General features: G+C 36.8%; 5 protein-coding genes and 1 long non-coding RNA gene across 7 annotated transcripts; 3 read left to right on the forward strand and 3 right to left on the reverse strand.

The window, feature by feature from the left end:
• Positions 1-23,067: 23,067 nt before the first annotated feature.
• Positions 23,068-25,085, reverse strand: LOC138935589 (uncharacterized). 2 transcript variants are annotated; one of them, XR_011447257.1, is made up of 4 exons: positions 24,227-25,085; positions 23,796-24,105; positions 23,590-23,718; positions 23,068-23,459 (listed from the first exon to the last, which is right to left on the reverse strand). It is a non-coding gene; the product is annotated as an uncharacterized lncRNA (long non-coding RNA). The 2 variants fall into 2 exon arrangements; XR_011447256.1 differs by lacking the exon at positions 24,227-25,085 and having other exon boundaries at positions 23,796-24,158.
• Positions 25,086-27,260: 2,175 nt separating this feature from the next.
• LOC138935813 (uncharacterized) lies at positions 27,261-30,545 on the forward strand. The gene is made up of 3 exons (XM_070300643.1): positions 27,261-29,225; positions 29,360-29,598; positions 29,714-30,545. Exon 1 carries the CDS (start codon positions 27,261-27,263, stop codon positions 28,530-28,532), a length of 1,272 nt encoding a protein of 423 aa, XP_070156744.1. The 3' UTR covers positions 28,533-29,225; positions 29,360-29,598; positions 29,714-30,545.
• Positions 27,991-30,147, reverse strand: LOC138935665 (uncharacterized). The gene is made up of 5 exons (XM_070300411.1): positions 29,684-30,147; positions 29,534-29,572; positions 29,304-29,448; positions 28,719-28,972; positions 27,991-28,410 (listed from the first exon to the last, which is right to left on the reverse strand). The coding sequence occupies exons 1-4, from the start codon at positions 30,070-30,072 to the stop codon at positions 28,745-28,747; spliced, it is 801 nt and encodes a 266-aa protein (XP_070156512.1). The 5' UTR covers positions 30,073-30,147; the 3' UTR covers positions 27,991-28,410; positions 28,719-28,744.
• LOC138935664 (uncharacterized) lies at positions 30,111-34,449 on the reverse strand. The gene is given in 4 exon segments (XM_070300410.1): positions 30,111-30,525; positions 32,198-32,327; positions 32,330-32,508; positions 32,510-34,449. Coding segments are annotated over 4 exon segments (2,532 nt in total). The 5' UTR covers positions 34,318-34,449.
• Positions 34,450-41,524: 7,075 nt separating this feature from the next.
• On the forward strand, positions 41,525-44,165 carry LOC138935814 (uncharacterized). The gene is made up of 2 exons (XM_070300644.1): positions 41,525-42,607; positions 43,563-44,165. The coding sequence occupies exons 1-2, from the start codon at positions 41,525-41,527 to the stop codon at positions 44,163-44,165; spliced, it is 1,686 nt and encodes a 561-aa protein (XP_070156745.1).
• Positions 44,166-44,363: 198 nt separating this feature from the next.
• On the forward strand, positions 44,364-44,837 carry LOC138935815 (uncharacterized). The gene has a single exon (XM_070300646.1). It carries the CDS (start codon positions 44,364-44,366, stop codon positions 44,835-44,837), a length of 474 nt encoding a protein of 157 aa, XP_070156747.1.
• The last annotated feature ends 24,434 nt before the right edge of the window (positions 44,838-69,271 follow it).

Raw genomic sequence — 69,271 nt, forward strand, 5'->3', positions numbered from 1 at the left:
AACCCTTTTTATGATACTTGCGAATTATAATCACCGCGCCGAAATACCTGTCGCTTAATATTCCATTGTATTCCGCGCGCCGTCAAAATAAGCACGGCCTTGCCGTACACGCGCCGACCGACCGCGCCCTGTTTCTTGCGCGTATCGCGTGCCGTTAAAATAAACACGCGCCGAACGACCGCGCCCGGTTTCTTGCGCGTTTCGCGTGCCGTCAAAATAAACACGGCTTTGCGGTACGAATATCGTAAGCGGTTCGATATATCGAACATCGCGCACCGAATAACGAACGCGCATTACATCTAGCGCGTTGCATCATCCGCCGCGCGCTAACATCACACAACCTATTGTAAATCGACCATTGCCGAAAGAGGCAAATAAAGACGATACCTTTTAATTCAATCTTTTCGTGTGTCTCACCTTTTCACGAGCCCTGATCCCGACCGAGCTCATCCGCGCGCTCGCGAAAAGTAACCCCGTTACAAATATAAAGTATGTTGCTAACGAAATTTTTATTCCTGTTGATCTATTACACATATACCAGGGGAGACTGGTAGGCCAGTTTTTCAGTATTTTATTTTTAATAAAATACATGAAAGAAATATCATTGTAATTATTATCTTCGGTAAGACATATATTTGACTATCAAATTAAATTCTTAAAGTTAGCTTAATTTGATGATAATTAATATACGTCTGATAATATAATATGAAAAGCAGCAATGATAGACGAGAGAACATACTATCTTAAACTTTCAATAAATTCCAACATTTAATTTTTCTTATTATTAGAAGTGGCCAGTTGTTGGTTTAGATTTTTGCAATATATTTGCATATTGTTCAATATAGAATTCAACTTATCTTTGGTTTATTAAAGTCAATTGTAAGGTGGTTGAAGAGATTTTTTAACAAAATCTACACAAATACAAACATGCGTGCAATCAAATAAGTTTTGTGACAAAAAGATGTTTTTTGTGATGGTGCGCCATCGGTTGAGACTTGATTTCTCTCATATGAATTTGGTGATTTTCCACGAAAATTTCTGGATCAGTTGGAAGATCTTCTTCTATAAAAAATTCCCCTAGAATCTTCAAAGTAGTTCCATAAAGCATTTCTGCTGGAGTCCCTTGCAAATCTTCCTTGAAACAGGTACGTAGTCCTAACAAAACCGTTGACAAAACCTCTATCCAATCTTTGTTAGCGTGACACATAATAGCACTCTTTAATGTACGATGCCATCTCTCTAGAATTCCATTAGAGGCTGGGTGATAAACAGAAATCCTGACTGCTCGCAATCAATAAAGTTAGTGAGAGTTTTAAACAGTGCTGCTTCAAACTGTGGACTTTGATCTGTGGTAATAATATGTGGAGAACCAAATCTCGCCACCCAATGAGAGTAAAAGGCAGTTGTGATAGTTTCCGCAAAAATCTCAACCAAAAGAATTGCTTCTGGCCGTTGTGAAAATCTGTCGATCATGGTGAGACAAAACCTAAAGTTTTGGCAAATTGGAAGAGGACCGATCAAGTCCAAATGGACATGTTGAAAGCGCTGATCTGGAATAGGAATATTTTGATGAAAATTCTTCGTATGTTTGTAAATCTTAGCTCGTTGACAAGGTAAACAAGTTCTAGACCATTCCTTAATGTTTTTTTTATCGTTGGCCAAACAAATTTTTATCGAATCAACTTGCAGGTAGAACGACTACTGGTATGCGAAAGTCCATGAACAACATCAAAAATTTTTCTTTGTAAAAGTTGAGGTACATATGAATGAATATTGTCAGTGGAACAATCGCAAAATATTGGAAAAGAAGAACTAGTAAGAATCAGTTTCTGTAGTTTGAGAGAAGAGTCTGTAAGGAGAGATTTTAATTCCTCATCTTCATGTTGATATATAGTCAGATCTTCCAGAGAAACAATAACTGGCATAGAAATGGATTCAATTCTTGAGAGCGAATCTGCAACAATATTATCTTTTCCAGGAATATATTCAATGTTAGTTGAAAATTGAGCAATAAAATCCAATTGACGAATCTGTCTAGGCGACGCTTTGTCCAATTTCTGCTTAAAAGCATAAACTAAAGGTTTATGATCAGTTCGTATCAAAATTTGACATCCTTCAAGAAAATATCTAAAATGTTTGATAACCAAGAAGATACTCAGAAGTTCACGATCGTAAGTACTATAATTGCGTTGAGTGTTATCTAACATCTTAGAGAAAAACGCTATTGGTTTATTATAGTCGTCAATAATTTGTTCCAGAGAAACACCTACCTAAATCAGAAGCGTCGCAAGTCAAAATAAGAGGGACTGTTGGAGCAGGATGAGTCAAGGTTGTGATACATAACAGCTCTTCCTTGCAGAAAGCTTCCTCCGTTTCAGGTGACCAATTAACTAAACTCTTATCCTTCTTCTTACTGTCCTTCAAATAGTCAGTCAAAATTATTTGATGTGAAGCAGCGTTTTTTAAACAACGACGATAGAAGTTTATAATTCCTAAACATTTTCTTAATTCATGAATGGTTTTAGGTTTTTTATAATCAATAATTGATTTAATCTTTTCTGTAGTAGGTTTAATTCCTTGCTTGGAAACAAGATAACCAAGCAAAGGAATATTGTGTTAAACAAATTATGATTTCTTTGCTAGACGTCGTTTTTGTCGCATAAAGTTTCACATATTTAGTGAAAGCATCTATCACTACTAAAATATATCGTCTCTGTAATTGTTGCTTATCCATTGATCCTAGATGATCTATATGTATAACAGAAAATGGAACCTTTCCTTTTGGAACTAAATGGAGAAAACCTTCGCGTTTCCCAGTAATAGGAGAATAGGAACTACATTTTAAACAATTCTTAACATGAATATCGATTTTTTCTTTTAACTTCGAAAACCAATAGTTTTGAATGATCGCGTGATACGTCTTTTCAATACTAAAATGTCCTATTTCATCATGATATTTAAATATCCCATTTTTCTCCATTTGTTCAGGCACATAAAATAGTAATCTTTCACCACATTTACGATAAATAAGACCGTTACGCATTTCAAAAAACTTGTCTTCTGATTGCTCTAACTCTAACATATCTCGAATTTTTGCAATCTTTGAATCTTGACTTTGGCAAATAGTGAGATTCCACTCAAACGGATTGTCTTCCCGTTTGCCGAAAGGAATTTGGGAATTCGGGCTCCGCCCGAGAACTTCACTAACTTTATTTAAATAATTCAGACACTTTCCACACTAAATAAATAGATAAATATCAGATTTATTTGTGGTTTGGTTTATTTACAATGTTCCCGCACTTTCGCTCGCGTCGCGTATCACGATAACGAATATCTTAACGTGCGCGTGTCTAGAGTCGAGTTTCGGTCTCGAGACTCGCCTCTCGCTTCTTCGTGTATATTTCTGCCGACTGCGTGGCTATTCAATATTTTAATAATTATTGATACTCGTTTTGACACTCGCGGTTGTTAGAGATATTGCTCGCGTAAAGGAATAAAGATTGCCCGTTTGGTAGTTATTGTGACTACCCGCGTAATATTAATTAATGATCAAGACTGCCCGCGTAATATTAATGGTAAAGACTGCCCGCCGTTCGTTAGCGGTGGGCCTTTTTATTAACTCCCTTTGGCTACCCGGGAGGGGGTCGTTTAGCGACAAGGCTGTGTGTCGTGTCGCTTGATTTTGGCAATATCCGGATGCAAGCTAAGAAGTTCTAAGTAGGACTTCTACGTTGCATTTTCGCAATGTCCTTCTTCCGCTTGCCCTGATTTCCGCGTTTTCGCAATGAAATGATTGCACGATCGCTCGGGCTTAGCGCGTGGATCGCGTTGTCAGCGCTTTGTTCGGTCAACGCTCGTAACATGATCTGTATTCGCGTTACACGTTGAGCAATCATATAAAATAATATGTATTTAGAATAGTATATTTAATAATTCGTGTATAGCCTGTTCGGGCTATAACACACCTACAACACGACTAAGTGCGTCTACATGTCTCATTCGCATAGCAGACTTATGTTCAAATGTATAATCATAACTTAATAATTCTAATGACCATCAAGCGATTCAAGGATTCACATCCTTTTTCTTTAAGGTCATCGTTAAAGAGTTGCAATCAGTAAGTATTTTAAATTTTATGCCTTGTAAATAAACACGAAATCGCTTTAAGGCATATATGATCGCTAATATTTCTAACTCAAAGCTGTGAAATTTACATTCTGATTCCGTCGTACGTTTTGAAAAATAAAATACTGCGTGGAATATACCATCAGCTTTCTTTTGCATTAATATTGCTCCAAAACCAATTGCGCTAGCATCACAATGTAACTCTGTCTCATCTTTTGGACTATATAAAGCTAAAATCGGTGCTTCAACTAGCTTAATCTTTAAACATTCAAATACATTTAATTCTTCTGGACCAAATTTGAATTTCGTATTTACTTTTAATATATCATATAACGGTTTAGCTATTATAGAATAATTTGCGATAAATTTCCTGAAATATGAACATAAACCGAGGAAATTATGTAATTCACGAGTGCTTTTCGGTATAGGAAAGTTCATTACTGCTTTCACACCAGACTTTGTTGGGCTGATACCCTTTTCTGAGATCTTATATCCTAAATACTCTATTTCATTCTGCAAAAATCTACATTTATCCATTCTCAAGGAAAGAATATTATCTACCATAAGTTTAAATACTTGTAAAATTTCTAAATGGTACTCTATAGTTTCTGTAGCCACAAGAATATCATCCATATAGACTAATACATCTCCTGTTTTAATTAAATCAGAGAAAACATTATTAATAAATCTTTGAAATGTGGACGATGCCGTTTTTAAACCAAAAGGCATTTTAAGCCACTCGAATTGTCCTACAGGTGTGACAAATGAGGTGAACTTAATAGAATCCTCCGCAACACTAACATGATGAAAACAATCTTTTAAGTCTAATGTACTGAAATACTTTTTGTTATTTAATGCTTCTAATTGATCTTCGATAATAGGAAGAGGATAATTATCACGGGCAGTTACCTTATTTAATATCCTATAATCAACGCACATTCGTGGTTCACCGTTTTTCTTTTTAACAATCACGATAGGCGACGCGTATTCAGATGTACTGGGTCGTATCGTTCCATTCTTTAATAAACGATCTAAGATTAGCTTCAACTGATCCTTTTCAACATATGATAATCTACGAGGAGTACAGTTGAACGGCTGAGTATCTTTAAGGATTAACCTCAATTCCACTTTATCTTTCGGTTCCAGTGATTTTTCTAACTGTATATAGGTTTCCTGAAACAGCTTTTTAAATTGTTGTTAAACATCAACAGATATTTTAGAATTAATAATCAGTGAATCAATAGGATCGGTCTTTAACTGACTAGTATCTATATTCATGATCTCACAAACGGGATCAGATTTTCCTATATTAGATAAAGTTAAGTCAAATATTCGTAAAGTACCCAGATAGCAATTTGTTAACAAATTGTTGCCAAATTGGCATCAAATTTGGTCAAAACTTGGTAACAAATCCGGTGCCATCTGTGTCCGCATTAAGCTTGTGTTTTGGTGACAAAGCTTGCTGACATAACCTGACAGCAAATTGACGGCAAAAACCGAGCAAAGCTTGCTAACATGATTTGACGTCAAATTGGTGGCACAAATCGAGCAAGATCTGCGCAGGGCAGTCTGATAGCAAATTGTCAGCAAAAACCGAACAAACTTTGCATTCCAAAGCCATTTAAATTTGACATATACCAATATTTATAAATTTATCTCTTTTATTTATATTTTTGTCTTCAAATAATTAAAATGAAATTATATACAAGAAATTTTATTTTATTTTATTAATACAATATTTTTATATGTATAATACAAATTATATCTATATTATTAATTAGCAATATTACTAATAATATAAATTTTACGTTTACAATTAAAACGGACTAAATATATACGAAAAATAAAACATAATATGAAATAAATATATAATAAAATAATATATATAATAAATATAATGTATATTATAAAAATATAATACATTTTGTTATATTATAAAACGGAATTAATAAGAAGTCGCATGAAATATTAAATTGTCGCGCATTTTTTATCCTTCGTACATCGCAGTATTTATAAATAAATGGAATTATAATTAAAAATCAATACAATAAGAACAAATTTTAACATTACTCATCTTGAAATAAGATGGATGTATATACGCTCGTTGGAGAAAAAAGCAAAAAACCTGAAAAAGAGAGAAATTATATTCAGAGTGTATAATGATTCGCGCCTACGAATTACATAGCGTTATTTCTAAATTAAAAGTGAGTCGGAAAGTTGTGAACCATTATTTTCTGCAATGCTTAATAAAAGAGGAATTATTAAATAAATGTCACCCTATTAGCGCAGTTTTTTAGACAGACATACAACCGTGAACCGCGCGTCGAATTAAATGTAGCCACACATACTGCTCGATGTACGGCTCACTAACGTATGCCCATTTAAAAAACCGCATTGACCTTTAATTAATAATTCCTCTTTCATTCAGCAACGCAGAAAAAAATAGTTCAGGACTTTCCGACTCATTTTTCATTCAGAAATAGCATTATGTAATTCGTGAGCGCGAATTATGATATACCCTGTATAAAGTATATTAAAATAAACTTTGATTTTCGAATGAAAAGAATCTTTGTAGAAAAGTACAAACAAAACTGAAAATAAATTTAATATAAAGGTTAAATGCCTCTTTTTACCAATATGGTTTAAACGTAATCGTGATTAACTTGCAGAATGAAAATATTAAAATTTCTGACAATAGAATTATATATATGAATTATGTATATAATAGACATTTTTTTAAAGTCTCATATTGTCGTTCTGCAAATTAATAAACGATTAAGTTTAAACCACGTTGGTAGAAAGGGAAAAAATGGCATTGAAAAGTGCCGATTGAGAAATGGTTAAGAAACTGGCGCTGAAAAGTGCCGATTCTCCAAGACGATCCAACCTAATCGTTTAAAATGGCACTGAAAAGTGCCGATTGGTTTCTTCTTTCTTCTTCTCTCGTCTGTTGCGGACATCTTTCACATGGTTTCCTGAGGATTAAAATATTTTTATATATTAATTACAGCATTTTCATTAGAATGTAACTATATTTACAGAGAGAATTCCGTTAGTATACATCTCACAATTGAACACTACCACAGATGAATAGACAGATAGCCAATGGCCTAGGTTAAGGCGAGACTGCCATTTCCGTGCTCAGATTATCGACACACTATGCCCATTACAGACAGACTATGCCCCTGGTTTGAGTCCAGACTAAATATATCCGATTTTGTCGACAGACTATGCCCCTGGTTTGAGTCCAGACTAAATATATCCGATTTTGTCGACAGACTATGCCCCTGGTTTGAGTCCAGACTAAATATATCCAATTTTGTCGATAGACTTTGCCCCTAGGTGCAAATCCGGACTAAATGACCGCGAGACGAGTGTGACAGTGTGAGAGATGAAATGATGAGAATAAACATGAGATTAATAGACAGATCAGTGACGCGATATTGCAGCGGTGGCAAGCGGCCGGCGAACTAGAACAGTTTATGACAGATAAATTAATTATTTCAACAGTAATATAAAAGTTAATTATTATATTTTATATATATATATATATAAAATATAATAATTAACTTTTATATTACTGTTGAAATAATTAATTTATCTGTCATAAACTGTTTTAGTTAAGTCAAAGGAGCTTAAATCAAATGTAAGGAGAGAGTGACAGAAACGTAAACCAAGCTTCTAGGAGACAAAAATTGAAATAACGAAACGAAAAAGAAGCGTTTTTTTTACGTTTCGTTGTTTTAATTTTTGTCTTCTAGAAGCTTCGTTTACGCTTCTGTCACTTTTTCCTTACATTTGATTTACATTCCAATATTTATTTTTGTCAGAGTTTTGCTTCTTGGCTATCTATATGTAATATTTGACTTTTTAACATAACTATTTTAAATATGATAATATACTAATACTTATAGTTTTTCTTTCAATAATTTTTAATAAAATTATACAATGCAATATCGCTTGCATTTAAAAATTTGTTTTTTGCGTCCGATAAAAAAAGAAACTATTAAAATAATTGGATCAATGCTAGGAATATATTTTATTTTCGTATATATTTTTTATACATTTATATACTCTAAATAGCGTCAAATGTGAACAACATTATTTTTTAAATTTAAGTATCCAGACAGCACAAAACATCCTCAGGATTATCCTGAATATGTCCAGGACGGTTCAGGACATTTGTAGGATGTTTTAAGATATTATTATAAATATATTTATAAAAGTTTAATATGCATACATAATTATTTTTAGTTGTGTCGGCTATTTTATATAATTTAGAAATCTTAAGTATTATAATAAGTATTAATGTCCTATAAATGTCCACTGGATAACCCCTGGATGTCTGTAGGATATATCTGCCCTATCTATTATATTGGATGTCTTTTGGATTTCCAGAGGACATATACATGTGCAATTAATTGTTAACGTTAATTTCGTTTAATATTAATAATTGAATTAATGCGCACATTTTCAGATATCCAAAATTATTATTTATTTAATATTTCATGAGAAATGTTACTGTTCGCAACATTCTAAAAACTTTACAAACAATAGTATTTAACCGCTAGTTCGTTTGTTTACCGCTATGCGACACGCGAACTCGTATTTGAGATTTGGTCATGAGAATTATATAAAGCTTGCAAAGAGCAACTGACAGGAAATTACAAATGTAATTATTTTCTATCAGTTCAATTTCTGATGCAATCCCAACATAGGGAATTCAGATATTGGATTGTTTAGAAAATATTACACAACTCAAATCCGGGAGCCAAACCTAAAATATTAAAGAACGGTGAACTATTTTTAATATTAGATTTTTAATATTGGCAGTAAATAACAAAACATAATTTTAATTTATATTTAAATTTAAAAATTTGCTCCTTGAAATATACGAAAAATATCCCTAACATATCCTATAAAAATCCTTAGGATGTTCCACAGGATCTCCCTGGATTCTCCAGAGGTTAATATACGGCTATCATTTACTCTTCCTCAGGACATCCAGAGGAGATCTGAGGATTACAATGGGATATCCTGAGGATATCCTACATGTATGTCCTGGATGCCCTTTGGACGTCCTAAGGACATCCTTGTGCTGTCTGGGTACTATTATTTAGTAAACCCGGAAAAAAATAGATTAAATGTAAATAGATATAATATTATATCTAATAATTAAATCTTGTTAGATGTAAAAAATGGAAAACTTAAGATCTACTTTTAGATTTAAGCATATATATCTTATATATTTTTAGATCTACTTATGTAACAATTTAGATCTAATTGTAAGTGGATCGATATAAATCTATGTAGATTTACACTGGTAGATCTATCTAAATCTCTGTACATCTTCAAAGATTAACTAAGATTTAAGTATACGTATGATGATCTATTTAGATCTACTGGTGCAGATCTATTTTTGAAATAGATCTGCATCGATAGATCTATCTGGATCTAAATGGACCCAAATAGCAAAGAAATGTTTAATAAATGTTTGAAACTTATTTTTTAAGATATATATTTTTAAAACGTTTCTAATTATGAGTGAAATCTGTTTTTATATATTTTTATTTAAAAAAACTCTATTTTAACGTTTATGTAAAATAAGTCTTGATTCAACGTTTATTAAATATTTAATTTTTTAATATTTTATTGATAAAATATTAATAAACATTTTTAAAATATCTTTAAAAATGAGCTTTAAACATTTATTAAACATTTCTTTGCTACTTGGGGATATGCTTACATCTAAGTAGATCTTAAGTTTTTCATTTTTTAGATTAACGAGATTTAATTAGATATAATTACATCTATTTACATTTAATCTATTTTTTCCCGGGAAGGTCGTCTATGTATTTTTATTTTCTCCAAACTTTTTGAAACTTTTCTTTGTGTTTATTGATTTTATATTCTGATAAATGTTATTTTCTTACCATACATCTTGTAAACTTAAAAAAATTTATATATCTCTATTTTGCTATTAATAAATTTTTATTTTATATAGGTAGGTATATGATAGGTATATACATATTGCGGTGTTATAGACAAGTCTCTTTTAAATAAATAACAAATAAAAACGTAGCAATACATTTTATTATTAATTGAAACTACAATATTTGCGTTTATACATTATATAAAAAGTATATAAAAATTGTTGGAACGTAGAATGTAAATTGTAAAATATGATAATTAACATTACATAATTTGAATAAACATATAAAAAACATTAAAAATATAAAAAATTTTAAAAATCAACTATAAATTAGTTACCTGTGGTTTAATTTTCCTTATATATATATATATTAAAATTATAAGGGATAAAATCCTTCTTAGTGTTATGCCACAAATATAATAAAATAATGAATTCCGATTTAATCTACGTGCAAACCAGAAATAAATTATGATATCTATTGTCATCAGCCAGTCTCAAAACATCGATATCTATAATAATGAGTAATTATTATATACCATATGCATATTACTAATTATAATGCATAAAAAGAAAGAACTTGAGATTTAAATACTCACGTGTTTTTTGAAGAATTATTGTATTCAGACTCAAATAAGATTTAAATAGAAGAATTTATATTAATTTCTATGCATACATTTTCAAAGAGATTTATACTTGTTCTTCATATTTGTGTAATGTACTCTGAGTTGCATTATGACAATATATTCTTAATTCATTATACCTTATCATCTGCATGTAAAAAAATGTGACCCTGAAATATACCAAATAAATAAAGTATGCACCTGCATGTTGCAAATTACATATTTTTTCTTAAAAGCAACTAAATAAATTTGTACGTAATAATTAAATAAATATATATTTATGTATTTATAAATGTAATAAAATATATATATACATACGGAAAAAAGGCATTGAACAGGCATTCTGCCAGGCGCGCAAAGTTGTAGCAAAGCGCAGTCTGTATTGTGTATTTAAAATGCTTTTTTATCCCAGCTTTAGATTTATTGAGATATCCGTTGCTGTTTTTTATCTTTATCTTTTTACATGTGCTTTATGTTCCTCAGTTTTTGACACTTTGTTCTTATTTCTTTTGATCCTCCAACTGTGTTTATTCATTCTCTCCTTCCATTGTTATTTTTTTTTGCAATTGCATATATCTTGACTTTTATCATAAAGTCCAACATTTGGATTCTATGCAGATAATACTCGTTGTTTGGGTCAAACCAATCTGCAGCTACATGATGCTGAACGTGTTTTATACAAATCTCAAGAAGATTTCTTTTCACATCTTTTAAATGCCAATATTTCTTATAACAAGAGTTGAATGCTTGAAGTTGAAGAGCAACAATATTTATAAATACATCGGTTGGCCTTGATATCCATTCAACTTCTGGTCCATCTTCGTTTTCGTGTTCATATTCACGTAATTGAATGTAAATCTCATTATCATTTGATCCCTCCATCGATGTTTTTATATTTGTTTCACGGCAGCTGTCGCACTTAGTATTTTTGTAATTATTTTGAGCAATATATCCTGCAAAATATGCAATTGCATTTCCTTCATATGTCCCTGGTGAATTACTGTTGTCAATTATATTTATTATAAAGTTGTCGGAATAGTTCTCTTCTGAATATTTCGTTATTTCTTCAAAAGCTGTCGCAATAAGATCATCATTATCGTCATTATCCATTTCAATTGGAAAAGTTAATTCTTCTTGCAATTGAACAGTATTTATAGCTTCCATTTCACGAACTTCCGATGTACTCTCCGTTAACGAAAGCGTTTCTGGACAAGTTACGTTGCCTTTACCACTTCCGTAAATAGATCCACTTGATAATATATGGCGCAATGTTAACCGTACCATTGTCGAACTCTAACTTTTCCGAATGTATGCTCTACGGAATCCTGGTTACATAGTGCTGTAGCGAGCTTGAAGTCTGGATAATGTTGTTGGATGGAACGATACATAGATAAAATTACTCGCACAGTCATAATCATTCCATCAAAACACAGAGGTCTCGACATCTTGTTAGAAGAAATACTCCACTTTGAACACCATTCTATAAAAGATGTTAATAACTCTTCAGCCATTGCATTAGCATTTGATAACGGCCCCTTTTCTCCTTTCCAATCATTTAAATAATACACGTTCATAGCATCTATTATTTTATTCATTTTGTATACAAAATCCGCAGATGCTTCCCATGAAGTACTTTTCAACACATTACTGTGGCCTGCTGTTGATATTGATGCAGCAAATCTTGCACTTAACATTTGAAAAGCTCTTTTGACATTCATGGCTTCAAAATTATTTGGATAAAAGTGCGCGTAGGTAATGTGATTTAATAAATTTGAAGTGCTTAAATTTCTGTCAAATTGCCACGTTTCAAATAAATCATAAAACGACATTATTATTTCTCCGTTGATGTAAATATATTTATGCGATCTCAATTGACTAATCAACCGCTTGATAAGATGGGGTCAATCAAAAGAAGTAAAATAAGTTTCATTATTCAATAAAAAAAAAACGGTTGATGTGATGAAATTTTCCAATTACTGAAAGCTTTTCTGTTTGCTCCACCTTGGTCACATGTAATCAATTGTACATTTGCTCCTACATCTTTCAGTTTTCGCAAACATATCTCGGTGAGTTGAACAATTTCTTTATGCGTTGAATTTTTTCCGATCAAAAAGTATGCTACTATTTGCCGCCAAGGATTTTCTGCATTAATACTATCAAGGCAAAATAATAAAACATGTTCCGCTGGTTGATCGCTTCGTCCTAGAGGTCCAAAATCTACTAATCCTTCAATAATGTCGTATTTTTTACTGTATTCTTCAAATTTTTTTATTGACATTTCATCAAATTTTAAGCAACAAAGTGTTTGCGAAGATGATAGTTTTGATAAATTTTCTTGAATTTTCGAAAATATTTCTTCACAGAATCCCGGTCAAATTTCTGTTTCTGAAATCCAATTTCTCACAGAAGATTCTGATGGAAGATTTAATCCTGCTTTTCTCATTCGTGAATATCCACTTGCGGAATAATAAAACATAAATTTCGCAAGCTGTTTTTCTTCTTTTGTATATTCTGCTTTTCCTTTGTGTAATTGAAGCCTTATCATTGTTTTCGCTAGTGGTTTTAAATATTTTTTTCCATGCAAAAATTCATTTACACTGTGCTTGCAAACGTTTTTCTTCCTCTGAGCTTCAATATTGCGACGTTGCAAAATTGCTGTGACATTCTTTTGTTTTCTTTTTCTTTGTATAAGAAGCTTTTTTAATCTCAAATTTTCTCTCTTTAATTTTTCGATTTCGGACAATTTTTCAATATACATTTCTTTGGAGGCAGACTTCTTTTTTGGAGGTTGTTTACTTTTTTTTTCAGCATGATCGCTTTCATTTCTATTTTTTTTTGAGAATTATTCTCCAAAAATGGAAATAATGGAAGTGGATTTCCATTGTTGAGCCATTCATCGTCATCTGCAAAGTTATCTCCAAAATTGCTGAAAAGTTCTTTTCCAGAAGGATAACACTTTTTATTCATGATCTCCATAATGTCCGGAAAAACGGTGTCAGAAATGACTTGCATCGGAGTGCAATTTCGATCATCTGAGTGATCAACATTTTGTTGTTCAATTTCTTCAATGCTTGTGGCTTCTTCTGTATTATTCTCACAGACAACAGAAATCTCAATATTCTTGGGAACCCATGGTATGGGATTTCTTCCAATATGTAATCTTGTATCACTTATCAAATCTTTTTTATTAAAATGTTTTGCGCATAATCCAGCTTTTCGAATAGATGCCGGGGACCACTCCAGTAGATTTTCATTACCTCTAGTTAAACATAAATCAACTAAGCTATCGTATACCTACTATTTATGTCTACTTTTAAAATTTTACAGGCATGTAACACTTATTAAATACAGTTGAATGCCACAAATGCGAATGTGCGGAAACGTCTAATTTCTGATATCTTAATTTTTAATTATTCGGCTTGATTAATAATAAGAATCTCTTTTCTAATTTTACTGCTTTGCTTTACTCAGCTCTTTCTTACACTTTTCTGTTTCACTTTATTGTTTTATCCTTTAATATATTAAGAAATTAGTCGGGTTACGACAGGTCTTATATTTATCACCGTCAAATATTTTCAAGATTTTTCTATTTTTACTTACCACAGTTTCTTATCCAAATATCAAATCTTCTATCAGTCTTTTGTGGAAAACGAAACAATTTACAGTTTTCTGATTTAACACTATCACAGTTTTTATAAAGGCATCTGTCGAATACTGAGATTTTCTTCATACTCTTATCCTTATCCATTTTAATCCACGAAAAAATCCTGCGACAAAAAATCTTTCGGCCGCGAATGGAAAACACAAAAAAGAAAGCTATCTCCGCGTTTAATAATAAAAAAAAATAAATAAATAAATAAAATCCTGCAATAAAATCTCTCGGCCGCGAATGGAAAACACGAAAAAGCTATCTCCGCGTTTAGTTTTGAAGAAATCACGTGATTTTCTCAAAACTAAAATGTTGTTTAAACTGTGGATTTAATTAAAATCCACATCGTAGTTTAAATAACTACGATAAAAAGTCGCAAAAAAATCACAATAAAAATTGCTTAGCAGCACAATGAAATAATGCTCGACAACACCAAAGGCTCGCAGAGCAGTAGCCAGATTGAGCTTTCAATAACAAACGACGACGCGAGTCGTTAACAAATGATTGGAGGGAATACAGGCGCTCCGCGGCTCCTGTTTCGAGGAATCGGAAAATTTAAAGATAACAGATATATTGTTTCTGTCTCTCTTTTCACCGATCCGACAACGTAGACGACACATCGCTCGCTTATTCTTACAATGGTGTTAAATATAATTTCAGATTTTTAAACTTTATATATATGTATATATACCCAGATAGACAGATATGCTGAACATAGCATGCAAATATTTTAGGTATACTTTGTGATGTAATTAGAATAGCATAAAATAACAAATAGTTACTTATAATTTTATGCTGTTTTAATTGCATACAAAGTGTACATATAAAATATATGCATTTCTATGCTTCAATAATGTCGGATTAATTGCGTTATATCTCTGACAAAATCAGCATATTGTCGCAATTTTTACAGATCTCTTTTACTTGCTGATAACACAAATGGTAATTTGAAAATCACGTAAAGATTACCTTTAAATTTTTAAATAAAACTATTTTTTATTTAATCTTCTTGTAACCTATCTGGAGAGCTTTTCAAAATACTATAATTAAATTTTTTTTACATAAAATACAAAATAAATCTTGTAAAATATTCAGTTTTTGATTATCTTATTTTAATACTTTTATGCACAGAATAATGGTATGAATCAATTAATGTGAAAAAAACAAATAGTTGCTTTAAAAAAAAAGTATGCAGCTGCATGTTGCAAATTATATATTTTTCTTAAAAACAACTGTGTTTTTTTTTTACATCAATTGATTTGTCCCATTATTCTGCGCATAAAAGTGATTACCCAAAATTGAATGTTTTACAAAATATTTTGTATTTTATGTCAAAATATTGCAATATTCAAGCCTTATAACTCAAAAAATACTTAACAATAAAATATTAAATTATAATGTTTAAAAAAGTTCTTGAATAAACTACAAGAATATGCAATGAAAAATAGAGAATTCTAATTAAAAAATTAAAAATGATTTCTACATAATCTTCAAACAATTATCCAAGGTCAAACTAATGACACCTTCTTATATTCCTCTTAAGGTCAAACAACTTTTGTTTGAAACATTTTTTACGTAAATTGATAAATAATCATAAATCAGGGTGATAGATTAAAATGAGACATTTTTGCATGTTGCTCTTTGGATTCTCGCACTTTTCTGCATCTCATCGCTTCTTAACCACAGGCACAAGCCACGTACATGAGAGTTCCGAGCTCCGGCTCCGGTTTCGAGGAATCGGAGAATTTAAAGAGAACAGATATATTGTTACTGTCCCTTTTTTCATCGACCAACGACATAGTCGACACATAGTCGACACATAGTCAACATCTTATGATTACGATGACGTTAAATAATTGTTGATATTTTGTCTACAGAAAAATCATTAATGCTTATAGTTTATTAAATTATAAGTTTAATATATGTAATATCATAATGAACAAACGACAAATAACTAAGCAATAATTAAGCAATAAAAATCAATAATTTAATTACTGTAAAATTACATTTTCAAATTTTTCTTACTTGTTATGTAAAATCTCTTGTTCATATCAATTATATACTTGTATACAGGGTGATTCAAAACAACCTTCTGTCCTTGCAATGTCATATACTTGACACTATTCTAAGATTTTTCCTTTGCCAAAATTTTTTCCGAGGCTTAGTTTTTAAATTATAAGACAAAATAGTTAACGAATTACAGGCCGCGTACGCGAGGCAGGCAGGAGCGGCGCAACTCACCGTCCGATGCTGGTGATTACGTGAGGCGCTCGCTGAGATCAATTGTTTGCTACATGCGATGGGGTGTATGTGTGAGAGAGAACGTATACGCGTATACACACACATACACATTCTCTCTCTCTTTCTCTTTTACACCCATCGCGTGTAGCAAACAGCTGATCGGACACACGCACTCTCTTTCTCTCTGTCTCTGTCTTTTTCTTTTACACCCATCGCGTGTAGCAAACAGCTGAACGCACACACGCACTCTCTTTCTCTCTGTCTCTGTCTATCTCTTTTACACCCATCGCGTGTAGCAAACAGCTAATCGCACACACGCACTCTCTCTCTCTCTCTCTCTCTCTCTCTCTCTCTCTCTCTCTCTCTCTCACTCACTGACTCTTACCTTGTATGTAGAGATTCGTTGCCCTCATACGACTCAAGAAGTAATATTTTTGTATGATACAACGAATAACTAACAAACTTTTTTCACACACAAATTGTACCACTTATCGAACTTTTACGAATTAATCCACGCACTTTATCGATAAACTGAATTTATTAATGATTATAACGGTTAATCACAACTACCGATTACTACTTACCGATTAATTATTAAAATAACTTGAAGAAAGAAACGCGTTATTCGATGCGGAGACTGCGCGACGACAACAAGCAGGTTATGTTAGTACTAGCGTTGTCGGCTGCCGGCTGCCGAACGACTGAATGTATCACATTACGCGTGATCGACGCGGACGCTATCATGTGTCCTGTGATAGGCTAAAGCCTCCGACATTGTAAATTCGATAGTTTCGAAAATATGAAACTATAAAATATGAAAATATAACATCGTTTTTTTTAATAATTTAATTTATTACTCGTTTTGCCTTTTTGCGCAAGCGAGACATGAGAAAAATTATTTTTATGTTTCTGCGAATACAAGGTGTTCCACGTAGAAATGTGTTGGTCGCTCTGAAAAGAGCGGATTGTCTTTGGTCGCTCTGAAAAGAGCGGATTGGTTTAAAGTCAAAAACATTTTATAAAAGGTGCTCAAAATGACCGCCATCCATCCTAACGCAAGCTCTCATGCGTTTTAATAAATTTTTTTCGACGTTTTCCATTATTTCTTCGTCGATATTCCAAATTGCATGTCGCAATCTTGTATGTAGATCATCGATATCCTCGGGAAGCGTTTTGTAAATGACTTCCTTGCAATACCCCCATAAAAAGAAATCTAATGGGTTGAGATCCGGTGATCTTGCAGGCCAACGTATTGGACCAGGGAGTGGTGCACTTGGACACAGTATAATTGGACACGGTGCAAATGGACACGTTACAAATGGACACGAGATTTTGCACACGGTTCAATTGGACACAGTGCATTTGGACACAGTAATTTTGGATACAGTAGCTTTTGGACACATAAGAAAATACGCATCGTTTACTTGGACACCGCTCAATTGGACACTGTTCATTTGGACACCGTTCGTTTGGACACAGAAAGATGCGCAACGTTCATTTGGACACCGTTCGTTTGGACACCGTTATTTGCCCACCCTTCGTTTGGACACCGTTCATTTGCCCACCGTTCGTTTGGACACCGTTCGTTTGGACACCAAAATTTGATTTAAATTATACGACGTAATCCACACCAAATTTTTGTTTTAAATAAGAAATAGGTTTGGGTTAGGTTATATCTTCCGGAAGTGGAGCCCCCCCGCAGGGGGGGCGGAACCCACTGTATCCATGCATGACATCCAAATATGCGAAAAGCTAAACAAAGTGCTAAAAGCAATGTAAAATTAATGACATCAGTATCAGAGATATATAAGTATGAATATATTTTATTTTGACAGATATTATAACCTTCAAATGTATCTCCTTTTCACGATTTCATATTTTACATAGATTTACCAGTATAAAGTGTTATAAGAATACTGATTATATTTTCCCAAAATGATTTTTATTTCTCTCCATCTGTTACATATTCAAACAAACAGTGCGCATGTTTCTGTGTACAAATGAACGGTGTCCAAACGAACGGTGGGCAAATGAACGGTGTCCAAACGAACGGTGGGCAAATGAACGGTGTCCAAACGAACGGTGGGCAAATAACGGTGTCCAAACGAACGGTGTCCAAATGAACGGTGCGCATCTTTCTGTGTCCAAACGAACGGTGTCCAAATGAACAGTGTCCAATTGAGCGGTGTCCAAGTAAACGATGCGTATTTTCTTATGTGTCCAAAAGCTACTGTATCCAAAATTACTGTGTCCAAATGCACTGTGTCCAATTGAACCGTGTGCACAATCTCGTGTCCATTTGTAACGTGTCCATTTGCACCGTGTCCAATTGTACTGTGTCCAAGTGAAGGCCACTCATTGGACCATACCGACCCATCCAACGTCCAGGAAACTGCTCGTTTAAATAATTTGTAACGATCCTGGCGTTGTGTGGCCCAGCACCATCTTGTTGAAACACGATCTTGTTCCTCTCTAATAATGATACTTCTTCTAAAAAATCTGGCAGATTTTCTTCCAAAAATTCCACATATGTTTGGCCAGTTAAAATATCTGGAAGAATAACTGGACCAAGTATTTCGGTTCCCATTATCCCAGCCCACACATTTATCTTCCAGCGAGTTTGGAAGTTTCTTAATTGCGTGACTCTGAGATTTTCTTCGCTCCAAAAATGCATGTTATGCGAATTGAAAATTCCCTCTCGTGTGAATAACGATTCATCGCTGAATATCACACGAAAAGAGTATCTTGGATTTCGATTTACTTTCCTCAGAAAATTTTCGCAAAATGTACGTCTCGCTTGAAAATCTTCTGGTCGTAAATCTTGCACGCGTGTGTAGTGATATGCATGCAAGTTTTCTTCTTTTAATATTCTTTGCACAGTTGCATAAGGTAAATCGTGTTCTCGAGCAACCACCCGAATACTCGTTTCGGGTTTATGCTCGAAAGCACGTATAATTTGCTCCGCGTTCTGCAAATTTCTTGCATCGCGATTTCTCCCAGTGTCGTGTTTATTTGCAAGGACACTGCCAGTCTCGTATAGCCTCTGAGCTGCTGCAAGTATGACGTGAGCCAATGGATGTCTTTCTCGATTTGGATATAATTCGGCATATCGTCTTGCAGCTAGATAATGCTGTCCTTGACATTCGCCAAGTGCCATCAGCATATCGTAATATTCTTCGTTTGTGTATGCTGCCATTTCGTCCTCTCAACGCTTCTAATAATCGAAGGATTATTGATTCTATTATCGATCGCTTTATCTTATTTATACGATCCTCGCGGGGGGTCGATACCCCCTCCGCGCCTCCCGCAACGAATAGCGCAATTCGGGTAATGACATGCGACACACGACACGAGAATGTGTATGTGTGTGTATACGCGTATACGTTCTCTCTCACACATACACCCCATCGCATGTAGCAAACAATTGATCTCAGCGAGCGCCTCACGTAATCACCAGCATCGGACGGTGAGTTGCGCCGCTCCTGCCTGCCTCGCGTACGCGGCCTGTAATTCGTTAACTATTTTGTCTTATAATTTAAAAACTAAGCCTCGGAAAAAATTTTGGCAAAGGAAAAATCTTCTTAGAATAGTGTCAAGTATATGACATTGCAAGGACAGGAGGTTGTTTTGAATCACCCTGTATATACTGGGTGGCCCATTTTAATCCATCCAGTCGAATATCTCAAAAACCAAGCCCGAAAGAGAAAAATGTTTCAGACAAAAGTTGTTTGGTTTCGGGGGAGCCATAAGACGGTGACAATGATTTGACCTTGGAAAATCATTTGAAGGTCATATAAAGGTTAACTTTAAAATGTTAAATGGAAACCCCCATTTTTTATTTAGTATTCTTATAGCTGTCATCGAGAGCTTTCCAAAACACTATAATAAAGTATTTTTTTATTAAGTACTTTTTGAGTTATTTTATATTTTAATCTGACATATTTTGATATAAAAAATAAAATATTTCGTAAAATATTGTTTTCGATAATTTTACCGTAATACTTCTATGTACAGAATAATAAGACAAATTAATTAGTGCCAAAAAAAACAAATAATTGTTTAAAAAAATACATTGTAAATAATTTTCTTAAAAACAATTTTTTTTATACTAATTGATTTGTCTCATTATTCTGTACATAGAAGTATTACGGTAAGATTATCAAAAACTAGATATTTTACGAGATATTTAATTTTTTATATCAAAATATGTCAGATTAAAATATAAAATAACTCAAAAAGTACTTCATGAAATAATACTTTATTATAGTGTTTTGGAAAGCTCTTGATGTCAGCTACAAGAATACTAAATAAAAAATGGGGATTTCCATTTAAGATTTTAAAGTTGACCTTCACATGACCTTCAAATGATTTTCCAAGGGCAAATCATTATCACCATCTTATGGCCCCCTCGAAACCAAACAACTTTTGTCTGAAACATTTTTCTCTTCCGGGCTTGGTTTTTAAGATATTCAACTGGATGTATTAAAATGGGCCATCCAGTATATATATATATATATATATATATATACTGGATATTATATATATATATATATACATATATATATACATGTATGTAAAGATGTAAAGAAAACACATGGTTGCTTTTAAAAAGAAGTATGCACCTGCATGTTGCAAATTACATTTTTTTTAAAGCCAACTATGTATTTTTGATACCCCAATTGATTTGTCTTATTATTCTGTTATTTTGCGCGGTAAATCTGTTATCCATTATTGATTTTTTTACTACATGTGATATTGATTTTCATTGCTCAGCTGATTTTGTCTTTCATTTATTATGTTATTGTTCCGATGTTATAAACTAATCATTATTGATATTTTTGTAGACAAATTTTTTTAAATATTTATTAAGTGATACATTTTTCATTATTTAATTTTTTTTTTGTAGTAAATATTTTACAAGTAATATTTAATGTTTATTCTTGTTTCTAGTATTTTTTATTTTGCGTAATATTCTGTTTTGTATTAAAATATTTTTTTCATAAAAATCGTATTTAAATGTTATGTTGTGCCTCCGGGAGAGGTACGGTAGTTGGGATCGTTTGCCGGAAGGAATTTAGGAATTCGGGCTCCGCCCGGGAACTACACGTACTTTAGTTAAATAATTCAGACACTTTCCACGTTAAATAAATAGATAAATATCAGCTTTATTTGTGACTTGGCTTATTTACAATGTTCCCGCACATTAACTCGCGTCACGTGTCGCGATAGCGGATATTTCAACGTGCGCGTGTCTAGAGTCGAGTTTCGGTCTCGAGACTCTTATTTTGAATCAAGATGTGCGCGTGATACTTAAATGTAAAAAAAATATTAATTCCTGATTTCAGCTTATTTTTATCGCTGTTAACTAATGTATATTAATATTGTAGTTTTATTATTATACATATGCGCGCGCGTATGTGTGTGTGTGTATATTTATTTATTTAAATTAATATAAATGTAGCTCGAAGAAGCATATTATGTCACGTTGTTATACGCAACGAGAAGTCTGCATGCCGCGTAACGCGTCGCTTCATAATTGCCAATTTGCTTGAGAACGTAGTTACTGCATTGGCCGTTATGACGGTATGGCGCTGAAATCAGTGAGAAAGACCAGTCTCGCCTTAACCCGGGCCATTGGCTATCTGTCTATTCATCTGTGACACTACCATTCATATTGACCGGTGTTTAGGGATTTTCATTACACCTCGATTGATCAATCGAGGCTGCGTTCAGGAACATTACCCGTGTGCACACCATAGACTTATACAGATAGACTGCGTGTCCCTGTCGAAAGACTGTCTTAACATTAGAAAGAGAGAGCGATAGTGGTCGGATCTCTTTCTCTCTCGCACAGTTGAAGGAGAGGAGATATCGCGGCTGGCGGAAAATAACAGTGTGCGAGTATATGCGCATTTTCCTCGCTTTTCCGTTCATTTTCCGCCCGCCGTGATATCCCCTTTCCTTCAACTGTGCGAGAGAGAAAGAGATCCAACCACTATCGCTCTCTCTTTTTAATGTTTAAGACAATCAGACCGTAAGAGCGCGCAGTCTATCTCTATAAGTCTATAGTGCATACGGGTGATGTTTCCAAACGCGGCCTAGGGACTCTCTGGCTTGTTCTCTCGGCGAGTGAACATCGTTTCTGAAATCTGAGTTTTTGGTGTTAACATCATTGAATATTTTCGAGAGTTTTCCACTTAACTCTGTGTATCATATCGTGTGCATTGTGCAAGTAACAGTCTAAAAGTCTAAAAGTATCACTGTTTGCCGAGTTGCCGGCTTTGCTCCGGTTTGCTCTTGCCTGCTCCAACATTTTGCGGTGTAGGCCATTTTATCTTTCCAAATCATTTGCTGCGTACAAGACCCATACACGCATTTAACATATCACGTGTAACTATCATCTCTAACTATGGATCCAACTATGGATTTTGCCATCGACGATGCTTTAGATAAGGCTACCCAGAATCCGTCCTTATCTAAGGAGGAATTAAGTAGCGATGACGTCGCTGAAAGGGTTCGAGAAATTATATACCGAAATCGGAAAAGAAGCCAGTCATCCTTATTGAGAAGTCCACTTCCTCCTAAAAGATCGGCATTGATGATGCATGGGAAGGAGGACCCTCGGCTATTAAATAAATATGGCTTAAACATTAATCCTCCATTTATTGTTCATATAGAAAAAACTATTCACAAGCCTCTTTTTTCCTCTTCCTCTCAGGTACAGGATTCTGAGGCCAAAGAAAAAAATAACATAAATATAAACACAGACATCGACGACCTTGCCTTCGTCTCTTCTAATATTGATCGAAGATCGAATCCAGGCTCTTACGGTATCATCGCGTTTGGTAAACGTATAACCAAATATATTGATAACTTCTTATCTGCTTTTGACCTGAAAACGATAGGAAAAAATAAGTTCTCTGTTGCATTTTCTGACGGTAATTCAGCCAATAAGTTCTGTGACGTTTTTAACGAAAAATGTAACAGTATTTTTCCTGAAGAAAAATGGATAGCATATGTACCTAACCATAAAGTTATTAGACAGTTTATTATTCGGGGAGTCGATGACGATGATTCTCCGGAAGAGTTAATCAGGAATATCCGTCCTCCTCCTGATTGGAATATTTTATGGCAACCACCTTTCGATGCCTCTAGAATGAAAAAACCCTTCCGTAGTCAAAATAAAGATAATACTTATACTACTAAATACATAGATTCTGATTCTTACATAATTCGTTTCAGAACAACTACCGTGCCTCCTTCGGTAATATATATGGGGAAAAGACTCCACCTAGTTCCTTTTGTTGAAAAGGTTAGAAGATGCCAAAAATGCCAAAGGTTCGGTCATGTGGCTAGAATATGCCGAACTTCGGACAAGAACGCAGTATGTCAGCGTTGTGGTAAGCTAGCTTCTTCTCATAGTTGCAATAATAATATCAATGAAGCATGTACGGCCGATAAGCCGTCTTGCATAAACTGCGCGAGACATAAATTGCCGGATTCTGCCGCAGAACATGAAGCCTCCTCTAACTCTTGTCCTATATTCCAGAAACAAAGAAAAATAAAGAAAATTATGGCATACCAAAATGTATCATACTTGGAAGCCAATTCTATGCTCGATAGTAACAATTTTCAACAACAATTCCCTGTATCACATACTTCTCCATTTCCCCCATACAGAGTACCTCTTCCTACCCTGGGGGAATATATTCCCTATGCCCTTCCTAAGTCATACGCGGATGCGGTTGTCAGGGATAGAAACTCGAACTTTAGTTCTAGCTCGACCCCAACGGTAAGGGAAAGAGGCCCCCCTAAAAGCGATCCTCATAATTCTATAAATAACCAATTTAAGGTGATGCCTCCCCTCAAAAAGAAAATAGAGGTTAGATCGACACAAAAAGACTATCCTCTTCAATCCAATTCAAAAACAGTTCTTGTAGCAGGTCCATCCAAAACTTTTTCTAATTTTCCTATTTCTTCCAGCGCCAACAATGAATTAAACAGCAAACGTAATTCACTCCCATCTCATTCGGAAATCCTAAACAATTGGATTCATATATGTCAAAATAAATTCTCTTCATTCAAATCCGTTCATACAGATATTCTTTTGCAAATGGGAAACCTCCTTCTATTCCCGTTGCAAGAAATATCTTAAATCTATTCCATGACTAATATCTTACAATGGAATTGTCGATCTCTGAAAAAAAGAATTCCCGAACTCACATTCTTGCTTGACAAATATAGAATCGACATAGTTACACTTTGTGAAACAAGGTTGGACGAACAATATCGCCCCAACATTAATAATTACGACTTATACTCTTGTGATCGTAATCGACATGGAGGTGGGGTTGCAATTCTCATCTCCAATAAATTCAGATTTTCGCGGATAACAAATGAAAAAATTAATTCGTCCTGTGACCGCAACAATATAGAGTACATCCTGGGCAAGGTTTGGTTTGAACCGAATAAATTCATATATATATGTTCTCTTTATAGCCCCCCTCGCGGCGGAAGCCACCCCTATACGGATCCGCAGGCCTGGCTCACTCTTCTTCAGTATTGCGCTAACTTCAATCCCATAGTATAATCTGTGGTGATGTAAACGGGAAGAGCGCACTTTGGTCCTCTAACATACTCGGCCCTGATCCCGAGGGATTAAAATTGGAGGGAGCAATCTCTCAGCTTGATCTGTCGTGTCTGAATGACGGTAACTACACCTAGTCTTCGTTGGATATGTCGGCCATTTCTGCCCTTGACGTAACACTAGTCTCTTCATATATGGCTGCAAAGTGCTTATGGGAAGTCCTTGAAGAGAATTATGGAAGTGATCATTTTCCTATCATAATCAATATAAACTTGGACATCAATAATAGTCCATCCTTTGGACGTCCCTCATTTGCGCTGTCAGGAGTTGATTGGCAATCATTCCAACTGGAATGTTCTAAATCTGTGGATAGGGAGTGTGGATTTTGTGGTGACTTGAGTAGGGACTACAACAATTTAATTGAGGCTATTCATGGCTCGTTGATTAGGGCTGGAGCTAGAAAGCTGCCTGCCAATAGCGTCAGAAAAAAACCCCCTACTGTTTGGTGGGATGACGAATGTAGGGATATCATTTAAAAAAAAAATCAAACTTCACAATTTCAAACAGTCTCCTTCATCTTCAAGTCTTTCGGTATATTTAGAATGTAGAAAACAAGCAAAAAAATTCTTCGCAAAGAAAAAGAAATTAGCTTTCCGCGACTTTTGCTCTTCACTTAATATGAATACTCCCATTACTGCAGTGTGGAAATATATCAGAGCATTCTCTAATAGAAATTCAAACAACCCTCCGCATTCTTCTGTCTCTGTGGAGTCATTTACAGAGGCTTTCAACAGGTTGTCTCCTCCAATCCTCACACCTGTTCCCAATCTTCACAACTTCATATCAACAATTCATAATATTGACTCAGTCGTAGATAAAGAATTCCTTCTCACTCCATTTTCGAAGCACGAATATAACGAAGCAATATCCACTTTAAAAGTTAAATCCTCTCCCGGCCCTGATCTGATCTCGAACAGGATAATAAAAAAATTTCCACCAGAATTACACAATTATATTCTGAAATTGTTCAATCTTATGTTTAACAAAAGCTTTTTTCCAAAACAATGGTCGGAGTACTTCGTAGTATTTATTCCCAAGCCGGGCCGCAGAGACTCTCTCAGACCCATCTCTCTTGCTAACAACTTCTTAAAACTATTTGAAAAACTTATCTACAAGAGAATTGAATGGTGGGCGGAGAACTGTTATATACTGTCTAATACTCAATTTGGTTTTAGAAAGGGGCTATCCTGTGTGGATAGTATTGCCACTCTGACTACAGATATTCATATTTCTAATAAATCCCGAAAATATACAGGCGTTGTATTCCTGGATATAGTTGGAGCGTTTGACAGGGTTAGACCGGAAATCCTTGCGGCTCTTTTGGAAAAGTATGGTCTTCCTTCAAAAGTACAAAAATTTATAAATTCGCTTGTTGCTCGTAGAGATCTTATTGGCTTCGCGTCTGGCATTAACTTGCAAAATCGAACCACTACTATCGGTCTTCCACAAGGCTCTATATTGAGCCCTCTACTATTCAATTTATATGTAGCTCTTTCATACACAATGTTGCCGGATGAAGTAGAGATACTCTATTATGCAGACGACATTGCAATTTATTGCTCTAACCGACAATTGGAAGTTATCAATAATCAACTCAATACTGCACTTGACAACTTAGTTCAATATTTCAGCTGCTTGGGACTTGAGATCTCTCCCTCGAAGTCCAACTATATGATCTTTTCCACTCTTAAACCCCGTAATCTCCGCATTTTGCTAAACAGATGTAAATTCACTCTAAAGGTTGGTAATGGAAATATTCCATATTCCATGGCTACTAGATTCCTGGGGGTGGTTTTGGACCCGGAGCTCAACTGGAGGGCTCATATCAATTATGTGAAAAACCGTATCATACCAAGAATTAATATTCTGAAAGCAATTTCAGGCATCCGATGGGGCGCACATCCTTCGAATTTAATTACCATTTACAAAGGATATATAAGACCGCTATTAGATTGGAGCTGTCAGGCCTTCGCTCCTTTGGAAGAGCTGCCATATGTAAAGGCGAATCATTTGCAATAAGCGGCTCTCCGTGCGGTCACAGGACTAATGATAACCACCCCAACTAACGTCTTGCTGGATATCAACGGCGAATACCCTTTGAATTCGCGCTGGTTCGATCTCACTTTGAAATACCTCTCAAGGGTTATGTCTCGACAATCGCATCCCTTGAATTTGACGATCTCTGAGTTCTTAACTCGACCTGAAAACGAAAGAGAAAATGTTTGCAACTTGGTTGATGTCTATCTTGCGCATACTAATCTTTTTGAACAAATTATGCACTTCCGACTCCCTGGTTACCTGGAGTTCCCGTATGAGTACAGACACCTCGATCCTATAATCAATACTGACCTGGGATTCCAGATTGGAGGCACCGATACGACGGATGTCAATGACATCTTCAACCGTCTCTCGGCTCCTTTCGATTTTGACGTGACATATTACACCGATGGCTCTCGCGAGGAATCCGGCAATGCGACTGGTTACGCTGTGTTCTCTCCGGAGCTCGGCTATGAATATAAAGAGAGAATCAATAATTATAATACCATCTTTGAGGCTGAAGCTTTGGCAATACAGCATGCAATTGACTCCATACTCAATAATAAAATAAAAAAGTCGGCTATTTTCTCCGACTCCTTGAGCGTGTTGTCTGGTCTCGCGAATCCGGCAACAACAAATAAATCGCATCAAAGAGTCTTCCAGATCAGGGGCTCTCTCTTTGAATGCACTAAGCAATCATTGGAAATCCACATTATCTGGATACCTAGTCACAGGGGAATATACGGTAATGAGAGGGCTGATACTTTGGCCAAGGAATCTCTGCATCTCCCCGATCCTCTTCTCTTGAGTAAGTGTCACTACACCAACCTTTACTCTAGATTCAAATCCCTTTCAAAAGACAGAGCCATTCGAGTTATCCAAGCGGAGAGTTTTATTAAAGGAACTAAATACTTCGCACATAAGCCTGACATTCTTTCGCCTCCTTGGTACACTAATAGAAAGATCAAAGAGATACTTCCCAGATCAGTAATCACACTTGTATCAAGACTTAGATCTAATCACACTGCAACTATGGGTCATCTTTGGAGAAAGAATATCACTGATTCTTCGGAATGTCAATGCGGGCACTCTTTTCAAGACCTGAATCACACTTTCTTTGGCTGCCGTGACACATCTGACAGCTCTAATCTGCTCATTTCTGGACTAAAAAAGATCGATCCCAACATTACACTAGATGTACAGACACTAGCTTTCACTAGCGACACTAGAGTGCATCATCTCTTGCACAATTTCGTCAGGAGAAACAACATTTCAATTTGACCAATTAACTTACAGCAACGTCTAGCTGATGGTGTATGGACGAATCCGATTGAAGGTCCTTTAGCCAATAAGAAGAAGAAGAAGAAGAAGAAACGCGGCCTAGGGAAGTCTGTCCAATCGGGACACGCATACACAACACGTATACACACATAACCGATGTCATTTTAATAATATCTATTAACTAACCTGTATAAATAAAGTGCAAAGTACTTTCAATCCTCATCATTTGTGGTTTCTTGCTCAACGGTATTCGTACTTTCTTGTGGCCGCTCATCGTTCCATAAGTTGTGGTTAATCCTTCTCTCGCAATTGTTTGACCGCGTGCGTCGATCTCGCATTCTGTGCCTCAATCTTTCTTTTACCGTCCGAAGAGCTTCCCGAAATTGCAATTGAAATTCCGACCGAGTCGGTTTCTCGAAATGCCAGTTAGAACACAACCTCTGAAAAAAGAACGCAACATATTATTGTTAGAGGGACACGCAATAATGATTATAACAGTTACATGGAAAGAATGGAAAAGATTGTACCATAAATAGCCACAGTGAGGCGAGCATTATACAAGGATCGTCCTTCCTCGCGCCACTAAGTGAATGAAGGTGTTAAGGAATCTTTTATAGCTTCCTTAAAACACAGATTTATAGCTTCTTTCAAATTGAAGCCGCCGATATAACTTAAATAATTGACCTAAACAAAGTAAGTAAAAATTATAAATAAAAATATATATATTATATAAAAATTATAAAGAGCATACACCTTTTTCGTTTTACTTACGACGTCAGAATAACCTTCCTCGTCGATTCTTTCAAATATATCCATTTCTGTTAAAGATGATATCGGGAGGATAGCTGGCTTATGTGATGGATTATGGCGATGCTGCACGCATTTCAATAATTTTTCCAGCAAAGTATTCATTCTCCTACAAAAGATAAATCAATATTACATAGATGTCGTAACAGAGATGTCACATGTATTAATAAATACGATACATATTAGATACTTACTTCAGCTCTGCTTCCACACGTATACAGCTGTGCGCTCTTCTGCAAAGATTAAATAACATTTACAGGTAAATATTATTCTAATATTTATTATTATATTTTTATTTAATTTACAATGATTTATTTTATACAAATAAATATATTTGAATTTACCCATTATCTATTGTTTCTGGATGTGTTAAGGTACGCTGACCATGAGCCGATCCTTGATGAACTTGTCTGCGTTGATGTACAGTGTTGCCCTGAGGAGACAATGTTCCCGTATTGTCCTGAAACTCGAATAATGTATCATTAGTGTAAATTGTTTTCCCAGTTTCTATGTCTGATGTATATGTATTATTGTGTGTAGAAGGATATGTGTGTAATGTATGTGATGCCTGCGATACATTAGCGACACAAGTGTTTTGAGATGTACGTGAATATGTTTTAATTGTGTGCGGTTGAAGGTCTGTGTGTGCTGGACTGTTTGCGTTGCATGATTGAATGCTTGTGTGCGGTCCAATGTCTGTATGTGTTTGACTATTTGTATTATATGCTTGCATGCTTGTGTGTGGTTGAAGGTCTATGTATGTTTGATTATTTATATCATATGCTTTAATGTTTGTGTGTGATGAATATCTGTGTGTGCTTGATTGTTTATGCCATATGTTTCAATATTTGTATGTGCTTGACTATTTATTCTGTTGTATACTTGAATATTTTTTTGTGGTTGTATGACTGTATGTGACTCAACGTTTGTATGGGATTCATTTGATTGTTTTGGAATGTATGCGCGTGTGTACGATGTTTGGTTTTGTATAAGTGTATGTGATGGAGAAAAAAAATAATTTATTGTATTATCCATGTTTTGCCCAATCCTCCTCAAATCATCGATATCCTTATCAATATCTCCGGCAATCGATGCGGTATTTCTTCGTTTCGGACTTTCGTCCGAAGAAGTCGTCTGATAGCGCAATGGTTTTGAAATATTACGCTTCGGTCTCATCTGTAAATCCCTGTAAATTAAAATACATATTAGTAAATGATACATTTTATATAATATGTAACATATATTTTATATTTATTATAGTCAGATGTAAAAAAGATTTTCAATGAATTTATGTAAAATGATTTTCATAATAAATTTAAGTATTTGTTAATTATTGACTTTAATTATTTAAAAAACAAGCAATATTACAATATCCATGATTATTTTATTCTCTCCAAAAATAGCTTATAAATGTAGTTTATTATATTTCACAATATACAGGGTGGTCCTCGTAACGGTCGCCACGATTTTTAAGGCACTTACAATAATCTGACATAAAAAAGTTTCAAACAAAAGTTGTGTGGCTTCATGGAGGCCAAAAGATGGTGACAATTATTTGACCTTGTAGAATCATTTGAAGGTCATGTAAAGGTCAACTTTAAAATCTTAAATAGAAACCCCCCTTTTTTTATTTAGTATTCTTGTAGCTGACATCAAGAGTTTTCCAAAACACTATAACAAAGTATTTTTTTATTAAGTACTTTTTGAGTTATTTTAATTTTAATCTGACATTTTGATATAAAAAATAAAATATTTCGTAAAATATTCAGTTTTCGATAATTTTACCGTAATACTTCTATGTACAGAATAATAAGACAAATTAATTAGTGCCAAAAAAACAAATAATTGTTTTAAAAAATACATTGTAAATAATTTTCTTAAAAACAATTTTTTTTTATACTAATTGATTTGTCTCATTATTCTGTACATAGAAGTATTATGGTAAAATTATCAAAAACTAAATATTTTACGAGATATTTAATTTTTTATATCAAAATATGTCAGACTAAATTATAAAATAACTCAAAAAGTACTTAATAAAAAAATACTTTGTTATAGTGTTTTGGAAAGCTCTCGATGTCAGCTACAAGAATACTAAATAAAAAATGGGGGTTTCTATTTAAGATTTTAAAATTGACCTTCACATGACCTTCAAATGATTTTCCAAGGTAAAATCATTGTCACCATCTTATGGCCCCCTTGAAGCCACACAACTTTTGTTTGAAACTTTTTTATGTCAGATTATTGTAAGTGCCTTAAAAATCGTGGCGACTGTTACGAGGACCACCCTGTATATCAATATCGGCAATATATATATATTTTAAAACTTAATAGAATAGCAATATTTTATGCAATAAATCTTACCGTTTCACATAACATTGACTTTTTTCTTCAAATTAATATTTATATATTTTTGTTTAAAATGAACCTACAATCTATCTACAAAATGCTTTTTAGTGTCAAGTGCAATTCAATCAAGAATGGATTATCAAAAAATGTTACAATATATTTAAAGAGGAGAAATTCGAACATCAAAGTGAGTTATTAAGCAAATTATCGCGAGGAACATAGAATATAGATAGATACAATACAAGGAGATAGATACAATATGTATTATCTATAAAAAACAAAGCAAGTATAAGAAAGTATAAGAAAAAGGCAAAATATAAATATAACACAATAAATATTACAGCATCTCGTACGATTTCTCGCCACTTTTTGATAAGACCATGTAAAAGCGACAAAGTTAGAAAGCAAAAGAGAAAAATATGGAAAACAGATGCAAAAAAAGAGAATACGTGTTCTGCCAATTCCTATAAAAATAAAAATAAACAGTTTACAGCATAGATACATCTTACATCTTCTCGCTGTGTATAATAACAGCGACAATATATTGTAACGTTTCCAAATTATTTGCTTCGTCATTGTCGCTATCGTCCATTGATGTGCTGTTGGAAAAAGGCATCCTGTAACATTTTGCATGGACTGATCTGGATGAACATAAAAAATTTCGCTGTTTAAGGTAGCACACTTATATATTTGAAAAACAGAGGATACCATGCCAATATCGTAAAAATCATGAATCTCTAAAAATTTTTTAACACCCAAACAAAAGGAGTTATTATCCACGATAATGTTAAAGACGATACAAATCGATCCATCACGTAAGACAATTGTCACGTACATCTATACCTAATGATATGTTATTAAATTTAATTTTACGATATTGAAGACAATTACTATCATTATTATATGGTATAGATACACGAATAGACGAATGAACATCTTGATTATTGCTTGTTCCATGAACTTTTATCTCTGCCATTCTATTAAAAAACTGTTGGAGAGGTACACCCGGTTTTCTACAATATTTCCTGAAAATTGATATGTTATTTTCATAAGGAAATGCAAAAAATGAATCTAAATAACCAAAACGTCTCACATCGCTGATAAAATGAAGAAGACCGTGGACATTATAAGTATTAAATGTTGGACCATACAGACTTTCCCTTCTATAAATAAATTTTTGCAGCGCAAGTTCTGCAAAGCTTAAGTGTTGTCTTGGCGATGAATTGGAGACCATGACTCTTATTGCTGCGTGTAAGAATAAAAAATGCTTGTACAATCGTTCGTCTAGTACATTGTACGTTACAACTAGGCCTGTATAAAGTAGAAATCGACGAAATTCTGTTGCTTTATACTTGGAACATATATCGAGAGATCTGGGACGTCTTGCAAAATCCGATGGACAATATTCTTTAAGATTATTCAATCTTGTACACATAATATGGATGGATCTTCCTGACAACTTTGATAGACGTGAATATTTTCCGTATATCCATGCAGACAAGAGTTTTTTCATTACACCCAAGCATACAAGGTGCATGTATTCAAAAGGAACTTGCGAAACCATACCTATTGGAAGCATTGATAATGGGCTTCTGCCCTTTTTGTGATGATCCTCGTCTAAACATCTGATATATTCTTCATCTATGCGAAGAGGATGATTAGTGCCATCGAAAACATAACGACCTTCATGACGTATCCTAGAAACTTTACACTTGGAACAAGACTGGCAGGACACATGAATACGATGATTCAGAATAAAAGCTCGAGCTGGTGCGTCAGCTATGAAACATCTTAATCTTATTGGTATCTTATTACCATGAAAATTAATACCTCCACTACACATGATCTTTCTAATATCCATAATGAATTTTTTCAGGAAAATATTGGAATCGCATGGCTTATGCGCACCTTTATAAATTCCAACTACTATAGGCCTTGCATATTGTATATTTGCAATTCTACATTGAATGGGCCAGATCTGAATGCTACCTGACTTATCTAAACTACATTCGTCTATATTGAAATCTAGTTCCAATTGATTAACAATAGATGCGATGGAAATATATGAAAGATATTTAATAATTCCTGCTTCCACATCAAAATGAATATATTCTCCTGGTTCTACACGAGACACGACAGCACATGTACGTGGTGTATCAAGAAGCGTTCTAACATCTTTCGATAATTTATTAAAACAGGGATGTGTTCGAAGAAGAGATAATATACTATTACCTTGCATATGCGTTATATTATTATTTACGAAGCAAGACGCTAAACGTTTACGGAAAGATGATTCCATAGAAGTAATTTTAAAGGATGATGAAACTATATCACTGGCATCAGAGACAGAAGAAGAAACCCCATTATCTTCTACATTAATATCACGCCTGTAATTGCAAGTATCATTTATAATATCTGAAAAAGAGCTATAACATTCAGTAATTGATGGACCAGGAGCATCTTGAATGTCACGATCATTATTGGACTCTGTAATGGCAATTTTGCATTTTAAACGATATTGTAAGCGTAAATTTTGTCTAATTTCGTACATAATTCTACTTCGTTGCCTTATGGATAACCTGTACAACGATTTTCGCGACATAGTTGATTTTAATTTTGTTGTTTTCATATTTACGTGTTTTCTCGACGATATTGCTGCAAGCGACGTAATCTCTGCTGAATATCCTACAATATCACACTCTAATCTTCTCAATATTCTTCGTTCACTATCGTTCGTTGCTACACACTGTACACCACTTACTACTGCAACGACTGAACTAAGAATGATCGAGACTCACATCCTGCATAATAACGGTAAGACTACGACCAATCACGAACTCGAACATCATGGCGCAGCCTATCCGAGAATATCTTTTTGGCGGGATCGAAAACGTATGGCGGACATGATACCGCCAAAATGATTTTCGGGTAAGCTGCGCCATGTTGCTCCAGTGTTGCTTCGTAAGCGCCAATTATGATACATTTTGTATATAATTTCTCAATCTTTTTCAGGTTTTTCGCTTTTTTTTTCTTCAACGAGCGAATATACATCCATCTCATTTCAAGATCTCAGACAGCACATAATATTTATATATATGATAAATATTTATAAATATTTTTTACTATTTCTTTTTTGAAATATTATATAAATAATATTTTATACATATTTTGTATACGTATTAAAGAAGAGATACGTATAAAAGAAGAAATCATAAAAACTTTATTCGATATATTTTTTATTTAAATATAGGTTAAATATTTTATATAATATTTATATAGTAAGGAAAAAAAATATTTATAGTAATTATTTTGTAAATATTTATCAATATTTTTATAATAATTTTTATGATATTAATGATAAATTTTTATGATCTGTTAAATCTAAGATCACAAAATATTTATAAAATATTCAAATAATTATTGTAAATATTTTGTACTTATTCTACTTATTATATTGACGTATAATTCGATTTATTTGTAAATACTATAATGTACGAAGAGATAAAAAATGCGCGATATATTTTAACATTTTATTGCGACGTATTCTTAATTACATTTTATATAATAAAATGTATTATAATATATTATATATATATATATATATATATATATATATATATATATATACTATATATTTTTTATAATATATATTATATTTATTTTATATATTTATTTTACATTTTACTTTATTTTTTGTATATATATTTAATCCGTTTTAATAATAAACGCAAAATTTATATTAGTTATTGTAAATTAATAATATAAATATTAATAACTTTTATATTACGCATATAAAAATATTGTATTAAATAAAATGTCTTTGACATGTGCATATGCGGGTGATTTCTTAGTACGTAATTCATATTCTAATTTATTTGTATTTGCCTTCGTTTATATCCACATTTAATAATCCACAATGTATACGTTATATAATTCACAGATGCTGAAGAAGGTTCGAAATATTGAACCGAAACGTTCATTTGAATAAAAAAAGTAAAAAAAGCAATCATTCAGAAAATTCGCGCATTACCTACCGCGTCAGGCTCATAATTGGTCAGTTTTTCCTATATTATGTATATTTATTATTAGAGCCTTCTATTATATAGTATAAATAAAATTAGATTTCTTATAAATAATCTCTGTTATCTCAAGAAAAAAGTATATAAATAACTTTAAAAAATTATATCGGTATACGTCAAATTTAAATGGCTTCGGAACGACAGTCTGTTCGGTTTTTGCTGACAATCTGCTGTCAGACTGCCCCGCGCAGATCTTGCTCGATTTCTGCCGCCGATCTGCTGTCAGATTGCGCACGCGCAGATCTTGCTCAATTTTTGCCGTCAATTTGACGTCAAATCATGTCAGCAAGCTTTGCTCGGTTTTTGCCGTTAATTTGCTGTCTGGTTATGTCAGCAAGTTTTGCTCGGGTTTTGCCGGCAATCTGCCTGATTAATCGGTAATAACAACTCTTGTACCAAATTTGTAGCCTTTCTGCTGACAATAATTTGTAGCAAGCACTTGGCGAAATCTGTTAGAGCAGACGTGGCTGACTGGATATCTCTACCTAAAATAGCAGAAGTTATCATTATATTCTCTGGCACTACATAAATGACAATGTTATCCCGTTTAACGCCATTAAATGTTACATTAACAAAAATTTTACCCTTAATTATCGGCTTTGAATTGTTAATTCCACAAAAATGTTCGATTGAATTGTCTATAGTTTCTATTACCTCATTATTTACAAATCGCTCCTTAATAATACTTATTGCACTTCCTGTATCCAGTAACGTGTCTAAACAGAAAATTCGACGCAAATTGGAGTCCTTTATTTCAAATGTGACGATTTTGCGAAACTCATCCTCATTCAGTGCATCTCTATAGATGTTATTAACTTCAGATGTTTCCTTCATATTGTTAGGGCAAATTTTCGAAAAATGTCCTACTTCTCCACATCGGAAGCATGTTCCTTTTTCTTTCTTGGGTTCTCTGCAAACCTTTGACGAATGTCCTAATCTATTGCAATTGTAACAGCGAATTCTTCTCCCCTGTTGCGTATTGTTATCCAGAGGCTTCTCAAATTTGTTACTTGAGCCTGATTGGTTATTCAGCTTTTCACCAGACTTTTCTCCTAAATGTGCTTCACGTTTCGAACCGCTTTTGATATCCTGGATACTGATCTTCCTAAAAGCTTCCAGCAATGCTAATACTGAATTAAAGCTTTGTAATCGAGCTTGATTTCTTAAAGTTATATCAGTTATACCATCTATTACGTGGTCCAACATATCTTCTTCGTCAATTGGCACTTGATTTCCTAGAATCAACTTGTCATAATAATATTCGTTAAAAGTTTCATCTAAACGCCAGGTTTTACGCTCGAATTTTCTCCTGCGTTCTAATTTACTTGGACGGTGATCAAAGGCTATCTGCATTTCCTGTAACAACTGATTCAGATTTATTTCGATATAATCTGATTTGGAATGAAACCATTGCATGGCTTTCCCTTTCAGTTTAGAGCTAATAAGTATTTTTGCCATATTATCGTCAAGCTCATACGTTCGACAAAGCAGACGAACCTGTTTTTCCCATTCAGAGAAATAAGAATCTATTTCATTAAATTCTCTTAATAGCTCACCTATGGCTTTGACATTAACATTTGGTTTCATGCTCACCGAACTGTTGCTGTATCGAGGCGAGTTCCTCAGTATTTCTGTCTCTCGTCGAGCCAAAGCTAACTCTCTCTCCATTAATTTCTTCTCACGACGCATAAATTCGACTTCTTTAAGCAGCCAGTCATGTGTTGGTTGCTGTTCCTCAACAACTCTGTCTCCGTCCTGTTGTTCTTCTGCACCTCCAACAGCTCCTTCCTCAAAGTATTCCTCTCGCATATAGTCCGAATCATAATCATCCTGCTCGTTTATCCAATTTCCAGAGGGATCGGCATCCATTAACCTCGCTATAAGCTCGACCTTTGCACCGTTTGTCGCGAGCTTTCGCTTCCTCAGCTTCGCTTTCAATTCAGCAACTGTAAACTTTGTAAGGTCTTGAGACGGCATTGTTTAATTGAATTAAATAGCAACAGTCCGACAATCACAAATTTTCGATATAAAATCTTTCAGCAAGCAATGCTTCTCGTGATTTGTCTGGCGATTACGCGATTGTTCCGATATTTTACAAACAATTCTGAATCTTATCACTGTAATGAGACTCGATATGGTTGGTAACGAATGTTCTAGAAAGAGCTCAATAGATTTTACGTTACTATCGTCTCTATCGTGGCAGGCAATCTCTACCATCGATCACAAAACTCTACGCACTGTAATTTTAAATGTCTCCTACGCTTCTCTCTAGTCGTACATGTACTCTATATCCGTCTATATGTATAAAGCGCGACGTATCAACACCATTACACATTGACGAAATACACAATCTTTCCCTTTTTTTTTATACGATCCTCACGATCACTAATCTTGTGATTCGTAGTATTTCACTCAAATCCCAGTTCGAATTCTTGGACAGTAATCCCACTTCTGATTTGTAAGGAGATGAAGCGGTCAAGGCGTGTTTTTTTAAAATGATTTTTAAAGAATTTATTGGGAATTCACACCACGTTACACATCGCGTGCGTCTCTCTCTCTCTCTCTTTTTTTAAACTGTCCACTTCTTTTTCCCTGCCTCCTTGTGTTCTACTTGATTAATCACACGTGACGTCACAGCGCCTTAACATAAATTAAGCTAGACGAAACTGTTACATTGGCGTATTTTTTTTTTACCTTTGTGAGAATTTTTTTAGGTGATCTCATTGCTTTTTGTAAAAATTTATATTTTTTCTGCAAAAAATGTACAAGGAAAAACTTTTTTAAAGTTATTTTATAGGGATAGATATTAAACTTTTTTTTGCGTACATGTTGGGATTTTTTTATATACGTGGCGTATTTTTTTTTACCTTTGTGAGGTTTTTTTAAAGTGATATATGTATACTGACGAACGGATTAATAAATTAAAGCGATTAAAATTTTGTTCCAATAAAATCCACTTTGAGAATAATAAATACTATGTATACAGGGTGTTTCAGAACAATCTTCCATCCTTAAAATGACGTATTCCTGATACGATTATAAGACGATTTTTCCTTTACCAAAATTTGAATTGAAGCGTAATTTTTGAGTTATAAGCAAAAATAGTTAGCAAATCACGCGTCGAGTACAGAAGGCAGCCAGGAGCGGCGCAACGCGCCGCAGCTGACCGTCCGATGCGTGATTACCACCGCATGAGTCGCTAACTATTTTACCTTATAACATAAAATTATGCTTTAAATAAAATTTTGGTAAAGAAGAAAATGTCTTAGAATTACGTCAGGAATATGTATTTAAAATAACGTCACTTTAGCGAAAGTTATTCCGGATCGCCGCTCGTCGGATGCTGCAAATTTTGGTAAAGGAAAAATCGTCTTAGAATCATATCAGGAATACGTCATTTTAAGCATGGAAGGTTGTTCTGAAACACCCTGTATATATACTTTGGCTTTCTTTGCATACATATAATTAATATTATAATAGCATGTTGTACAATTGCGAGGTATATATGTAATGTGAAGTATATGTATATTCACTATATAGGTTTCTCTTTTTTTATAAAATATAATTATAGATAGAATATTTAAATAAAAATTTAATATATATAAGTAGTGATACTGGGCCGGTTCTAACTATGGTCCTCTGAGGGGGGGGGCGAGGGGAAACCGGGGGGGTGACGTCACGGGGAGGGGGGGTATGATGTCACGGAGGGTATGACGTCACGGGGAGGGGTATGACGTCACGGGGAGGGGTATGACGTCACGGGGGGGTGGCTACGGCGGAACGGTATGCGCGGGGTCCGCGGAGAGGCGGAAGGGGACCGCGGCGGAACGGTAGGCGCGTGGGCGCGGAGAGGGGGAGGGGGATCGCGCGAAACCGATTGGCGAGGGGTCCGTGGGGAAGAGGAAACGCGAAGGTACGATGCCGCGAGTAGGTGTTAGAGAGATAGCGCGAGGCGTCCGCAATGTGTAAGAGAAGGATAGCGCTAATGATATTCTATGGGCGTGGGAGAAGGATAGCGCGAGACGTCCATATGAGCGTAAGACAAGGATAGCGTTTGCATGCACGTGGGAAAAGGATGGCGCGAGGCGTTCGCAATGTGTGGGAGAGGGATAGCGCGAGGTGTTCGCAATATGTGGGAGAGGGATAGCGCGAGGCATTCGCAAGGCGGTGCGAGAGGGATAGCGTCCGCATGCACTTGAAAGAGAGATAGCGTCCGCAAGTTAAATTTTGCAGACTGTGCATATCTATTACACCGTTTTTATTCATGCATAAAGAATGGGATAAATAATTAAATTCACAGATAATTAGTAAAATAACTTATTTATTACAAGCCTCGTGAAAAATATCATTTACAGCACATGTCAATAACTCGCAATCTATGAGCGATTCGCTGTTAAACATATCACTTTCATGTATAGTTTTTGTAGCGTCGCATACATTAGCGATATTATTCTGTTGTAAAATAGTTACAAATTGTTTGAATTTTTCATTTACAATATGCGTATTTTCGCATAATTAGTAATACATATGATCTATACATTTTTCAAAATCGAAGAAATAGAATAGAGTTGGCGGTTTCATATATAAAGAATTATTTGATAATCCAATTTTTATAATATTCGAATCAGATATTTTAACCACTTCGAATGTCAAATCTCGAATCCGCAATGGGATTTCAATCGATTGTAGAAGCCGTTCAATATCCGCACGTTTCTGCATTAGCGATTTCCAAGTTTCAAAGGGCAATATTATTTGATTGCCCCGATTATCCTGAGAACCAATTCCACGCAAGATACAGCTCCAACGTTTATTCCAATGTCCAAATATTTGTACGACGTCGGAGTTAGGCGTATCGTCTTCCGAGTATACGAACCGCGCGACGAGACTCGGATCAAATGCTAGGGAGTAAAAACAATATTATTTATATAAATATTTAAAAAGTATAAAAATATTTAAAAAGTATAAAAATATTTAAAAAGTATAAAAATATTTAAAAAGTATAAAAATTCTTCAAGTTAATTAAAACTTACTTGTTACATTTCTTCTTCATACACGGTGAAGTTTCATCAGCATCTTGAATCGGAACGTAATAATTCATGCGGCTTCCTTCAGTGGGATACATTTTTATATGAACCTTTCACACAAATGGTCGATGCAATACTGAACGTATTGAACATATTTAAAATATATATTAGCGTTTCAAAATTGCAATGTGGTGGAGATTATTGATGACGCAATATTTTTTTTCAATTTTTCCATTCAAGCGCCGACATACGGCTGCTTTGCGATGACATCATCACCAGGTGTGAGATTTAGCCGAATGCACAAAAATGCAACGTAATATAAAATTTTCAAGTGCCGATGTGCGGCTGCTTCGCGATGACAACGCCTATAGATATCAGATTTCAAACGCGCGTGTCAAAACATGACAAAATCCTAAAATATAAGGATAATCCTCATGATTAAATTGCACTAACATTGGACAGCTGCATGTAATTTGAAACTTTTGCGATACACCTGGGATTTGACATCATCTCTAGACGACAAAATGCAATAATCGACATTAGCTAAAATGTACTTGACAAATCGCGAAATAAAGATTTAGATAGATACACATGATGGAAAGAGACATCGAGATAGAATATAAAATCGAGGTAAAGAGGCACAGCCTGTCAGTATTTTCGCAAAGAGTTCCGAGACAAGAGCTGTTAATAAGAACATCGTGTTAGCAAAAATTTTTGGCATAAATTTAGAAAGATGGCAGAAAATAATGCCGAACGAAATCTACGCGAGCAATCTGCAAGGGTGAATTCAATAGAGGAGTACATTGCGTGGGAGCAACGATGCGACGAATATATCGAATCATTGGAAGAGCAAAGTCGAATCAAACGTCCACGATTATCGATTGGAATTCGACAATTGCTGATTGCCCGAAGACTCGAAGGATTGAAGCACTCGTTACGCACGCGTTTTGTACACATGGGTGCAGGACGCAGCATGCGGCAACACGGATTGATTTGGCGAGAGATCGATACGGCGTTCGAGAGCCGCATATTGACTGGTCCGGTTATAAATCATAATCACATCGAGCCTTGTCAATTTTTCGAGGATGCTAAAGACATTGTGCTCGAACACGTGCAAACCGTGCTGAAAAAACACTTTAATGTGAAAATTAATACAGTGTTCAATGGTGAATTTGTGACGGGTGATAAACGCGTAAATAAAAGTATCAATACGAGAAACTATGAACTCTTTCGCACATCCGATTTACGCGAATGGTACGAGCGGCGCGTTGTCGAGCCCACTCTAGCATCGCTCGAAGAATTTCAGGAACGCGATAGCGGGTGGGCATTATCGCGAATACTCGATTTCAATGTAAATATAAATAAATATAATCCATTGCGCGCGGGATGCCACATAAAATTACCGCGAGAAATAACGATGAAGAGAGCGGTAATCAACGTGCAATCTAATGACAATGCGTGTTTCGCGTGGTCTGTGGTCGCCGCTCTATATCCAGCCGAAAGAAACGCGGATCGGGAATCTTCGTACCCGCATTACACAACAGTGCTGAATCTCCAGGACATTGAGTTTCCAGTGACTGTGAACCAAATTAAAAAATTCGAACTTGCCAACGATATCTCAATCAATATATATAGTATCGAGGAAAAGAACATTATCCCGATACGTCTGAGTGAGCTAAAAAAAGACAAACACGTCAACCTGTTGTACATGGAAGACAACAACGTTGGACATTTCGCGTGGATCAAGAATCTATCCCGCCTCGTGAGCTCGCGATTGAGCAAAAAAGGACACAAGAAATATATCTGCGATCGGTACGTATATATTTAATAAATTATATTACAGAAATCTTTGAACAAAAATTAAAAATTATTTCTTTTACAGATGTTTGCACTACTTTGGCTCGAACGACAAGTTACAATCATATACGGTGGACTGTCGAGAGATGAACGAGTGCGCTATCCGATTACCGAGCGATAAGGACAAGTGGCTCACGTTCAACAACTATAATCGGAAGGAGCGGCTTCCTTTCGTCGTGTACACCGATCTGGAGTGCGTTTTAGAGAAGACGGAGGAAGAGAGAAACTACCAACATCATAAAGTATTTAGCATAGCATATTATGTACATTGTTCGTACGATAATTCGTTATCCGCGTATCATTCTCGTCGCGATATCGATTGCATATCATGGTTCGTCAAAGAACTAAAAAATTTAGCACTGCGTGTAAAAATTATTTTATCAGCTAATGTCTCCATGGTAAATTTAACATCTGATGAATGTGAAAATTTTCATAGCGCGACACAATGTCACATTTGCGAGAAACCATTCGTACAAGACGATACACGCGTACGCGATCATTGCCATCTGACCGGGCGATACAGAGGTCCCGCGCATTCAAATTGCAATTTAAATTATAAAGATTCTTTTTGCATTCCAATAGTTTTTCATAATTTATTCGGTTACGACGCGCACTTCATTATCAAGGTGTGACGGCTCGAGAAATCACCACAATTACGCACGAACGACCCGGTAGACGCGCGAACGAATTCTCACGCGCGGAGCACGTGAAACCCGCGCGCGAGCACCGCGCGAGCCACGAAGGCTTACCGTGAGGCGGCCACGAGCGGGAGTGGGCGCCAGCAAGTGAAATCCAGTGAGTGGGGCTTATAAGACGGCGCACGGCGAGAAGCCTTCAATTCGCAGCCCGCTCTGACTGCGGAGAGGACCTCCTGCCCGTCAGTCAGTTCGAGCTCACGAATTCTTTTGAATTAGCGACAGCCTACGCTGCCTCCTGTAGTACCACAGGACCTGAGTCTTCCTCGACCACAGCTGCCTCCCACTTCACCCGGGACTAGTCGGCAGCCCATCAGTGGGGGAGAAAAGACACCAGGACTTACAGGCAACCATACGTGTACGAGCTTCAGGGAGTGGACGCTACACCCGATAGAGCTGGCGCCTGTGGAATTCACCCGACCGCCACGCTTTTTCCTGAGTCAGTGGGACATCAGGGTACGGCGATACACATCACCGTCGACGCCGTGGAACCTGCCGCCACCGCTATTATCACCGCTAGCGGCCTCTCCACTTCACCATCGAGACAGTTGGACACAGTCGCAACCGGCAATACGAATCCATCGCGGTACTCAGTACCCCTCACGGGAAGTAGCGGACAGCGGTACTCAATCTGACAGTGACTGGGAGACCAACACCCAGGAAGCGGCTACGCAGACAGGGACGGACCGGGAAGAACCTGGCTATACGCACCCCAGGACTACACCAACTCTTCCATCCTCGCCCGAGCTACTGCGCATCGGTTCCTTCCACGTAACCAAAGCCGAGCCGCGTATCACTTGGCGGGAACGCACACCGCGTTAACCCGTAAACGGCCCTTTTCAGGGCCACCACAAACCAAATAACTGTAAATATACTATAAATACATTTTATCATTGACAATTAGAAAAGAAGTCTCGTGATTGACTTCACCTCTGTACGCTCGACCTATCCCTCGCGCCATCTTCTGAAGGCGAACACGCCTCTACGACACCCCACAACTGGTGACCACCGACGCGGAAGATGCCAAGGGATCCGGAGAAGACGAGCATCGTCGACGACGACAGCACGAGCGTCAACAAGATCGGCATAAGAGTACCACCATTCTGGCCGGAGGATGCGGAGCTATGGTTCGCGCAGCTGGAAGGAACATTCATCTCATGCGACATAACAGACGACGCAACGAGATACGCATACGTCCTCTCGAGGATAGAGCCGAAGCAAGCCAGGGAAATCAAAGACATCATCACCCAGCCGCCACTAAAACAGAAATACGAAGCGATAAAGAAGGCTTTAATTCAGAGACTCACGGCATCCCAGGACCAAAGAATCAAACAGCTCCTCGAACATGAAGAGCTGGGAGATAGAAAGCCCTCGCAGTTTCTCCGCCACCTCAAAACCCTGGCCGGCATAACGGTTTCGGACGAACTACTGCGGACATTATGGCTAGGTCGATTGCCAACGCAAATGCAGGCCATTTTAGCAATCAGGGCGTAAGACAAACTGGAAGACGTCGCAGAACAGGCCGATAGAATACATGAGATAGGCAATAGTCCAATGGAGGTAGCAACCATGCAAGGGGTAGTCACGCCAGCACGAACGACGTGGGAAACGCAAATAGACGCATTAAGAGATCAAGTTGCTGCCTTGACAACACAGGTCACAAAAATGACTAGGAAGTTCCAAAGAGAACAGCAAGGGAAACGACCACGAAGCCAATCGAGAGACCGACAACGTAGCAGGACACCAAGAAGAGAAGGCATCTGCTACTACCACCGACGCTTCGGAGCAGAAGCCAAGAAATGCACGACCCCGTGCTCGTTCAAAAAGGAAAACGAGGAAGCCAGTCGCTGATGGCGGCAAGCGACATAGGCTCAGAACCACGCCGCCTATATATGACGGACCGGAAGACGAAAATAAGATATTTAATCGATACCGGATCTGACATAAGCGTCTACCCACGGGCAAGAACACAAGGCCGGAAACAGGCGGAAACATATCAACTATTTGCAGCAAACGGATCAACAATATCCACCTACGGAGCAACAACCATACAACCGGACTTCGGGCTACGTAGGGCATTCCCATGGCGATTCATAATAGCCGTCACATAGCCAATAATAGGGTCAGACTTCTTATCGCACTATCACCTCCTACCGGATGTAAGGAATAAGAAGCTAATCGACGGGAAAACAGGCCTCGCGGCACACGGATCAAAAAGCAACCATAAAATAAACTCCATCAAAGCAGTAGCTGGGGAAACAAAATACGACAGCATAATAAAAGAGTACCCAGGAATAACGCGACCAAACGGAAGGAGCCAGACAGTCAAACACAACACAGTCCATTACATACAAACCACCGCGGGACAACCAGAAGCATGCAGACCAAGAAGACTATCTCCAGAGAAACTACATATCGCAAGGACGGAATTCGACCTACTACTGCAGGAAGGAATAATCCAGCCATCGAAAAGCCCATGGTCAGCACCACTTCATATGGTGGCCAAGGGAAAAGAAGCGTGGCGACCGTGCGGAGATTATAGAAGATTGAACACACGCACAATACCAGATAGTTATCCGATACCGCACATAGAGGACTTCGCGCAAACACTGCACAAGAAAAAAGTTTTTTCAACGCTCGACCTAGTAAGAGCATATAACCAAATTCCGGTACATGAAGAAGACGTGCCGAAGACAGCAATCACCACGCCATTTGGACTATACGAATTCAAATTCATGCCGTTTGGACTTCGAAATGCAGCACAAACCTTCCAAAGATTCATTAACGAAATAATAAGGGGACTAGATTTCTGCTATGCATACATAGATGACATATTGGTAGCATCAGCAACAGAAAAAGAACACGAAAAGCACATGAGGGAACTTTTCACCCGACTAGAAACCAACGGGGTGAGAATCAACCCAGCCAAGTGCACCTTCGCAGCCGCACAGGTCAAATTCTTGGGCTACCTGGTCTCAGCAGAAGGCACCGCACCGCTACCAGAGAAGGTGGAAGCAATAAAAAACTTCCCTTCTCCAAAGACGGTCAAACACATGCGACAATTTCTGGGAACCATCAACTTCTACAGACGTTTCATCCCAGGAGCAGCAAAGGACCAAGCAACATTGAGCGAGATATTAAGAGGACCAAAGAAGAGAGGACAACAACCAATCCAATGGACGCCAGAAATGGAAGAAGCATTTGTCAATTGCAAGAACAGCCTGTCTAGAGCAGCACTCCTAGCACACCCAGATCCAACAGCAGAACTGACCGTAACAACGGACGCCTCGGACACAGCACTAGGAGCGGTCAACCAACAAAAAAGTAAAGGGGAATGGCAACCACTAGCATTCCTAAGCAAAAAACTCAGCAGACCACAAACGAAGTACAGTCCATACGATCGAGAGCTACTGGCTATATACACAGCGATCAAACATTTCCGCCATATGCTAGAAGGAAGACAGTTCATTGTATACACAGACCATAAACCAATCATCTACGCATTTGACCAAGATCCGCTAAGAAGCTCACCATACCAAGCACGACACTTGGAGTACATCGGCCAATTTACAACAGACATTCACCACATAGCAGGGAAAGAAAACGTAATAGCCGACACACTCTCCAGAGTAGAAGCAATAGAAAAGGCAGTTAATTTCGAAGAATTGGCAGAAGCACAAGCGGAAGACACAGAAATGCAAGAGATGACGAAAAAGAAACAAAGTCTGCTGCTCACGAAAGTCGCAATACCGGGATCGACAACAACATTGTACTGCGACACGTCAACACCGATAACACGACCATACGTGCCACAACAATTCAGGAGGAGAATATTCAACTCCCTACACAGCCTAGCTCATCCAGGAGCAAAGGCATCAGCGAAACTAATAGCGCAAAGATATGTATGGCCAAGGATACAACAAGATTGCAGCAGATGGGCCAAAACTTGCATGCAATGCCAACGAGCAAAAATCACACGACACAACATAGCACCGATAGGAGAGTTTGATCCACCAACAAGACGCTTCCAGCACATACATATGGACATAGTCGGACCAATGCCAACATCCAATAACAAACGCTACTGCCTCACCATAATAGACCGTTTCACAAGATGGCCGGAGGCGATCCCACTAACAGACATTACGGCAGAAACGATAGCAAGGCACCTGTTCATAAACTGGATTACGCGATTCGGTGCTCCGGAAAGAATCACGACCGACCAAGGAAGACAATTCGAAGCAGATCTTTTCAAACATCTAACGCAAATGACAGGCTCAAAACATATAAGGACAACAGCATACCACCCGGCAGCGAACGGGATGATAGAACGTTTCCACAGGCAATTAAAAGCAGCCATCAAACGCCATCAAACAGAAGACTGGACAGAAATTCTCCCAGTCGTATTGATGGGCATCAGGGCCGCCTGGAAGGAAGACATAAACGCAACAACGGCAGAGTTGGTCTACGGAGAACAGATGAGGTTACCTGGACAATTCTTAGCAGGAAAAAGCAATGACACAGAAGACAAAACCAGCCTCGTGAACAGACTACGAAGCATCATGACAAAACTCAGCCCAGCCATCAAAAGGCATGGACAACGAGCGACGTTCATCTACAAAGACATGGACAAAGCAGCAAAAGTCTTCGTGCGACACAACGCACCATCAGGAGCACTACAACCGCCATACGACGGACCTTATGAAGTTCTAAACAGAAACGAAAAAACATACAAAATACGGATGAACAACAAAACAGTCAACGTATCAATAGACAGGCTGAAACCAGCGTACACCATGGAAGAAGAAGAAGAAGGACCACAAGCCACTAGCCAAGAAACAACAGTACGACCAGCCACGACAAGAAGCGGACGAGTATCTCGCCCGCCAATCAGGTTCAACACTTAGGAGGCTTCCATACAACCAAGGGGGTCCTGTGGCGGCTCGAGAAACCACCACAATTACGCACGAACGACCCGGTAGACGCGCGAACGAATTCTCACGCGCGGAGCACGTGAAACCCGCGCGCGAGCACCGCGCGAGCCACGAAGGCTTACCGTGAGGCGGCCACGAGCGGGAGTGGGCGCCAGCAAGTGAAATCCAGTGAGTGGGGCTTATAAGACGGCGCACGGCGAGAAGCCTTCAATTCGCAGCCCGCTCTGACTGCGGGGAGGACCTCCTGCCCGTCAGTCAGTTCGAGCTCACGAATTCTTTTGAATTAGCGACAGCCTACGCTGCCTCCTGTAGTACCACAGGACCTGAGTCTTCCTCGACCACAGCTGCCTCCCACTTCACCCGGGACTAGTCGGCAGCCCATCAGTGGGGGAGAAAAGACACCAGGACTTACAGGCAACCATACGTGTACGAGCTTCAGGGAGTGGACGCTACACCCGATAGAGCTGGCGCCTGTGGAATTCACCCGACCGCCACGCTTTTTCCTGAGTCAGTGGGACATCAGGGTACGGCGATACACATCACCGTCGACGCCGTGAAACCTGCCGCCACCGCTATTATCACCGCTAGCGGCCTCTCCACTTCACCATCGAGACAGTTGGACACAGTCGCAACCGGCAATACGAATCCATCGCGGTACTCAGTACCCCTCACGGGAAGTAGCGGACAGCGGTACTCAATCTGACAGTGACTGGGAGATCAACACCCAGGAAGCGGCTACGCAGACAGGGACGGACCGGGAAGAACCTGGCTATACGCACCCCAGGACTACACCAACTCTTCCATCCTCGCCCGAGCTACTGCGCATCGGTTCCTTCCACGTAACCAAAGCCGAGCCGCGTATCACTTGGCGGGAACGCACACCGCGTTAACCCGTAAACGGCCCTTTTCAGGGCCACCACAAACCAAATAACTGTAAATATACTATAAATACATTTTATCATTGACAATTAGAAAAGAAGTCTCGTGATTGACTTCACCTCTGTACGCTCGACCTATCCCTCGCGCCATCATCTGAAGGCGAACACGCCTCTACGACACCCCACAAAGAAAATAGTTACAGCGTTCGAAGGGGGAATCGAGTTACTTCCGATAACAAAGGAAAAATATATATTTACGAAAAATGTTAAATTTACCGAAGAGAAATCAAAACATCATACTAAATTGCGTTTTATCGATTCGTATAAATTTCTCACAGCTAGTCTCGATAAATTGGCATCATTCTTGAATAAAGACAAACTCACAATTTTAAAATCTGATTTTCAAAATTTATCGAATGACAATTTCAATTTATTAACACGGAAGGGCGTCTTTCCGTACGAATATATTGACTGCGTCGACAGGTTGCAAGATACGTGTTTACCACCGCGCGAATCATTTTACAGTTCCTTGATTGGTGACACGATATCCGAGAGCGATTACGCGCACGCCGGGAATGTGTGGGAGCGGTTCTCCATTCGAACGCTGGGCGAATATAGCGACTTGTATCTCAAAATTGATGTCTTGTTATTAGCAGATATTTTTGAAAATTTCCGCGAGAGTTGTATTAAAAGTTATGGGCTCGACCCCGCGTATTACTATACTCTTCCCGGATACACGTGGGACGCCATGTTAAAGCATACAAATATTACATTCGAAGTGCTTACAGATATAGACATGGTTTTATTTATCGAACACGGAATACGCTGCGGTTTGAGTCAATGTTCCAACAGATACGCACATGCTAATAACAAGTATATGCAGTCGTACGACCCATCGAAACCTTCAACGTATCTCACGTACTTTAATGTAAATAATTTGTATGGATCGGCAATGTGTCAACCCTTGCCCTATGCAGATTTTCGATGGGTCGACGACGTATCCGATTTTGATACATCATCGATCGCGCTCGATTCGCCTATAGGCTACATCCTTGAAGTCGATCTCGAGTATCCGCAACGTGTTCATGATGCGCACACTGACCTACCGTTTTGCCCGACACGCGACAAACCACCTGGTAAGCGGCAGGATAAGCTGCTCGCAACCTTATACGATAAGAAGCGTTACGTAATATATTACCGCAACCTGCAGCAATGCACGCGACACGGACTTCGTGTTACAAAAATACACCGAATATTACAGTTTTCGCAATCTCCATGGCTTGGCAGTTATATCGAACTCAATACACAATTCCGAACACTCGCGAAAAATGATTTTGAAAAAAATTTATATAAATTAATGAATAATGCGGTATTTGGCAAAACGATGGAAAATGTGCGCAATCACGTTAATATTAAGCTCGTGACACATTGGGATGGAAGATATGGCGCAGAGGCGATGATCGCAAAACCAAATTTTCAAAGTAGAAGCGTGTTTTCGGAGAATCTGATCGCCGTTGAATTGCGCAATCTCGAGGTGAAATTTAATAAACCAATCTACGTGGGTATGTGTATACTCGACATATCCAAGACATGTTTGTACGAGTTTCACCACGATTATATGATACCTATGTATCGAGAGAAATGTAAAGTCATGTACACCGACATCGACAGTCTCATATATCACATCGAGTGTGAAGATGTATATGAGAATTTAAAGCGCAACGTCGACAGATTCGATACCAGCGATTATGCGGTGGACAATGTGTACGGTATACCGCTCGCGAATAAAAAAATACCGGGTTTAATGAAGGATGAAAATAATGGCGCTATCATGACCGAATTCGTCGGGCTTAGGGCAAAAATGTTCGCGTTGCGAGTAGATGGTAAGAAAGACACAAAAAAGGTAAAAGGTGTCAAGAGTAACGTCGTCGCGAGAACGATAACTTTCAACGATTACACGCGGTGTTTGAACGAAGAGATTGAAATGACGCGTCAGCAGTCTTGTATAAGATCTAAATTACACGAAGGATACACTATTCGTGAGACAAAAATTGCTCTAAGTCCGTACGATGACAAGCGGTATATCGTACCCGAAACCACCGACACGCTACCGTGGGGACATTATAAAATACCGTTGTAAATAAAAATCATGTATATTTATTGTAAATAAAAATTACGTATATTTATTGTAAATTAAAATTATATGTATATTTATTGTAAATTATATGTATATTTTATAAAGTGTACAATTTTGTTTATATATTTGTAAAATAACTTTAATATTATGTATTATTGTTAACATATTTACCAGGTATATAAATATGAAACCGGAATTTGCCCATAGCTGGCCCTAGCTGTCAAAGTAGTTACCGTCAAACCGCGTCATTGGCGCCATTTTCTTGTTTTGACATCTGATAAAGATTTTCAACTCACAACGATACAAGTTTCATACAACAGCATAGTTTTTAATAGCGTTGAACATGTCGAATTTTGTGCCTGGAAACTACGATTTGCGGACAACATTGATTTTCTGTTACCAATTGAAGAAAACTGCTGCAGAATCGCATCGAATGCTTGTCGAAGCTTACGGTGAGCATGCTTTTGGTAAATCACAGTGCTTTGAGTGGTTTAAAAAATTCAAAAGTGGCGATTTTGACGTGAGAAACGAAGAACGTGGAAGACCACCGAAAAAGTTTGAAGACAGCGAATTGCAAACATTGTTGGATGAGGATGACGCTCAAACGCAACAACAACTCGATTTGAATCAAGCTTTGCGTGAAAAACGACCAGAATATCAAAAAAGGCAACACAAAATGATTTTGCTTCATGATAATGCACCATCATACACAGCAAAACCGGTCAAGGAAACGATTGAGGCGTTTAGTTGGGAAATACTTTCGCATGCGGCTTACTCACCAAACTTGGCTCCATCCGATTACTACTTATTTGCATCGATGGGATACGCACTTGCTGAGCAGCGCTTCACTTCTTACGAAAATGTACGAAAATGGCTCGATGATTGGTTTGCCTCAAAGGAGCAACAGTTTTTTTGGCGTGGCATCCACAAATTGTCAGAGAGATGGGAAAAATGTATAGCTAGCAATGGGCAATACTTCGAATAAAATATGTTTTATCATTTTCATACAATAAACGTGTATTTTCTATACAAAAATTCCGGTTTCATATTTATATACCTGGTATAATATATTATTTTTATGTATCCAAGAATTGTGCGTTGCATCAAATCCCAGCCATTTCACATAAACCTCGTCGCCCTTTTTGCGTATTACCTTTTCCACGAGATGTATGTCGGGATTGGCAACGCGTTGTAACTCATATTCGTAAAATCTGCCGGCGACGGGATTTCCGCGCGAATCTTTGAGTACATAGGTCACGGGATTAGTTTTCTGCACTTTAACGATCTTAAACACTTCGGTCGACTAATTTAGCGTATAACCTTTGTCAAAAATGGTCTTGAATTTACTCACGCGTACTGGATCGCTTACTTTGAATCTTGCCGGTGCCGCAATCTTTACGTTGTTGTATACCGTATTTAAAAGTTTATCGGCGATCGCGGGGGTAACATCGATAGGTCTCATGCCGATAGTGCGATGTTTTCGCGCATTGTACTCTAACGAGCCGGGACAACGCGTCGATCCACTTGTAATTTCCATTAAACGTAAACATTTTCCACATATTGCTCTTTAACGTTCGGTTGAATCGTTCCACGACCGAGGCTTTCATGATAGAGTACGTCGAATAATGATTAATGCTATGTTTCTTCACGAGTTTCTGTACATTTGCGTTGTAAAATTCTTTTCCTCTATCGGTTTGAAAATTTTTCGGACATCTTCCATCATCTCGAATTATCTTTGCGATAGCATCAGCCGTCTCGTTTCCACTCTTACTCTTGAGCGGTACAGCCCATGCATACTTGCTCAACACATCGATAACTGTGAGTATATAGTTGTAGCCTTTGTTGAATCGTGCATATAGACGCATCTCGACCACGTCCGCCTGCCACAGATCGTCGTATCCGCGTACTATGACACGTCTACATGGGAAATTTTTTCTCGCTGGAGCATGCAATTCTTCCACGAGCAGCTGTTTTTCAGAGATCTTTTGTGACATATTTGATCGAGGCATAATTTGCAATAATGAGATAATTCCTCCACATATATTCTTTATCTATTTTTCTTCTCCTGCGCTGAATTAGATGTAGTCTGCGTGTGAGTTGCATACCGAAGCATTTTCTGCATCTCATCCATCATTATTTGCAGCGTTTGCACATTCGTCTCGAGCGTGATTATTTTTTTCTAAAGTTCTTCCTGTCTGTCCTCCAAAAGCTTGACACGTATTTCCACGTACTGTTTGTTTGCTGCATCAGTATCATCTTCCGGTTGCGCTACGCGTCGTATCTTGCGCGACCTTGCCGGAGGCTGTCTGACACAGAGCGTTATCGCGCACGTAATTTCTTAGTAATCCATTCCATTGATAGTATGAGTTGTTGGGTGTTCCCAACGATAATCCAAATTTATTAATCGACATTTCGATACAAACAATAATGACAGACTGACTCGTTTCGCCGACGCATAGATTAATTTATAATAAGGCCAGCTTCGTAAAGTTCCTCGATAATTGATAATATTTCATTGTCGTGGGCATTGTTGCCGGCTTGACGCGAAGCTTCCGACAATCGCAAGCGATCAACCAACTCGTTGGGATCATTCCAATGCACGTAATCGATCTTATTATCGTTTAACGTCATAGCGCGCGGTATGTTTATACCTCTTCCAGCTTTTTTAATAGAGATTAATGGTGCTATTATATTTGTATACTTGTATCCCTTGTTACTTAACACTAGATTACGCATATCATTGCCACGTCTATGCGCATTTGTTGCCAGTAATATATTTTTGTATTTAATTTTATCATCGTCATTGTATACGTCACCGTCGCGTATTCTCTTGAAAATTAACTCATAGAGACCTGGTGTTCCCACATATCTTATTCCACCGATAATTATATTGTCATCTTTATCCACATCAAAAATTTGATCACCAATCATCATTCCTTCGTTGCAAAATTTAACACCGTAGACATAATCCATACTGTTATTTTTATCTTGACTCAAAATAGCTCCAACATATTTTTGCCCTAGTGGACCCAGATGTGTGCGCAATGTATTTTGACTCTCGGACGTTTGTAGCAGATTTTGAACCGATGTCACAAGCGTTTCAGGCGTGATTTCGAAAACTTCTTCCACATACGGAGACGATCTTTTGTGCAATATTTGACTCGATTGTACATCTTTTATCGGAGTAGAAATAACCACATTCGATAATTGTTTCATTCGCTTACGTTTCGATTGATTTGGAGTAGAAGTTATTAGCGAATCGTTCAATGATATATTTAACCTTGTTCGCTTTGTTCCAGACTCTTTCTTCAGATGCTTGTCTTCGAGTATACTCGATGGTTCGATTTTCGCTTCATTAAATTCCACATTGATTGTATTTTCGACAAGTTGTTTTAGAGGTTCGATAATTGGTTTAAAGTGCCTCTCCAATGCGACGTCTTCCTCCATTTGACCGGTTTTTAAAGAACGATATTTTTTGCGGATTGATTCGCTCGTTTTTACAATCTCTCTCGCAATCTTCTCACGATCGTCACTGTCAATCGTCGTCGTCATGTTGCGCTCGGACGAAAATTTTTAGACGTTGCTCGATCGATGTATCGATAGCGACTAACCACTTTACGGTATTGCAAAATCGTTAAATCCTTTTCGATATCTTCCATTAGTCTGTAAACTGTCTTTATCAATTACTACAAATCCATACTTGTTTTGCCAGCATTTCTGACAGAATGCGCGAAAATCGCCGTAAGACATGTCAGTATTTACATGATCGTTGTATACATGTTTCAAGTTTGTACCATCTTGTTTAAATAAAATCAGTAAATTTGCATTGTCCCGTATAAGATGCTTGGGTATCTTGGCATACGTTTGACAACGATAGAAACAGTCGACACTTGAATGTCGACCCATTGCAAAGTACTCTCTTATCGTATCTTGCTTATCACACGCCACGTCGTCAAAGATAAAAATGGAATTCGGAAGCGCTTCGCTCGGTGGAATAACGTCACTATTATTAGAGAATGTAAAATAACCAATTTCATCGATCGATAATAGCAAATTTTCCAAGTATCGATATTTCGGTTGTTGAAGCGATTTCGAATATACGTACACATTCTCGAAATGTACACCGTGTGGACTTTCTATCAAACTTATCAACACGTTAGTCTTACCGCAATTCGAAGGACCGCAAATGATACCGCGTATAGTAGTCGGCAGCATGTTTCCATGCTTGCGTATTTCTTTCTCGGACATTACTCGTGTTTTATCGTCAAAATTTATCACTTTGATTATTGTCGCTTGTCGCGCGAACCGCATGTTTGCTCTCGCGAATCTCAAATCAGATTTTGGAAAATGAGTCATCGGGGCCCTATTAGAGGCGCACCGAATCGAAACCGCTCAGTCTCAAAAATGTTTCTTCTTCTATCGGTTGACAGCGATATTCTCGAGCTTACCACCGAGCAGTTACAGATTATCTCCAAGATTGTTTTACTGCGAGACTTTGATAGCTACGTGGAACAATTGTGGGACAAGCTTCCCGAACATATAAAAGCTGACTCAGAGGTTCAACAGTATCGTCGATGCACGCGACATTATAATTTGTCGTGGCAGCAAACACATTTCGACGGTCCAACACCGTTAATAAAAAATTGTGACAAATGTCAGCAAAAATTATAAGAGGTAGCGGTTTGTTAAATCGTGCGATAAACGCACTTCCTATCGAATTACATATTCCAGGCTATCAGTTTTGCGGACCGGGAACTCATTTAGAAACACGATTGGCTAGAGGCGATCAAGGTATCAATCCATTGGATGCCGCGTGTCGCGAGCACGACATAGCTTATTCCCGAAGCAACGATTTCGGTCAACGACACGTTGCGGATAATATACTCGCCACGAAAGCGGGAACGCGTGATACCGCGAGACATTCGACTCTTGGCGAAAGAGCAGCCGCTACAGCTGTTTGGACGGCTATGAAGGCAAAGACAAAATTCGGTATGGGGCTGAAAACAAAAAAATCATCGATGAAGAAAAAGACTGCGAAAAAACGAATACTTCCTATAGCGAAGCGCGGTGGTATCTTACCAATTTTACCATTATTGAGAGTTCTCGGTTCGTTGGCTGGTGGAGCAGCGGGAATCGCGAAGGCGGTGAACGATAGCAAGGCGACGCAACGTCTGCTCGAAGAAATGCAGCGTCATAAGGCCATGGAAGGTCACGGACTTTATCTCGCTCCATACAAGCGTGGACGAGGGTTCTCAACAGCAGCCAAGAAAAAAAAATGTCAAAATAAAAATGCCTGCCGGTGTAACAACCAATGTACAATTGGAACAGCTTGCAAGACGTTTGCGTATACAATTTTTTAGAGGTGTTTTCATGCGCAATAATTTACCGATAAACGGTGTACGACGAAATGAGAGCGGTATCGTCAATTTGGATGACGTCGATGGTTCCGGTACTCATTCGGTTGCGTATGCAAAGAGGGCAGATCGTGTAGTATATTTCGATAGTTTTGGAAATCTGCGACCGCCCAAGGAATTAGTGCGATATTTTGGACAAAATGTTGCAGATATAGAATACAATCACACGGCCTATCAAAATTATAATCAACGTATTTGTGGACAATTGTGTCTTGGATTTCTTCAAACGGTCGATGATCGATATGAATTTAAAGCCTGACAATTCACCGTCGCGACTCAGTATTCGTTTGACAGTTTTCCAGCATGTCACTTACACTTACGTTGACCGGCAAGAGTAGCGCGCTTGCTGTAAGTTACTTTCCAGCTATAGATTTAGACGATGGCGATTACGAGCTTGGTTTAACGAACTTTGAAACGTATCATACGATATCGAACGTGAATTCTTGGAATAATAAATTTTATTTTGATAACGACGATCAGGAAATTACGATTCCCGACGGATCGTACGAATTACACGCTATAAACAAATATCTCCGACATGCAATTTTACGACATCGACGCGTAGTTGATTCCGACGATATTGTTAATGGCGAAGAACACGATGAATATCCAATAACGCTTCGCGCTAATCATAATACGTTAAAAAGTGAAATCACATGTGTCTATAGAATAAATTTTAGTAATCTGGGAAACGTTAGATCGTTGTTGGGATTCTCGTCGAATCGTATATTACAACCGCGGAAATGGCACGAATCGGATGTACCAATAAATATTATTAGCGTAAATATTATTCGTATAGAATACAGCGTAACCACTGGCGCGTACAGCAATGACAAGCGCGTACACACGATACATGAATTTTCACCGAGCGTGCCGCCAGGATATAAAATATCGGAAACGCCAGCACAGATCATTTATCTACCGATCGTCGCATAGAGCATTACTGATTTAACGATACGCATTGTTGATCAAGAAGGACATTTGCTCGATTTTCGAGGAGAGGAAATTACCGTAAGATTGCATATACGGCGGCGAGTTTTTAAAATCATTGGGATTCGTCGTACGAAATACTTAACAATATGATTGACATCTTGAATATCGGAGGTGAGCTGATCTTTGACGACCGTATCATCAAGATTAAGACTCATACGTACAATCCATACGCCAACACAACGCTTGGATATAGCGACGAGATACGGATACCGATACAACATCAAGATTTGTACACGTTACCATGTGAAAGTTTTCTATACGTCGAAGGAAAGTTGATGGTGCGTAAAGTAGCTGAAGAGGGAAGAGTGGTATTGGGAAACAATTGTGTCGCGTTTATGTTTGATGAACTTCGATATGAACTCGACGGTGTGGAGATTGACCGCAACAGAAACGTTGGAATAACTTCCACGATTAAAAACTATATCTCTCTAACAACCGAGAAAGGTGAAATCTTGGGGAATGCTGCATGGAATATGTCACATAATGCTGTTGAATCTTATTTCAATTTTTGCGTGCCGCTAAACATACTATTGGGTTTTTGCGAAGATTATAAGCGAATTGTGATCAACGCTCGTCACGAATTAATTCTGATACGTTCGCGCAACGACAACAATTGCATATTTGGACATGCTTCGACTGAAGCTGATATCGAATTATTCAAGATACAATGGCGTATGCCACATGTAATATTAAGCGAGGTCAATAAACTATTCTTGCTGCGCGCGTTGGAAAGTGGGCGATACTTGAATATCAGTTTTCGCTCTTGGGATCTATACGAATTTCCTCTATTGCATAATACGACCAAGCATTCGTGGACCGTGAAAGCCGCCTCGCAGCTGGAGAAGCCGCGATACGTGATCTTTGCGCTACAGACTGGTAGAAAAAATGCTGTGTCAAAAGATAATACTACATTCGACGACTGCAAATTGACCAACGTTAAACTCTATCTAAACTCGGAATTTAATCCCTACGATGATTTGAATTTAGATTTCGATAAAAATAGATTCGCCCTCTTGTTCGATATATACTCTCGTTTTCGCAAATCTTATTACGGATGTGATAATGATGATGTGCTATTAAACATTTCAAAATTTCTACATTGCGGTCCTCTCGCGGTTATCGATTGCTCGACAAAACGAGTCTGTCAAAAATTTCACCGTGGACGTGAGATTAGAGTTTGAGTGCAAGGAGGATATACCGACAAATACTACCGCCTATTGTCTCATCTTGCACGATCGCGTTGTCGAATATTGCCCATTGACCAACGTAGTTCGTAAAATTACCTAAATCAGCAAATATCCCCTCCAATGTCAAAATATAAAAAGATTGAGATTTTGACGATCGGCAACAGTCGTACGTCATTCTTGCAATTGTACGATAATATTATCAGCATGATCGCGCCAACGTTTGTGGATCTGCAGGGATTCATTATCGGGAGAAACTTTGTCGTGAAGGAAGTAGCGATATTGAGAAATGGATCTGTTCTCTCTCATTACTTTTTTGCAAGTCCCGTACCATGGCGTGCGCTTACAAAATCTGAGAGATGCCAAGCTTCATGGCTAATCGGACATCATCATGGACTTCAATGGGAGGATGGAAACGTTCCAGCTTTGCTAGGCGTTTGATTACGAGAGCTGTGATGGGCGCGACGGAAGAGGAAGATGGAGCATCTCCTATCGTGTACGTTAAAGGATGAGAAAAACGAGAATGGCTGGTCGATATACTTGACGATGATGCGAGAAACGACGTTATTATTGAGACCTTGGATGCGGACTATAAAGATATCACTTCGTTAAATAAGCTAGATGTTACTAATACTATGCGCTGTGAAAAACATTTGAAAAATTGCGCTTTACAAAATGTATTTAAAATATTCAATTGGTGGACGAATCATCATAAAGATTCACCCAAACATTATTTAGAATAAACTATTGTTAATATATATTTTATTCTCTTTTATTCTTCCCTTTTCCTCTTTCATATCCCAGTATGCGAGTATTAAATTTCAGTACGTGACGTTAGATAGCGGCGTCAGCCACCTTATCAGGCTATGAATGTTACATTTCAGTACATGCACATAGACTTTAAATATTTGAATGGTGTATAAATAATTGTTTTGTCGTTTAATTGTCGTTCGTTAGCCGTTCAATAGCCGTTCAATAGTCGTTCAATAGTCGTTTATAGCCATTCGATAGTCGTTCAAAGCCGTTCAATAGCTGTTCGATAGCCGTTCAATAGTCGTTCAAAGCCGTTTGATAGTCGTTCAAAGCTGTTCAATAGCCGTTCAAAGCCGTTCAAAAGCTGTTCAATAGCCGTTCGATAGTCGTTCAAAGCTGTTCGACAGCCGTTCAATAGCCGTTCATAGCCATTCGATTGCCGTTCGATAGTGGTTTACATATTATAATAATATATTATTCATATTTAAAAGACTTTAGATATTTGCTCGTGGAAACATGCTAACTTTTGTTATGTTATCAAGAGCTGAGAGTAAGCGTTCTTCGTAAGTGATACATCTCCTACTCTAAAATGTTTGAGACAATGCCTTTTCCTACATGCATGCCTCGCGCTATCCCTCTCCCACACATTGCGAACGCCTCGCGCTATCCCTCTCCCACACATTGCGAACGCCTCGCGCCATCCTTTTCCCACGTGCATGCAAAGGCTATCCTTGTCTTACGCTCATATGGACGTCTCGCGCTATCCTTCTCCCACGCCCATAGAATATCATTAGCGCTATCCTTCTCTTACACATTGCGGACGCCTCGCGCTATCTCTCTAACACCGAGTGGCCTTCACTTGGACACAGTACAATTGGACACGGTGCAAATGGACACGTTACAAATGGACACGAGATTGTGCACACGGTTCAATTGGACACAGTGCATTTGGACACAGTAATTTTGGATACAGTAGCTTTTGGACACATAAGAAAATACGCATCGTTTACTTGGACACCGCTCAATTGGACACTGTTCATTTGGACACCGTTCGTTTGGACACAGAAAGATGCGCACCGTTCATTTGGACACCGTTCGTTTGGACACCGTTATTTGCCCACCGTTCGTTTGGACACCGTTATTTGCCCACCGTTCGTTTGGACACCGTTCATTTGCCCACCGTTTGTTTGGACACCGTTCATTTGCCCACCGTTCTTTTGGACACCGTTCATTTGTACACAGAAACATGCGCACTGTTTGTTTGAATATGTAACAGATGGAGAGAAATAAAAATCATTTTGGGAAAATATAATCAGTATTCTTATAACACTTTATACTGGTAAATCTATGTAAAATATGAAATCGTGAAAAGGAGATACATTTGAAGGTTATAATATCTGTCAAAATAAAATATATTCATACTTATATATCTCTGATACTGATGTCATTAATTTTACATTGCTTTTAGCACTTTGTTTAGCCTTTCGCATATTTGGATGTCATGCATGGATACAGTGGGTTCCGCCCCCCCTGCGGGGGGGCTCCACTTCCGGAAGATATAACTTAACCCAAACCTATTTCTTATTTAAAACAAAAATTTGGTGTGGATTACGTCGTATAATTTAAATCAAATTTTGGTGTCCAAACGAACGGTGTCCAAACGAACGGTGGGCAAATGAACGGTGTCCAAACGAACGGTGGGCAAATGAACGGTGTCCAAACGAACAGTGGGCAAATGAACGGTGTCCAAACGAACGGTGGGCAAATGAACGGTGTCCAAACGAACGGTGGGCAAATAACGGTGTCCAAACGAACGGTGTCCAAATGAACGGTGCGCATCTTCCTGTGTCCAAACGAACGGTGTCCAAATGAACAGTGTCCAATTGAGCGGTGTCCAAGTAAACGATGCGTATTTTCTTATGTGTCCAAAAGCTACTGTATCCAAAATTACTGTGTCCAAATGCCATGTGTCCAATTGAACCGTGTGCAAAATCTCGTGTCCATTTGTAACGTGTCCATTTGCACCGTGTCCAATTATACTGTGTCCAAGTGCACCACTCCCCTCTAACACCTACTCGCGGCATCGTACCTTCGCGTTCCCTCTTCCCCGCGGACCCCTCGCTTATCGGTTTCGAGCGATCCCCTCCCCCTCTCCGCGGCCCACGCGCCTACCGTTCCGCCGCGGTCCCCCTCCCCCTCACCGCGGACCCCGCGCCAAACCGTTCCGCCGCGGTCCTCCTCCCCCTCTCCGCGGATCCCGCGCCAACCGTTCCGCCGCAGCCCCCCCCCCGTGACGTCACCCCCTCCCGCCGGTTTCCCTTCGTCCCTCACCCCTCCTCAGAGGACCTGAGTTAGAACCGGCCCAGTATCACTACTTATATATAAAAGTTATAATTATTGTTTTTATTTTACACAAACATATAATTAAATATAGTTTTTTTCAAGTCACACTTAATTCGTCTTTCTGTCTTTCAATATGTATGCAAAGAAAGCCAAAATATACATATACTATATATATATATACTGACAAACGGATTAATAGATTAAAGCGATTAAAATTTTGTTGCAATAAGATTCACTTTGAGAATAATAAATATTACGAATGTATACTTTGGCTTTCTTCGCATATGTATAACTAATATTGTAATAGCATGTTGTGCAATGTGATATATAATTATCATAGGTTTTTCTTTTTCTTAAATACTGTAATATAGTTATATGTATACAGAAAGCCAAAGTATACATACTATGTATGTATACTCATGAACAGATTAATAAATAAAAACGATCAAAATTTTGTTGCAGTAAGATCCACTTTGAGAATAATAAATAAATAGTACGTATGAATACTTTGGCTTTCTTTGCATACGTGTAATATTATAATAGCATTTTGCAATGCGAGATATATATTCATAAGTTTTATGAACATTATCAGAGAGAAATCACTGACATTATTATATTTTTGATTATATAGTTGTGAAGTAAAACTTGTAAATTCCTACGATTTTATCAAAAATGTAATAATGTCAGTGATTTCTCTCTGATAATGTTCATAAAACTTATGTATATATCTCGCATTGCAACATGCTATTATAATATTACATGTGAATAGCTTGATATTTGTGAAACACGAATACCGAAAATAAATTTAAACTATAATTATATAGTTATAATTATATAGTTAAAATTATAGCTTAAATTTATTTTCGGTATTCGTGTTTCACAAATTTCAAGCTATTCAACACATTGAATTCAACTTCAGTTCAATCACTTAACATAAGAGCAAGGATTCCCCTTACCCCATTATAAATAGTAAATATTTCTTTTACTTCGACAGTTATTAATCGTTTTTATGTCCATCCGAAGTTAAGTGCTTTATGGTCACTTCCCTCTATCTGTGTGCAATGAAAAGAACAGAATTTTAATATTTAATTTAATTTACATATCTGGTTTTATATTTGCTACTGAATGTTTTATATGTGCTACTATATTGTACTTATTGTAACTGTCTGTTACTGCCAAATCTCTATAACCCAATATGTTACGCTGTTTAGCAAAGTTCTTCAGCTGAAATTGCATACGGTCTTATACCGTATGCAATCCCAGCTGAAGAAATCCCAGCTAAAAGTATACCGGCCTTCTTGAAAGGATTGATTAATTTTGCTTTATCCTGCAAATAAGCGCTATAATTTAGACAATATTCAGATATAATCAAGAAATAATATACTTATAAAACAATAAATAAACATATATAAGCAAACATATATAAGCAGATATATATACAAAATTTCAATCTACTTACTCGATAGGACTAAATATTGTATATTTTCTGCAGCAGATTCAAATATAACATTAACCTTATAATATTATTATATCTTGACGTCGCGAACATTAACCTTATAACGTTATTATATCTTGACGTCGCGATGCTACCGCGTACTGTTTGATATGTATCATATACGTATGCACGCACATACACATTGTCTCTTAAGGCGTATTTGCACACTCAAGCGAATAATCGTACATGAGCGCTGCAAACGCGCCTTGAGGAACAAAATCGCTTTACGTGTGTGCGTATGAGCATACGTACGTGAGAGTCTGAAACTTATCTTATTATTATGATAATGATGAAGAACGAAAAATGTCACATTTCTGATATACGATTATCATTCCTCAGGATTGACTGCACTAATCTTATTCAAACTGGTCGCAATCGAAAGCTTGCATCCATATTGTATAAGAAAAGTGCCGTTAGATTTTTGATTAACGGCTTGGTTCTTGAGGAATTTTAATCGAAAGTTTATTAGACGTAAAACTCCGGATAAGCTACTTGGTAGCGTCGCGGCCCCTGTACATAGGCACCATAGGCAAACCGTTGACCGAAACGTTTTTTTTATATACTTGGCGTCGCGACGCTACCACGTCGCTTGATATTAACACTGTACCGCAAAAAAAAAACGTTTTCGTATGTTGAAAAATGACAAACATTTAAAAAAGATTAGTGACAAATCAACAGATATATATTATAAAAATATAATTGAAGAATACGAGAATAAAAATTAAAAAATGTTTGATGTTTGTCTTGCTGATTTCGCATCGAATTGTAAAGATAAAAGGATTACATATATGGTATGAGTGATGAGAAATATGATGAAAATAATGGAACTAGAAAACGGAAAAAAATAGAAAATAATTAGATTTCGTCATTACAAATTGCAAGATGATCGATATTATTATTTCAGAGAACATGTTTTGTTATTCTTTCCTTGAAAAAAAGAAATAAATGATATGGGGACAGATTGTGAAACGATTTATATAGAGATTATTAATTTCATTGAAAAAATAGAAAGAAATTCTCAGTGATAGATAACGCAAAAAATGAAAACGCATGAGCTAAAGCACAAAAAGATCAACACGATGTAGAAGATGAGGAGGTCGAATCTTTCATGAAAACAAAAATAACAAAAGACCAAGAGGTAAATATATTCGATCAAACAGTGTTGCGGATTGTTCGAGGACAATAAAAGGAAAATAAGTAGCCCACCTAAAGTGATAAAAGAAGCAATGATGAGTATACATTTCTAATAGATGGCGTAACATTATACACTGCTTTTGTTTTACCAATAACACAATATGAAGGACGAATGCCAAAACCGTCAGCAGACGTGGCACATATTATCAGGGAGAAGTTATTTGAATTAAAATTATTAATTATAGACGAAATATTAATGGTGAGTAGTACGATGTTCAGTCGAGTCAATACAAGATTAAGATAAATAATGGATTGTGATAGAAACTTTGGTGGAGTTTCTGTCCTGGTAGTTGGTGATCTTTATCAATTACCACCGGTTATGGATATTTCAATATATTTATCCCCGAAATCATGCATATTAAGCGTTTTTTCAGAAAATGTTCTATGGAATGAATTTGAATTTTATGAGTTGACAAAATAATGAGACAAAGGGAAAATAAAATATTTATTAAAACACTTAACGATCTTGCAAGAAGAATAATGTCTGAAAATTATATTGCTCTAATTGAAGAGAAACGACAGAAGAATTTGTCCCAAAAGATGCAATTAGATTATATGCTGATAATCGTTCGGTTGACAGTTTTAATAAATTAAAAATTGATTTAAAAGATGGTATATCTTATGACTCTAAAGTCAAAGACATAATTTTAGAAAAACTTAATAGTAAATTGAGAAATAAATTAATAACATCATTAAAAAATAAAAAAGAACACAATATAGTGGCTTGGCTTTCAAAATTATATTAAAGTGGACTATATGATAACTACTAATATACATGTTGAAGATGGACTAGTTAACAAAGCTTGTGGTATATTGAAGAATACGACGTTTAAACCAGGTACAGAAGAACCAATTAAAATATAGTTAGATTTTAATAATAATAGAATTGGTGCTAAACAACGAAGACCCTCCGTGAACTATATGAATGAAAATTGTATGGAAATGTATTTGATTCTACTATCACCCTTTACTATCATATTAAACATAAATAATAGAGTGGGATATCAAATCGTAAGGAAACAATTTCTCATCACGCCTGTTGAAGCTTTGACAATCCATAAAAGTCAAGGACAAACCTATAAAAAAGTATTGCTGCAATCCTGGATTTGCATGCTGAATTTGTTCCCTTTGACGTTTCCGGAAAATCGTCATTAAGGGGTTGTTGATAAACAACGGTTTTTGGATGTTTTCTGACGCCATGTTGGATTTGATCCGGAGCTGTCGTGCCGTGAGGACGTTTCTTCGGACAGCTGGCTATCACGCGCGGCTCATATGAATTCTATTACTGTTCAATATTCTCCTTTACCTGTTTCTATTATTAAAGTTCTCTTATTTACGAGGGCGTATTCATTTTGGGCATGAGTGAACGTGAGAGTGGGAGTGTGACCGTCAAAGAGCGCAACAGTGTATCGATTTAAGAAATAATTATCGTATGACGAGACCAATTCTGTACGTAGCACTCAGTAAAATGGTAAAATTATCGGATTTATATATATTCTTGGAAGTTTCACACCTCCAAAAAAAACTATCCACAGATAATCCTTTAGAGTTAGAAATCCTAAAAGAAGAAAAATCCTAAATTGTTATATTCAAAAGTTATAAAAGGAAATCAAATTAAAATTATATATCAAAACGATCATTGAACAAAAATCTTATTAATATATCTTGTGATAAATGGTATAAACAAGCAGACTTATTAGTTTTTGCAGAATTACAAACAATCTTAACAGATAATTTAACATTTGAAGTATTTAATATTATTATCCGAACAGAGAGTTATGATAAACGTTTAACAAAAGCAATAATATGTTTCATTAGGAAAGAATTGAATACATCTCTTGATGACCACATACAAAAAGATAAAATTATAAATGGACAACATTATCATATTGACTTGATACGCATAACCGTAAATGAAGTGGAGATTATTACCGATTATAAGTCTCAGTACCTAGAAATATGTTTACGGACGAACTGAATCATATTTTAAGCAAGTTAGTAAGTAATGAAAGAATTATAATAGGTGACTTCAATTATGACTCATATAATGAAGGAGGATTCTTGAAGAAACATTTTTCAAATCATAAACCTATTTTCATCGGATTAAACGATCAAAACAAGATACCAATATTAAACGAAAAAGTGTTTGAAATATTCACGAAAGATACTTCTTCTAACAAGAACAGCAAAAACAATTCAGAGGAATTCTCAATCAACATAATGTCTGGAAATACTAATGAAGCAATTACAATCGACAACGAAAAATATGTAATGTTAGAAGACAAAATCAAATACAACGATATGAAACCAGTGACTACTTCTCTTCAAGGAAGGGTTGACCCTATTTGCAGAAATACAAATATAATGAATTATATAAATCAATACAAATTATACCCTAAAAACTGCACAATATATAGCAAATACAGTTGAGATTTAACCTCAAACAAACTCTAGAAGAGAATGTGTTAGAAGAAAATTAGTGGCTAGATGATAGACCTTTAAATAAAATTATGAAGATAATAGAAAATAATACATAATTTAATCATATTGATGTACTATTTATTAATTGTTTATATTGAGTTGATCCGATTTTTACCCCGGATGTTCAAATTGTTGGAGGTAATCAAGCCGGCAACCATTGACACTATATTTATTATGATAGTATTAAGAGGATGCCGGACTGTCCTGTTTTACCGGCTATAATAATTATATTTTTGTACACCGAAATTTTTTTATTGGTTACATGAAATGAGAAATCCTTTTCCACGATTAAAGTATATACATCAACAAAGTGGGAACTATGCGCTTTCATGTTAAAAACGAAGGAAAGCTAAAAAATTACAATTTTCTTATCGGCTTCTTGCGTCAGGTCGTAACAATATTTGTTTAGTATAAAAGTTGTGCAGTTTGTACGTACAAACTAAGATAGGTTTCCGCTCAGAAATGCATAAAAGAATATAAGTGAACGTTTAAAAATGTATTTAGAAGCCAAGTGAAAAAGATCTTCGTTTATAAAAATTTCGTACATATGTGTGTGTGCGAAATCGAGGCTCAAGAGTAAAACAGAGTAGTAGATTAGTTGCGTGATGTCGCGATAGACGGAGCTGCAATCTTACATGACAAGGACAAACATAATCATACCATCTTTGTTTCTTTCATGGATGGGAGAGTAATATACATGTACGCACTAACATTATTGCAGTATCTTTTCTCTCTCGATCATACGCTCTGTCTCTTTCTAATCGCTTGCTCGCTCTCTATTACGTATCGCGTATCGTTTAACTCCATGCTTCTCGCATATTCACTTACGCGTTCACTCGCGCTTCTCTTTCTCTCTCTCTCTCTCTCTCTCTCTCTCTCTATCTCTCTCTCTCTCTCTCTCTCTCTCTCTCTCTCTTTCTGCTTGTTCATTATTATATTCTTTTATTCATTTATTCCCATTATTATATTCTTTTATTTGCTCAACTTTTATTCTTTCTATTCTCGTCTCCCTACATAAAAATAAATAAATTTATTTATTTATTTTAATTTTATAAAGCATAAATGAGATATACAAAAATAAGTTATTTTCTTTTTCTATTTAACTATAATTAAATACACATGTACATACAAAAATACACATAATTAATTACTTTTTCTGTTTATAATACACAATATCTCATTTATATTCTATAAAATAAACATGAATAAATTAATGATTAAACTAAATAATTATTATTATGTAGAAAGACGAGAATAAAAAGAATAAAAGTCGAATAAATAAGAGAATATACTAATGGAAAAGAAAGAATACAATAAAAAGAATGAGCAGAGAGAGAGAGAGAGAGAGAGAGAGAGAGAGAGAGAGAGAGAGCAGCGTGAATGAACGTATAAACGAATGTGCGAGAAGCATGATATACAGGGTGTCCCATTTTAATCTCCTCAAGCAAATATCTCAAAAACCAAGCTCGGAAGAGAAAAATGTTTCAGACAAAAGTTGTTTGGTTTCGAGGCGGCCATAAGATGATACCATTGGTTTGACCTTGGAAAATCATTTAAAGGTCATGTGAAGGTCAACTTTAAAATCTTAAATAGAAACCCCCATTTTTTATTTAGTATTCTTATAGCTGACATCGAGAGCTTTCCAAAACACTATAATAAAGTATTTTTTCATTAAGTACTTTTTGAGTTATTTTATATTTTAATCTGACATATTTTGATATAAAAAATTAAATATTTCATAAAATATTCAGTTTTCGATAATTTTATCGTAATACTTCTATATACAGAATAATAAGACAAATTAATTAGTGCCAAAAAAAACAAATAATTGTTTAAAAAAATACATTGTAAATAATTTTCTTAAAAACAATTTTTTTTTTATACTAATTGATTTGTCGCATTATTCTGTACATAGAAGTATTACGGTAAGATTATCAAAAACTAAATATTTTACGAGATATTTAATTTTTTATATCAAAATATGTCAGATTAAAATATAAAATAGTTCAAAAAGTACTTAATAAAAAAATACTTTATTATAGTGTTTTGGAAAGCTCTCGATGTCAGCTACAAGAATACTAAATACAAAATGGGGGAGTACTCTGCGTTGATACCACTGCTT

Source organism: Polyergus mexicanus, unplaced genomic scaffold (assembly GCF_030449975.1).
Source record: "Polyergus mexicanus isolate NDT 795.1 unplaced genomic scaffold, iyPolMexi1.0 SCAF_8, whole genome shotgun sequence".
In the NCBI taxonomy this organism is placed as follows: Eukaryota; Metazoa; Arthropoda; class Insecta; order Hymenoptera; family Formicidae; genus Polyergus; species Polyergus mexicanus.

Excerpts from the sequence above, each read along its gene's own strand:
- LOC138935665 (XM_070300411.1), bottom strand. The coding sequence starts at position 30,072 with ATGCAAGCATATAATACAAATAGTCAAACACATACAGACATTGGACCG. Across the intron at positions 29,573-29,683 it reads CCAGAAACAATAGATAATGG|AAGAGCGCACAGCTGTATAC; the intron begins GTAAATTCAAAT and ends TAATCTTTGCAG. Across the intron at positions 28,973-29,303 it reads AGGAAGGTTATTCTGACGTC|AGGTTGTGTTCTAACTGGCA; the intron begins GTAAGTAAAACG and ends TTCTTTTTTCAG.
- LOC138935814 (XM_070300644.1), top strand. The coding sequence starts at position 41,525 with ATGGCAGAAAATAATGCCGAACGAAATCTACGCGAGCAATCTGCAAGG. Across the intron at positions 42,608-43,562 it reads AATATATCTGCGATCGGTAC|CGACAGCCTACGCTGCCTCC; the intron begins GTATATATTTAA and ends CTTTTGAATTAG.
- LOC138935815 (XM_070300646.1), top strand. The coding sequence starts at position 44,364 with ATGCCAAGGGATCCGGAGAAGACGAGCATCGTCGACGACGACAGCACG.
- LOC138935813 (XM_070300643.1), top strand. The coding sequence starts at position 27,261 with ATGATAACCACCCCAACTAACGTCTTGCTGGATATCAACGGCGAATAC.